At 40.6% G+C, this 72,089-nt stretch overlaps 1 protein-coding gene across 1 annotated transcript; it reads right to left on the bottom strand.

Moving 5' to 3' along the window:
* Nucleotides 1-24,337: 24,337 nt before the first annotated feature.
* On the bottom strand, nucleotides 24,338-47,077 carry RD3 (RD3 regulator of GUCY2D). The gene is made up of 3 exons (XM_021007883.2): nucleotides 46,834-47,077; nucleotides 30,571-30,879; nucleotides 24,338-26,122 (listed from the first exon to the last, which is right to left on the bottom strand). Exons 2-3 carry the CDS (start codon nucleotides 30,864-30,866, stop codon nucleotides 25,825-25,827), a joined length of 594 nt encoding a protein of 197 aa, XP_020863542.1. The 5' UTR covers nucleotides 30,867-30,879; nucleotides 46,834-47,077; the 3' UTR covers nucleotides 24,338-25,824.
* Nucleotides 47,078-72,089: the final 25,012 nt, after the last annotated feature.

Below are 72,089 nucleotides of genomic sequence, written 5' to 3'. Positions count from 1 at the left end.
GATGGGGAGGGAGGAAGGGAGAAAATTTGGAACCCAAAGTTTTAAAAACGCATGTTTAAAAAAAAGTTTTCACATGCAATTTGGAAATAAGAAATACAGGAAATGGGGTACAGTAATCTATCCTGCCCTACAGGAAAATAGAAGGGGAAGGGGATAAGAGAAGAGGGGGAGAGATAGAAGGGAGGGCAGACTAGGGGAAGGGATATTCAGAATGCATGCCATCTTGGGGTGGGGGCATGGAGTGAAAATTTGGAACTCAAAATCTTGTAGAAGTAGATAAATTAAAAAAACAAACAAATAACAAATAGCAACTAAACCCATTTATCCAATCAAAATTGCAAAAAGAAGCTGAAAGTTATATAGATCAGAATGTGCCAGAAAATACACAAGTGTAAATGAGCTCTTTGGATGAGAATGATATGAGTGAAATGTCAGTTTAGAGAGGTTCCAATCTCACATAAGGGGGGATTTCTTGAAGTTTCTAGGAACTCAAACATTTGAGAATCCAGTTTTTTTTTACATCTTGTTTCTCTCTCTCTCTCTCTCTCTCTCTCTCTCTCTCTCTCTCTCTCTCTCTCTCTCTCTCTCTCTCTCCTTTTGTTTTTCTCTCCCTGTTTCCATGTGTCGGAGTCAGATGCTGTGGCTATTGGGTTGCTGATCAGTTCAGCTCTTAACTCAGTCTTAAGTGCTCTCATGAACCATAGAGTGCAGGCAATGCCCTCTTGAAGAAGGTCTCTTTTCCCAAAGTTCTAGCACTAACTTAGCCCTCATGTAGGCATATAGTTTCAGCTCATCATTCTCTCCACCAATTCAGAGTCATGTTCTGTAGCATGCAGCATTGAGCTGCCCCCTTCTCACCCAAGACTGGGTAGAAGTTAGGTTAAAATTCCGAAGTGCCAAATCTCTCAATACTAAGCTAGCAAAGAAAAGGAGTAGAACAAATTTGTCACTGAAGACAGTACATGGGTTCCTGAAAGGGGTCTAGCCCCAGGCACCCTACATGGAGTCTACTCTAGCCAGAGCCAATCATCAGGAGTTCCCCAATCACATTCAATACATCAGCATTAAGCATAACACCACTGTTCCCTTTTGCTGTATAAAATGAGAGCCTTGGATAAGCCATTCTGAAGAAACTAGCTTTGCAAACAGTAGCAGACCCCACTGGGGAAATGAGTGCAGTTCAAGATTGCGGAAGGATACCATGTAGTCAAAGAATGGCAACACTATGACTAAGAATAGGTCAGCTGCTGGGGAGTACTTAAACCTCTACTCTTCATTTCACCAGGACCATAAAATGAATCCTCTTCAAAACTTCCCCACATGGAGCAACCAGACTTGGAATAATTAATTCCAGAATTATGGCAAGAGACCATATCAGGACCAGATCCAGTTCCAGAATCTCTACCCTGCCAGTGATTTCAGGGCAACTTTGGAGAATAATACTAGTGGGGGGGGGGGAGCTCATGAAACAACAGATTACTATGAGTTCTAGCACTCCACATAATATTATTTCCTCTCAAATTATTTCATGAACATACATCCAACCCACATCAATGGGACACAGCTAATTTATGGGCCAGATATGCTCAAATGCAATTCACAGATCCCAGTGGTGTTTATCTATTCCAGCCATAATGTGGGCAGCTGATTTCTCCCCTGGAAGATTTTTCCAGGCCTCTATTTGCCACTGGTTTCTTTCCCTATTCTCATCATACTCCTTTTCAGAATCTCTGAATATGGTTTGTGTGAATGAAAGGATAGCTTGCATGTAGAGAGTCTCAAAATCCATTCCAGACTTTGCAAGTTTGCTCCAGCCTTAAACACTATTGGACTATATGGACGGTATATAAGTTTCAGACTCCTGATATAAATGACAGATGAAACCCAACATTAGTGAGAATCATGTGATGGGAAAGGACACATTAATAGGATTTGATGGCTTTGTGTTTTTAAACTATGAGTTTTTAAAAAATATTCATTCATTAACCATAGTTAGAGTAAGTTAAAGCTAGTTGTTATTTGGAGTTTTTAATCAATATATTTCTTATTTTAATAGAAGCAGAAATAAGTTCATGCTGGTACTTTTGTTCTGAGCTCATCTCTAATACGTTCTGTATATATCATGTTTGTACATAGTTTTCCATGTTGTCTGCCTGATTGTGGTTGTTGTTGTTGTTGTTGACCTTGATCCTTCATGCTCAACAAGGACCAATGATATCATGAGGGTGATGTCTTAGCTTGTGAGTGAATTGTATTTAAGTGAGGCAGAGCTGCACGAAGTGATCAGCCTCACTCTTTCCTCCAGAGTCATTAGGGTCCAGTGGCAAGACAAGAGTCAAGACAACTGGGAATGGCCCAGGATTCAGTGGGTGGCTTTGGCTCCATTAGATTGAGAGCTGCTTGAAACTAGTCACTATTTTTTGGTTTTCTTTGTATCCCCATCATTAGCATAATGCCTGGCACTTAATAGATGCTTAATAAGTTCTTGTCAATTTGACTTGTAAGCTAGGTAAATATGTTGTTGTTACAGATGCAGTAGTCACAAACTGTACAATCTGCAAGGCTGAGAAGAGTCTTATTTCAAATGGTTTGTTAAATCCTCATATTGCCCAGAAGAAATCATTTGATTACATGTTTCCTAAAAGGCGCCCGTGCCCTAATTTATTGGACCATGGTCAGGAGCATCAGTATACCACAGATACGTTACCAATTTGTGATCACGTGTGTACCACATGTGACAGTGGTGAGTGTGTTGGACAACTGTTGGTCAAGGAATGTGGTAGAGTGTAGTGCTCAAGGAGAAAGGACAGGTTTTTTCCACAATAAGTTTTGAATATTGAATTGCTGAGCATGAGCGTGATTATGGAAAAAATGAAAGCAATACTGTAATTCAACTTTGCAAATAGCTACTTATACTCTCTTTCACTGTGAGTAATAATTTTCAGCAGGGGAATAGAAAGAATGCTTCTTTTCAAAAGTATTCTTATTTACCAAAGTGACATATTGTCAGTAATTAATTTAATTTTGTTTGTAGCAGTTCACTCAGTCAGCCAGAAAGTATTCATTGGGCCCAAAGCAGTGTGCCAAGGTTTTTTTTTCTACTTCTTTAGTTGGTGAGAAGGAAAATACTTTAGAACTGGTTGACTCTTCAAAACAAATGTTTAAAAGGATGCAAAAATCCAGACACTTACATGATTAGAAAGTTAACATTCAAAGCTGGAACAATGCATTTGTCAATAAGTCAATAAACATTTGTTAAGAGCTTACTATGTGCCAGGGACTGTGCTGAATGCTATTATCTCATGTGTTGCTGTCCACTGAAAACTCTAATTGGCATAACTTGATTTATCACAAATAAATATCTGTTACACTGACTATCCTGGCCATCACTTCTTGGGAGGCCAGATATATTACATTTCATCTCTCCCTCCAGAGTTCTCTGGTATCCCAGTTGTCTGGGGATTGGAGAATATCTAGGTTTTCTGCAAATGGCTCCAATCTACACTGATGGTGCTCCCCAAATTGTAGAGGGATCCCCTGTACCTCAGTTCCATTTAGCCACCAACAATACATTACTTTTCCCTCTACTACCACTACCACTTCAGTCTCTGGGGAGGAAAGGCAGATTACTGCCAGCACCTTTACAGATCATAACACAACAAAATAAATAAAAATAATAATAAGTTCAGAAAGCCCAAACAAAAGACAGATCCAAATGGAGCCTTAATAATGAAAACCTAAATAATGAGTGGGTCAGGCAAGCTGGTGAGACTATTATTTGGATCCTATTCAGCTAAAAAGCCTTGGTATGAAGAGCAAAATCTTGATTCATAGAAATAATAATTATGTGAAAGAAAATGATAACAATGAAACAGCATACCAAAATTTATGAGATGTGGGTAAAGCAGTTGTCAGGTTGAAAATCACATCCCTACAAACACTCACTAACAAAATAGATCCCTAACAGATGAGCGGTCAAAGGATAAGAACAAACAGTTCCCAAAAGAAGAATTGCAAACCATTAACAACCATATGAAAGAATGTTCCCAGTCAGTAACAGTAAGAGAAATGCAAATCAAAACAACCCTGAGGTTTTACCTCACACCCTGATAATTTGCAAAAATGACCAAAGAGAGGAACAATATTGGAGGAATTGGGGGTAGATAGGCACAATGATGCATTATTTGGTGGAGCTACAAATCAGCACTGCCATTTTGGAAAGTAATTTGAAATTATGTGAATAAAGTTACTAAAATGTCCATTCTCTTTGGTTCAGAGATTCTATTACTAGGCTTATATCCCAATAAGGGCAATAAGAAAAAAGTCCCCTTATACACAAGAATATTTATAGCAGCACTTTTTGTGATAGCAAAGAATTGGAAATAAAGTAGATGCCTATCAGTTGGGGAATGGTTGAATAAATTGTGGTACTCTAATGTAATGGAATATTACTGTGCTGTAGGAAATGACTAATATGAATGCAGAGGAGTGTGGAAATATTTACACTAAAGTAATACTTAATATACAACAATGTAAATGGAAAGGACAGCTATGCACATACAAATCAAAAGTTAATATTGTAAAAGTATAAAGAACAAACATGACTTGAAAGAAATTATATAAATAGACATTCTCAACATACTCATTTACAGAGGTGGAAGGTTCTTTAAGTGTTGAATGTTGTACGTATTTTCAGAGTTTTTTTTCTCTTATTTTCTTCTTTTAAAAAATGTTATTTGTTATATGGGATGGCTATTTGGAAGGAAGAGGAATATTAGGGAAAATTTTGCTGATTTAAAAAAGACAAAACACATCAATGAAAACTTATTTTTAAAAAATTCAAAGTTTTCCTGCTTGGCCTTCTGTTTTTTTCTGTACATTTTAAAGAAGTTTCAATGACCCTCTTATTTTTCTTTTTTGGCAAGTCTATTCCTATCTTCCCTGAAATCAATCTGGTGATGAGCCACTGGAAACTTAGCTAACCTGGTTGTTAGATAACAAATGTATAGTCTGTTACCAGACCTTTCCAGATTGATAGGTTCTAAGGGAGTTTAGATTCCATTATCAAATTTGTCAAGAATTCAGGGTTCTTTCCATGCTACATGAAGCATCAGAATGGGACTTCAGTGGAGTCCTTTTATTCATCCTAACTAAATCTTTATTTTTCCTAGATGAGTTAATGAATTACTTTCTATATCTGAGGTTAGCTGCACCTGATTTCATCTTTCACCATATAGATTTTTAAAATGACTATTATTCTTCCTTCTTAGAACTTGTGATTCTTAGGACCTGATAGATCTCTTTCAGTCAGTCAGTCAAGAAGCATTTATTAAGTGCTTACTAATATTCCAAGCATTGTGTTAAAAAAAAATGCAGTCCATGACTTCAAAGAGCTTATATTCTAATGAGGAAGAAAACACACAAAAGGGAACTGAAAAGCAGGTTGGGGGTGACTCGCTGCTTGGGAGATTGAAATCCAGAGAGCCAGAAACAGAGCCAGGAGAAGAATGGTTAGTCAGGTTGTGGTGGTGGTGGTGTCATGTCTGACTCTTCACGATCCCATTTGGGGTTTTCCTGGCAAAGAAATACAGGAGTGGTTTTCCATTTCTTTCTCCAGCTCATTTTAGAGATGAGGAACTGAGGCAAACAGGGTTAAATGACTTGCCTAGGGTCACACAGATAGTAAGTGTTGAAGGCCACCTTTGATACTTTTATATCATGTGATTTTCCTGTAACATACACTGTTTGTTTTCTGACAGAAGAAAGAGATTTCCTGAAAAAAAATCATTAAACGCCTTATACAATTTTAGTTTTTTAAAAAAAATTAGTGTGTATCATTAGAAATATGATACACTGATCCAATTCATATTAGATGGAAAGAAAAGATGAAAATAGACAACACTCTCTTCCCTAGGCTATTCCATCAAAACAAAAAGTTCCTACTTCATTTATAAGACTTCAGTAGCACCTTTTGAAATTCTGATGAACCAACTTCATTATTAATTGAATGGTACAGTCAACAAGCATTTATTAAGTGCCAACTATGCATCAGAGCTGTGCCAAATACTGTGGACATGAAGAAAGGCAAAAACACAGTTGTTGTCATTAAGGAGCTCATATTCTAATACAGTAAAATGTTTTGGGGGGTTTTTTGGTAATATTTACATAGTTTAAAAATACATTTATGGGGCTTTAAAATAATGTTTACATAATAATTTAAGGTTTAGGTAATGCAAGTTATTATTATCCTCATTTTATAGTTGAGAAAATGGAGGCTTAGTGAAATCCAGTGACTTGCCCAAGGCCATAGGGCTAGTAAGAGTCAGAGCCAAGATCTATGCTCCAGCCTCCTGAGCACAATTCAGTACTCTTTCCACTATGTTCCATGTCCCCTTTAAAGACAGATTGTAGATTCTAGAATAAATTTGATATTGGGAATAAGGCATTCTTTTCATTACTATTACTTTGTGAACTGATTTTTAAAGTTTAGATACAATAACTGTCAAGGAAAATAAAAATCAGTGCAATTCAAATAGTAATTATTTTGATAAGTCTTATTTTTCACCTACAGAAACGGGGAAAGAAGCTTCATTTACTCAATATACTGTTTTCCCTTAGAGCACAAGGTAATATCATTGTTAATGGCAGGAGTTTTCCTGTGTGTGCAGCTTAATAACCAAAAATGTTCTGAAACTATAAAGATATTCACACTGGGAGGGTGAGAGAAGGAACTGGAGGGAGGGAGAGAATTTGTAACTGAAAAAAAAAAGATATTCACACTATATCCTGAAATGAGATAGCAGAAAAGTAGTCACCAAGATTTGGAATATCTCTAACTTACAGTTTGTGCTGCCTCTTTCACTTTTGGACTAAATATCCTACTCCTAAACTTTTAGCTGATTAATTAAGCATTTGGATGAGCATTTATTTGGCTCACACCTAGTTACAGATAGAAATTATAAGGAATTCCTATTAGATCTGTTAGACGTGATGATAAGAGATTATATAATTCCTTTTTAAACCTTGGAATTTCTGTCCATGATCCATTGACATTGAGGCAATACATCGTGACAATCAATTGAATACTACTTTCTAGTCTCTAGATTGTTTTTAATTATTCAAATTCCTTACAAGTTTCTTTTTTTATTTTATTTTTAATTCATGGAATAGAACAAGCATTTCCATAACATAGTATAATTGAAAAGATGATTTAGTTTCTTTAGCTAGAAAAATCCTTATCAAACTGAAAATATAGCAGGATAGAAATTAAAATTAAGCCAATGTAGTGTAAACCTATAGTTGATTTTCCTTCCCCCATATCTTGGACTTCCAAGTTGTTATGTATCAAGGACAAGCATTTCTTTTGTTAGAGGTGGTGAAATTTTCAAATATACCAGCAGAGGACACTTTTTCTATTTTTTAAATTTAGTCAAGCAATAAAAACATCTTTGATTACAAAAGAACATTTATCTTTTTGTCAGGAAATTAAAATGCATCATTATAGAATGACGCCCTATGGTCTGTTTGAGTGAGCATAATATAATCTAGAAATCAAAAATTAAAATCAATTCAAAGCACATTTTTGTGGCATTTTGAAGCTAATTAAAATATCACAGTCCCCTTTTTGTTTTCTTTTGCTTGCGGAGAGAGTACAACACTATTTTATTATTTATTTATGCTCATTGTTGCCTTTTGTTTTTCCATCAGCATCATTTTGGAATATAGCCTTCCATCCATGCCAGCAAGCCTTTTCTCATAACAATGATTTAAGAAGAAAGGAAAACGGTTCTAACTAACACGTGGACCAAAGCATGATGTTATTTTTAAAAGCATTTAAAAGGCTTTGCATCTTTGAATTCTGCCATTACTTCAGGCTTTGAATATCAACCATGTGAATAGTATTTGGTCAATTTTATTGATTTTTGATTAAAACCTTACTTGGGTAAACTGTGACACTTGCCAGAATGTAATGTAATGTAATGTAATCTAACATAGGTATGTATGTATGTATGTATGTATGTATGTATGTGTATGTGTGTGTATACAATATTAGTCAGGCTCTGAGGTTTACTCTTCCAACTCATTCAGTCCCAGATCACAGTTACTATTTCTCTAAGGGTTTCGTAGGTAACTCTGAGGGGTTAGGGGGTCTCTAATACTATTAAACACAAGTCCTCATCCAGTATGACCCCCAATATCAATTAACTAATTAGTATCAATAAGTTTTCACAAAATAGTGTTTACTGAGAAAGTATATAATATAAAAAGGACAGAAATACAAAAAAGTTCCCTTCAAAGTTGGGCGTGCAATCCTCTCTGTATGCCTACTTGGTCTTTGGGAGAGTGGTCTCAAAGTTAAAGTGGTTACTACAAAATGTTCCTCCTACCAAGTTTATTTTTAGGTGTGGTGTGGACATTGTATGAGTTGTTCTTGCTTGGAGGAATTTGGTATGTCTCAGATTCACCTAAAATTTGGAAAGAACAAATACAAGTACACAAAATAAGCAGTGGTTCCATGTAATCACAGCCACATGGTGGCTGGGTGGGAGAAAGGGCCCTATGCCCCTTTCCGACCTGGCATCCCACAGCAGTGCTTGACTCACCTACCACCAAAGAAGACAGAGAGATTTTCTTTGCTCAATTTTTTCAGCTGCCAGCAGTTACAGCTCAGCTGCCAATGAAAAGGTTTTTCATCACCGCACAATAAGCTAACAAGAAACAAAAGATACCTGAGCATGCACTGAAGCAAAGAGGGAAAGGTCCCTTCATTAAACATTTCCAGAAGCTTCCATGTGGATTGGTAGCAGATAGAGCATGCTGTAAGGACTAGGACCTCATTGGCCATACCCTCACCATTACACTGGTAAAAATATTAGAAAGGCAAGAGGTCATTTTAATGAAGGAGAGCGAGGGGAAAAGCCAACCCATATAAGAACATACAAATAGTGGTTAAAAAAAAAGAAATTGTTGGGGAAACTGGAAAGCAGTGTGGCAGAAATTGAGTATAGACTAATATCTTATTTCCCAGTTGCATGTGAAAACATGCAACTGGGAAATAAGAAATTCAGGAAATGGGGGTACAGAAGTCTATCCTGCTCTACGGGAAAATAGAAGGGGAAGGGGATAAGAGAAGGGAGGGGGGAGAGATAGAAGAGAAGGCAGACCAGGGGAAGGGGTATTCAGAATGCATGCCATCTTGGGGTGGGGGGAGGGGTGAGAAATTTGGAACTCAAAAACTTGTGGAAGTGAATATTGAAAACTAAAAATACATAAATTTATGTTAGAAAGTAAAAAAAAAATTTTTAAATTTAAAAAAAAGACTAATATCTTACATCATTTACCAAGATAAGGCCAAAATGGGTACATAACCTAGAAATAAAGGGAGGTATTAAATTAGAAGAGCATAGAACACATTGCTTATCAGACTTATGGCTAGGGAAGAATTTATGAATAAACAGGAGATAGCATTGTGAGGTGTAAAATGGATAATTTTAATTACATTAAATTAAAAAGATTTTGTACAAATAAAACCAATTTAGCCAATATTAGAAGGAAAGCAAAAAATTGGGGGGAAAATTTTATAGACAGTTTCTCAGATAAAGATCTCATATCTCAAATATATAGAGAACTTTGTCAAAGTTATAAGTGTATGAGTCATTATCCAGTTGATAAATGGTCAAAGGAGATGAATAAGCAATTTTTGGATGATGAAATCAAATCTAGATATAGCCATATGAAAAATGCTCCAAATCATTATTGATTAGAGAAATGCAAATTAAGACAACTTTGAGATATCATCTCATACCTATCAGATTGGCTAAAATGATAAAAGAGGAAAATGACAAATGTTGGAGGGGATGTGGGAAAATTGAGACACTAATGCATTATTGGTGGAACTGTGAACTGATCCAACCATTTTGGAGAGCAATCTTGAATTATGCCCAAAGAATTATAAAACTGTGTATACCCTTTGAGTCAGCAATACACTATTATGTCTATTTCCCAGGGTGATCAAGGAAGAAGGAGAAGAACCAATATATTCTAAAATATTCATAGCAGCTCTCTTTGTGGTGGCAAAGAGCTGGAAATAGAGGGAATGTCCATCAATTGGGAATGGCTAAACAAGTTGTGATATATGATTCTAATGGAATACTACTGTGCTGTAAAAAAAAATGATGAGCAGATTAATTTTAGAAAACCATGGAAATCCTTGCATGAAATAATAAAGAGTGAAATTTGCAGAACCAAGAGAATGTTGTATACAGTAACAGCAATATTGTTTGAAGAATAATTGTGAATGACTGAGTTACTCTGAATATTAGGAATACTCAAATCAACTACAAAGTACCTATGAAAGGAGATACTATCTATCTCCAGAGGAAGGACTGATAAATAGAAGTATGCATAGTATGATTTTACATATATATGTATACACACACATGTATGTCAAATGGTGGCCTTCTCAAATATGGGGTAGGGACGGAGGAAGGGAGACAGTTTGGAATTTAGGATGGAACAAAGAAATTAATTTGATTTAATTTTTTAAAAAGACTATATTAATAAGAGATGGCTTGGTGCAATAAACAGTACTACGTATTCCCCAAAGTGAGAAAGGAGAATTTGTAAAAAGGAAAGTAAATGGGTCAAAGCCAATCTTATATATCCTTTAGTTGGTTGAAAACTTAGTTCAGTCCACTGTGTTTTATTAGAAGAAAATACTTTTACTCAAATATTAGCTGTAAGATAAGAAGAAAGCTTCCCCATGGTTTGATGAAAAATGATTCTATGTAGGACCTGCCTAGTTGGATAGCTGTTATTAACACACAGTTGGTCTCATTTTGGAGAATATTATTTGGCTAGTATGTCTAAAGCAATGGTGTCAAACTTGGAACCTAATTGTCGAAGGGCCTGAATCAGATTAAAATGTAATTGTGAAATGTTTAGCAAAATAAATAAAATACAACAAAGTTGTTGTTAATTTGTGATTTTTAAGTCAATATGCAGTAAGGCAGGGATCTATTTAAATTTGATGCCACCTATCTAAGGCAAGTGGAATAATTGCTCACCTGTACTATATTATAGACATAGTGTGACTATAAAAAAATGAACCTGGACTTCTTGTGTGGCTTATGGAAGTCAATGTACTTATTTTATAGTCACATAAAGAAAATGCCACAAAACTTGGACTTATGTCGGCCAATAGAGACTAGCAATTAAGAAACTAGTCAGGATCCTGTTTGTGCATCTAACGTGAAGGCTCATCACTTGCTTATTTAAAGAAGAATTTGCCTCCCTGAGAAATGGTCATGTAATTGTAAGGTGATGACTGGGAATCAGAAGACCTCATTTCTAGCCTGAGCTCTGTCACTAACTGGCTGCCTGGCACCAGCTAGCTTGGGAAAGCCATCTGATCTCTCTGTGGGCTTCGTTTCACCTGTAAATGAGTGGGGTCTGACTAAATGATGTCCCGCTTCCTCTGAATTCTAACATTCTACGAGCCGACCTTTGAAAGCAGGAGCTGAGTTTAGGAGGGCAGGGCAGATGGAACTTGGTGTATGTATTCATTATTTAATTAATTCCACAAACATTTGTGAAGTGCTTATCATATCATGGAGAACCAGCATCAAGACCCATGCCAGGAAGTAAGGATTTAGAAAAACCCAGAATGACACAAGCTAAGGTGACCCCTTGCTTGGAAGTCAGGACCTGATTATAAAAGGCAGTAATAAGAACAATTTGATCTTTGCATTGCACATTTTGTCCGTCTTGTGCACATGTGTCTATCTTAAGCTGGCTAGCTATGTGACCATGAAGACTAAATTATTTAGACTCTGAGCTACAGTTTGCTCATCTATACAATGAGGATAATAATACTTTCATTTCCTACCCCACGGGATTACTGCTCATGTAGCAAGTATGCTCTGAGCTCACTGTCCCGGAGTCAGGCTGCTACATCTCCCACTCTGGGTTCCAGGGGTCGCCTGAGGAATTTGGACCATCTCTGATACCATCAGCTCACAAGACTCGACTAGTTGCATTTCCCCCACTATTAACCACCAGGGACTAGTGCCCCAGTTCCATTTTACCACATAATATCAAACAGCTTTTAGGGATATTTACTCGATATAGCGAGACCAAAAGTACAAATATTTCTCCTCCCCCAGCCCAGTATTTCAAGAGCATGCTTTTCCCTCTTCTACCTTAATCTCTAGGGGGAAAATAGACTCAGACTTAGCATACTTTCTGCGTGTGATTCGTCCCATCAATTTTACATCAGGATGCAGCATGACCACAAATGAGTCCTCATCACAGCTATGTCACTCCTGAAGATCACTCGTTGTTCCTCTGGGTATTGATACTGGACCAGCTGCAAAACCTGAAATGGACTTAGATTCTCAGACTCCAGGAAGCTTACTCTCCTTTTAAAACTTATCAGGTCAGAACCTCCTAATCAATCTCTTTCACCTGAAATGGAACGAACGGTAAGGCAAAGGATCAAGACCTGTCGTTATGGGCCATATGTCAGCCTCAGAGAAGAGAAAGCCTCTCCCCTTACAGCAGTTGTCTGTTGTCTGATCCCATCAGCATTTCAGTCTAAGGAAAGACCAGCTGAAAAGTAAGAGGGAGGCCATTGGAGGCCTTTTGAAGGATCTTCCACCTCTGGTCACGCAACCAACCGAAAAAAGCTCTTTCTGACCACATGGTTAGCAGACTAGAACCAGTTACAGAATATCTCTGCATGCTTCATGGTCTCTGACTCTCCCAGATTCTCTTCAGTATATAATGAGGTGTTAAATGGTGTGATAGCAAATTCTGTGAAAACAGTGACAGCCGGAGTGGTCGTAGAATGAATGACATGTGAATGAGTCTTGGTTTTCCAACTTAGATCACGAGTTCCTGGAATGTGTGATCTTTGTCTCTTACTATTATTCATATGATATCTCCCAGATCAGGGGAGAATCCTCAGCCTTCACATGGGCAGACCCGGTCAGAGGTGCTCTGGGCACATGTCAGTCCCCAGTGCACAGGGAAAGTGTTTTCTAAACCTTCAAGTGTCATGTAAAATCGCTACTGTGGCTGCTACCACTTGTGACCACAATAACAAAAGACTACATGCTTTTAGAGGACATGGATAGATTCAGTTCAATAAACATTTATTTCATTTGTACAACAACTGAGTGATGTAGCTAGGTGGTGTAGTGGAGAGATCACTGGGCTTGAAGACAGGAAAATCTGAGTTCAAATACAGCCTTAGACACTTACTACCTATATGATCCTGGGCAAGTCACTTAACCCTGTTTGCCTCAGTTTCCTCATCTGTAAAATAAGCTGGAGAAAGAAATGGCAGACAACTCTAGTATCTTTGCCAAGAAAACCACAAATGGGGTCACAAAAAATTCAGACATAACTGAAAAATGACTGGACAACAACAATATCTAGCCAGGCTTTAAAAGGAAAGAAATACTAACTGGTAATGGGGATGGGAAGAGCATTAACAAATTACTTTTTTGGTGGTTGGCAGGGGCAGAGCTGACATGACAAACTTAGAACAAACCACCATCTCAAGGTCTAAAGCAAGGGGTCCAGAACTTTTCAGAGATTAAGTTGTGCCAAGCCATCATTTATTTACTCCATAGACATGTATTTGTACATGGATAGAGTGCCGGGGGCTTGGAATCAAGTAGAACTGGGTTTCAATCTTCTGTCCTACACTTACTAGCTATGTGGTCCTGGGCAAATCACTTAGCCCCTATATGTCTCAGGCAGCTTTTTAAGACTTCATAGTAAATCTCAGATGGGTTTGCGTCTGCATTGTCTTTGTGTCCTAAGAGCCTGGCACTGTGCCTAGCTTGATTGATGGACTGATGGAGGGAGTTCCCTGTTCTGATGCAGTCACTGATGCTTCCACATAGTAACATATGGACATGCATAGATCATTTCACATCTTTAGACATCTTTCTAGTCCAACTCCTCTATTTTACTAATAAGAGATAAGGCCCAGAGAGTTTAATTGACGTAATGAATGTCACATAGTAAATTAGTGATAGTTTTAGGATGAGAATATGAGTCTCCTACTCCATGTTCTTTCCTACTATTCCATGGGATGATGAAGAGGGAAGGGAGAAGACTCTGGGATCAAGGCCAGTTTGTGGCAGATAAACTCAATCCTTACCCCCAGAATTAGGTTAGAGGGGGTTCCAGGTGGTATGTGGGAAGTACAAGAGACAGTCTACTTTTTTGTATTCCCAAAGAGACTATAAGTTTCCTTGGTTCCTAGTACTGAGCTCTGCACACGATAGGTGCTCAAATGGTCTGTTGATTGAACAAGTCTTTCTTCGAATCCCCTAGGCCCCTTACTCCATTTCCCCATTTACTGGATCAGGACCTAACAGTACTACTCAGGAGGTGACATCTATCTACCAAGGTTGGGTTGCAGTATCTTCCTCAGCTGCCAAGATTATACATGCCCTTTCCTAACCCTCCTGTCATTTGGGGAAATGGGGACTCAGGACATCTGTCAGCAGGCAATAAGCCTGTGTGCATAATTCATCAGTAGTCTGCCACAGCTCAGATCAACAAACAAAGCCATTTGGATTTTCATTTTTATTGGTTGGCATCCAGTTTCAGTGGGACTATAACAACTGAAAATGACATCTAAGCACTAGGAAGAGAGAAATGATATCAAAGCAATACAGAAAAAGAGAAGAAAACAAAGTTGTCTGTGTTTCCCTTCCCTTGTTATGAGAAGGGGACTGATATTTGGATTTCTGCTGGGGATTAAATGGTCACAAGCATTAAAGGAATAGATAAGATGAGGTATGGAGGCTCTGGGAATGGAATTTTAGGAGATCAAGAGGCCAGGCAGTACCTCTTTAGGGAAACATCTTTAGAATGAAAAAAAAAGCTTTTATGGAGGCATTAAGGATAGCATGTTTTAGAGGTTGCCAATACTACTACTTATGTAACACTGAGGCACTCCTGGCCAGCACTGTGTAGTGGAACACAATGAGGGTTTGGGGGGAGAGTACCCTGCGATGTAGTGGGCAAAGGACTAAATCTGATGTCGGAAGAACTTGAATTGAATTTCTCATATGACTTTGGCAAGTCATTTGATCACCCTGGGCCTCAGTTTCTTAATTTGAGGGATGGATGGAACTAGACAATCTCCCAGTTCTAAAATCTGATGATCCTATGATTCCTATTGTACCTACCTCAAAGGACTGTCATGGAGAGCAAATCAGACAATGACTCTTCCTTTACTGTTGGTAGAGAATGATATGTGACTGAAATTGTCCGTGAATAAGAGAATCAGAACCATAACTAGTCAAAACTGTCCCTGGAACAAATTCAGTTGAGGAAGAGGAGATTTGGAGCATGAAGAATAGTTCTATGACAGGTGGGAACCTGTTCCCCAGAGACTTTTAGCCTTTGCCCACATCAAAGAAAACCCACCACTCGAGGGTGGCCAGTATGCAAGATAAGGTGTGGGGTCAGAGGTTATTGCAGAGAAGAGACAGAGAAGTGCACAATCTCACTTAAGGAGGAGGCAGGCTCTCTTCCCCACAGTTAGTGTCCTGTTTGCTCTGTAGTGGTTAGGATTCTGAAGAGAATCGTAGAATCTCAGGGCTAAATTAGTCCAAACCTCTACCCAAAGGTGTCTTCCAGCTTTAAATCTGCAGTCCTATGAAGCATGAATCCCCTCTACAAGGTGACCAACAAGTGGCTATTTAACCACTTTTTGAATACCTGCAGTGAAAAAGAACCCATTACTTCCTAAGACTGAGGTCCTAGAAATCTGTGAAGTAGCTCATTCCACCTTTGGACAGCTCTAATAGTAAAGACGGTTTTCATTTTAAGTTGAAATATGCCTCTCCGCAAGGAATAGTTTACCTCTCAGATCTATGGACAATGGAAGAATTTATGACCAAACAAGAGATAGAGAACATTAAGAAAAGCAAAATGGATAATTTTTATTACATTAAATTAAAAGTTCTTTTTGTACAAACAAAGCCAATGCAACCAAGATTAGAAGGGAAGCAGAAAGCTGGGAAAGAATTTTTACAACCAATGTCTCTGATAAAAGCCTCATTTCTAAAATATATAGAGAACTGTGTCAAATTTATAAGAATACGAGTTATTTCCCAATTCATAAATGGTTAAAGGAAATGAACAGGCAGTTTTCAAATAAAAAAATCAAAGTTATCTATAGTCATATAAAAATGCTCTAAATCTCTAATAATTAGAGAAATGCAAATCAAAACAACTCTGAGATACCACATCAGATTGGCTAACATGACAAAACAGGAAAATGATAAATGATGGAGAAGATGTGGGAAAATTGGAACACTATTACATTGTTGGTGAAATTGTGAACTGATCCAACCATTCTGGAGAGCAATTTGGAACTATGCCCAAAGGGCGACCAAACTCTGCATGTCCTTTGATCCAGCAATACTACTACTAAGTTGTACCCCAAAGAGATCATAAAAAAGGGAAAAGGACCCACCTGTACAAAAATATTTATAGCAGCTCTTTTTGTGGTAGCCAAGAATTGGAAACTAAGGGGATGCTCATCAATTGGGGAATGGCTGAACAAGCTGTGGTACGTGAATATAATGAAATACTATTGTTTCATAAGACATGATGAGCAGGCAGATTTCAGAAAAACCTGGAAAGACCTATATGAACTGACGCTGAGTAAAGTGAGCAAAACCAGGGGAACATTGTACACAGTAACAGCAACATCACACAATGACCAACTTTGATAGGCTTAGTTCTCAGCAATGCAATGATCTAAGACATCTCCAAAAGATTCATGATGGAAAGTGCTGTCCACATCCACAGAAAGAGCTATGGAGTCTGAATGCAGATCAAAGCATACTATTTTCTCTCTCTTTTTTTATTTGTTTTTTCTTTCTCGTGGTTTTTCCCTTTTGTTCTGATTCTTCTTTTATAACATGACTAATGTGGAAATAGATTTAATATGACTATACATGTATAGGCTATATTAGATTACATGCCATTTTGGGGAGGGGCCAGCAGGGAGAGGGGGAAAATTTAAAGCTCAAAATCTTATAAAAGTGAATGTTGAAAACTAAAAATTAATTAATTAATCAATCCAAAAAAAAAAGAAGAAATATGTTTCTCAGTAACTTCCACCTATTCATCCCAGCTCTGCCCTCCAGGGCCAAGCAGAATAAATTGAATCCCTCTTCCACAATGCAGGGCTTCAAATAGTTGAAAACAGTGATAAGGTCTCTCCAAATTTTTCTCTTTTCCTGACTAAATATCGCCAGTTCTTTCAACTATGATTTCAAGCCCCCCCCCCCAAACTAAACAGTTCACTTCAGGTTAGTTATGTACCTTCTGAAAAGCTGTAGTCAGCATTGAATATAGTTCTCCACCTATGCGACAGAACACAATAGTGTCTATCCAGTACTAAATGGACTAGGCTATGGACTTTTGCTATTACCATAGGAATAGCCATAGATAGAGCTCCTTGCCTGACAGGGTAGATGGGGTCTGTAGCACACAGTTGGCCCCCAAACACCTCATGTGCCCATAGACCAATTGAGTATGGTAAGCTGACACAACTTTTTGATAAGCTTGTTACTCTATTTCTCACACAGTGCTAGACTAATACATACTACACTCTGAACTCTCAGATCTTGGAATTCTTGGTTTCGACTCCAGCTCTGTAACTGACACCATCTTCCACCTGTGGCCCACAACTCTTCTTCTCAGTTCTTTATCTTGATTTGTTTGAACTATGATTCTGATTCTGACCTGCTATAATCCGCCCCTCTCTTTTCCCTAGCACCCTATCTGGGGAGGACTGAACCAGGACCCTGGACATGGGGTGGTGAAGCTAAGGGGAGTGATATAAATGGCTCCCTTATTCTGTATATTGTGATTCTATTAATGTACCACCAAGTTAGCATTAACTTAAGCTTATGGTCACCTAAAACCCTTTCTCTTTTTAATGTGAATTGCTTAGTTAACCAATGTCTTCATCATCCCATGCTCAAACCAATTTTTTTAACACATATTGGATTTTACATTTAAACCTATTACATTTCATAACAAATGATTAGCTTGCTGAGTTAATCCTCAGTGAAGTCCTATAGATTTGGATCTGTGATAAATACTCCAGATTTCCTTGTCTTCTCTAATCTGTTAAATCTGTGGTCTGAGCAGTCATGAAATATATTATTTGCAGTATTCCTCACAGAGAGCAATCCAGAACACAGTCTCAACACCAATGAGTAAAGATGATAAATAACTGTGTAATAAACAGGTAATCTAAAGCCATTCAATTACACGCGAACTACATTTGTACAGGAAATAAATTCACTCTGGCCTTTATTAGAGATCTGTACATAATGATGAGAATTCATGGAAGGTCCCAAGGAGAACCAGGAAAATGTGGAAAGATTTGGGAAACTAGGCTTTTGAGGAAAGATTAAAGGAATAAGATTTACTTAATCTAAAAAAAGGTAAAGCTGAAAGATAACTTGATATACCGAGATGTATTACTCAGCTTTAAATGATCCTCAAGGATGAATGGGAGAGCATTACTCGCTTTTACAGTACCCAGGCCTCCCCCCTCCCCGCCCCACTCACCACAACCTTATGAAGCAAGGAGTACAAATATTATTGTCTCTGTTCTACAGATGAGTAAACAGCCTCAGAAATATGAAGTGACTTGGCCAAAGATACATAGCTAGTGACTGTCCAGGTTGGGCTCTGGCCTTCACCTCTTGGTCCCATATCTAGCACTCTTTGCACTAGACCATAAATTCCTCACAGTCCAAAATTCATTCCTATTTGGCTTTAGGACACACTGTTTGAGTTTTATGTTTTATTTTGCAGAGCAAACTCTGACCGCAGTTTGGTGAATGGAAAAGCTGCTGAGTGGGAGAAAGGAAGACATTTAGGATTAAAAATTTTTCTAGTAGCAGATAAGGCAGCTAGGTGGTGCATTGGATAGAGTACCAGATCTGGAGTCAGGAGACTCATCTTCTTGAGTTCAGAGTTCAAATCTGGTCTCAGAAACTTCCTAGCTGTGTGACTCTGGGCAAGTCATTTAACCCTGTTTGCCTAGGTTTCCTCTGTAAAGTGAGCAAGAGAATGAAATGGCAAACCACTCCAATACCTTTGCCAAGAGAACTCCAAGTGGGGTCACAAACCATTGAACACAACTGAAACGACTGAACAAAATAGCAGATAGGTGAGAACTGATTATGATGGAGGGTGAATGAGGGGGGAGTACAATGAGAAATTGTTTATTCTCAGTGTTAACACTGAAATTGGAATCATCTGAATTATATCTGACTAGCCTACTCTACATATAATAAATTTTTTTCTGCTAAAACCAGGCAATTTTTTTTAAAGGATCAGTTTCTTGAACTGTAAAATGGGGATAATAATAGTACCTACTCCTAGGGTTATCGTTAGGCTCAAATGAGATAATACTTGAAAAGGGCTTAGTTTAGTGCTTGGCACAAAATAAATGTTTGCCTCCTTCCTTCCTTCCTTCCTTCCTATGTCTACTAAGGATAGGATAGGAGAGAATTAATTGACATCATAGTAGTGTATCAGGCTAGACATCATCATCATGGATTTAAAGAGTAGAAAGGGCCTTCAGAAGCCATATGGTCCATCCTTGTTACATAGATAAAGAAATTGAGGTTTAGAAAGGATATGTGATTTGCCTAATTCATACAGGTACTAAGAAATAGAGCAGTATTCGAACTCAGGACCACTAACTAAATCTAAGGGTCATTCCTCTGCACCAAACGATCCCTAGGCTTCACCACTGACTTCCTAGGCCAGAATTCCACAAATGGCCCGTGAGCAACTACCAAGAAATCCAGAATGACATTCTGAATTGAGTTGAAGCTGTGATTAAAAGTGCTGTTACGTCCTTTGAAAGATCTAAATGATATTACAATGCAAGGACACATGAGGGCACTCTAACCAAGGAGAGTCAGAACTGTTTCATAGCAAGAGACTCTCATGAGAGAAAACACATGAATAATTGTGGCCCTATAGTCAATGACACTGATAAATTCTGACTATTGTTTTCAGACAGACAGATCCTTCTTGCCTTCGTTGTTTCACAAGAGACATGGTGGACTCTTTTCCTTTGAAGGTCTTAAGGCATAAGGTTGTCCCCTCTGACTTAAAGGTTGCTGTCCCCCAGCATGTTGTGCTGTGTACTTGGTGACAATAAATAGTGGCAGATTGCTTATCTAGCTGACCTCTCCAAGTCCGCTCTAGCTCAAGGAGTCTCTGATTCTCCACACGTGTCTACTTCGCTTTTTAGAATAGAAAGTTTCTGGATAAGCATGTAAATTTACTTCTATTTTGAATGTACTAAAGAACCTAAAAGAGATTCGTAGTGAGACTTTGTGATATGAGGAATCATCCCCTTTTGTGTCTATGTATTAATTGTCTTGCTGTTGCTCCCACATAACACACTTGTCTCCCATCTGTCTACCTTTGCATGGGCCATCCACCAGGCCCGGAATGCCTTTACTCCTCACCTCCACTCCTTAGACATAGCTCAGCTCAAATTACACCTCCTCCATGATCTTCCCCCAGATATTAGGGGTCCTCTCAAACGACCTTCTACTTATTTCGTATATACCTATATATGTATATGGACAACGAGAAATCACAGTGAATAGAGTGCTGGGCCTGAAGTCAGGAAGACTCATTTTCATGAGTGCAAATATGACCTCAGGTACTTATATATGACCCTGGACAAGTCACTTAACTCTGTTTGTCTGTTTCCTCATTTGTAAAACAAGTTGGCAATGGAAATGGCAAACTACTCCAGCATCTTTGCCAAGAAAACCATGTGGCCATGAAGAGCTGGACACAACTGAAAAATGACTGAAATCTGGATATATTTGTATGTTGTCTTCCCTCAAAGAATATAAGCTCCTCATGGGGAGAGACTTTTTATCTCTAGCACCAAATATGGAGCCTAACACATTGTAGGGGTTTTTTTTTGTTTTGTTTTTTTGCTAGGCAATGGGGTTGTGACTTGCCCAGGGTCACACAGCTAGTAAGTGTTATGTGTCTGTGGCTAGATTTGAACTCAGGTCCTCCTGACTCCAGGGCTGGTGGTCTATCCACTGCACCACCTAGCTGCCCCACATTGTAGGTTTTCAAAAAATGCTTGTAAAGTACAGAGTTTACGCTACTGTGTTGACTTAGAGCAGGGCACAACTGTTTCTTCATCAAACCCCTCTGTTCCTTAAACATACAGGAGGAATACTGCCATATCTTACCTCATATAAGAACTGATTGCTAAATTTTCATTGTGAGAGTTTACACCTTGGAAATCAGCAAATGTTACAAGTCAAGGCTTGATTTATCATTTTGTTGAATATCTGGAGTGATGTAAGAAAGTGTCCCGATTCCTCTGTTGACTTCCAACCTCATATCTTCAACTACTTTCAGACATCTTGAACCAGATGTCCAGTAGACATCTTAAGCTCAATATATCCCAAACTGAATTCATTATCTTTCGCCTACAGTACCCTCTCCCCCTTCTACCTTCTCTATCAATGCAGAGGGCAACACCATCCTCCCTATTTCTCAGGCTCATCCTAGGAGTCATCCTGGATTCCTCATTATCTCTCACACCTCATATCCAAGCTGTTGACAAGGCCTGCCCATCTCACCGTTGACCATCTTTCAGATATGCCCCTTTTCTTCTCTGACACTGCCACCATTCTAGTGCAGGCACACATCACCTCATGCCTTGTCTGCCCGCCTCAAGTCTTTCCCCACTCCAATCCATCCTCCATTCAGCCACTAAAGCGATTGTCCTAAAACAGAGGTCCAACCATGTCATTCAGTAAACTTCAACGGCTTCCTTTTGCCTCTCGGAGCAAATAAAAAAATGCTCTATTTGGCATTTGAAGCCCTTTGTAACCTGTCCCCCTCCTGTCTTTCAGTTGTACAACCTCCTCCTCAATACATCCTCTTTGATCCAGTGACATCAGCCTCCTGGCTGTTCCAGGAACAAGACACCCCAGCTCTTAGCTATGGGCATTTTTTCTGACTATCCTGATGCCTTAGAATATTCCCTCCCCTCTGTTCTGACTACTGACCTCTCTGGTTTCCTTGAAGTCCCAACTAAAATTCCACCTTCCACAGAAGAACTTCCCTATCCCCTCTTAATTCTAGTGCTTTCCTTCTTTTAATTATTTTCTATTTATCTTATAGGTAGTTTGCTTTGTATGTATTTGTTTGCATGATGCCTCCTCCATCAGAGTGTCAGCTCCTTGAAGGCAGGGACTGTTTTTTCCCTCTTTTTGTACCCCCAGCACTTAACACGGTATCTGGTACATGGTTGTTGCTTATTAAATGTTTATAGATTGTTGATGGATGGAGAAAATGTCAATAATTCGGATTAAACTGAAAAGTTTGTCATGTGTATTTCCCCCATCAGAGAACCAGTTATTAAACATTTATGTCTAAATCTTCAAATTACTTTCAGCCACATTTTGAATACATATCCTTCTCACCTATCACCTAAAACCTCTCACCATCAATCCCTCACTTGAGAATAAAACAAGAAGTTTCACTTGTGATTTTCCTCACTGAGTCCTGATGAAAGACTGTTACAGTTCATTGTATGGTGTTCCTCCCTTAGGGAAATGTTCCCTGGCTGTCTGCCTCCATAGAACCTTCTGGGCCATGGAAAGAATTCATTTCTGTACTGATAGTATCATCTTCCCTGCCTAAAGTTGCTACAAGATTGCTTTATGGACACATTTCTGAAATCATTCTCCTAGGGTGAGAATATAGCTCTGAAGTAGCTGGAAGGAAGGAGGTCAGAATATTGGACAGGTACAAATGCCCCTGCCTATGTCCATGTAAGAAAAGGGAAGGAATTATTCAGCAATTATTCAGATCCAGGCAGGCAACTAAACTGGATTCTCAATTTTCCATGCTATTGGACAGAACAACCCCCAAACCATTTCCATTTGGCTTTGGTATACATTATCTATGGCTCTTTCCCCACTTCTAGATTAATTTTTCTCCTCCTACAGTGTCTTTGCTCAAACTGATATGATTAATTTGTATTTTTGACCAATCACAGACAAGTGGAAAGGGGCAGCCCTAGATTGTGTTAAGAGCTAACCACTAATTTGCCTTTGATGGAAGATTTTGCTATTGATCATCCTCAAAGTGGAGAATTCACCTACAGATCATACAGAGAGTATATGGAATGATGAAAAGAACACTAGCTTTGGAACCAAAGAAATCCCTGATCTGCTACTATTTGTTCAATTTATTTTTCAGTCATATCCTATTCTCTGTGACCCTGTTTAAAGTTATCTTGGTAAAGATACTGGAGAGGTTTGCCATTTCCTTCTCCAGTTCATTTGACAGATGAGGAAACTGAGGCAAGTGGGATTAAGTGACTTGCCCAGGGTCACACAGCTGGTAAGTGTCTGGGGTCATACTTGAACTCATGAAGATTAGTCTTCCTGACTCCAGGCCCAGCATTTGATCCATCCACTGTGCCACCTCAATAAAGTCACTTTTCTCTGGGCCTTCGATTCCTCACCTGTACAATGAAAGTTGGATAGTATGGAAAATAATGGGATTATATAAGAAAAGATGCTAAAATGATCATGCTCAGGGAGTCACTACTGGTCATATATGCCAAGGATGTCCATGAGAGAAAGTCTAGACCAGGGGTGTGGCCCTCTAGGTCCTCAAGTGTGGCCCTTTGACCGAATCCAAACTCAAGTTTGACCACATGTGGCCTTGAGGCCACGGGTTCCCCACCCCTGTTCTAGAATATCTTTAGTAACACTTCTTGTAGTGGTAAAAAAAACCTGGAAGCAAAGTGAGTGTAAGTGAACAAACTGTGGTATGTGAATGTAGTGCATTATTATTATGCAGTTAGGAAAGAGAGGCTGTTTGATGTAGTGGAGGGACATACAAGGCTAACCTTGGAGTCAAGGACATGGGTTCAGGTTCTGCCTAAGACATTTAATGGGCTGTGTGAGAGTGCAGGTGAGTCTCTTTACTTTTCGGAACCCTTGGTAGTTCTCAAAGATTCTCAGTTACAGGTGAATTACTGATCTGCATTAGTGAAGGGAGTTTCCTCACCAGGGAGTTCTCTAAACTGATGAAATTGTAGCAATGACAAATATTAGGCATTCATAGAAACAGGGCAAGACTTATATGAATTGATGCAAAACAAAGAAAGACCAGGAAAACAACGTGCATAATCACTACAATGATATAAATGAAAACAATGCTAAAAGACAACAGAATTTTGATCAAATGCAGTGATCCATGGATGATTCCTGACATCTGGTGCTGGGATGCGTCTCCTTCCTGGGTGTAGAGAGGTGATGGTCGGTCTCTAGATGCAGATTGTTACGTTCTCCCTCAGCTGAAGTCCCAGTCACTCTATTTAGGCAGCATTGTTTTGTGTGAGTACTGCTGTTGGGGGTGGGGTGGGGATGGGGTGGAATTTATTGGGAAGTGATTGTGCTTTAAAAAGACAAATGCCTCGATAGAAGACTTTTTGAAATTTAAAAAGGGGCAGAGAGGGTTGGAACTAGATGATCTTTATCATCCCTTGTAGCCCTAAATGCCCTGCTTTTCCAGCAGCTTATTGGGAAGGCCTTCTGAGAACTGTTTATATCCTGGGTGCTGTCCTTCTGTCCTCTATGATATCAGTCTAGGAGTAGGATTCTAGGAGACCTGCTCCAGCGAAACACCGGGTACTTCAGTGTTTTGTTGTGGAGTAACTTGGGTGGTAGATATGGAGGGGAAATGGCCTTTGGGCCATGTTCTGTCATAGCCCACAGCTTAAAGACTCAAGAACTGGGGAATTGCCAAATGGCCCAAGGAGATCAGCCTGTCGGGATAAGATAGAAGGACTCTTAACCTCACTGAGCCTGTTCCCTCATCCATAAAATGAAGGGTTTGGACTATCGAACTCATTCTAAGTTTCCCACCAACTCTGATTTGTTCAGCTTAAAAAAGAAAAGAAATCCCAAAGAACAGGAATGCTTGACCTGGCACCACTCAACAATAAAGGCCAACGGAGAGGGATGGAGAGATAATTAAACCTGAGGTGACTCCGCAACTCAGCTGTTACAGGTCTTTCTCTCAGAGGCAGGGATAGGGAATGGGCACATTTGTTTACCCAATACATTTGTTGCTAATGAGGTCTGAGGTGGGGCACTCCTCTATTTGATTTTTTTTTAGCTAGGGGAAGCTAGAATAACAGTGGCCTGAAGTCCTGGACACTTTTACCTAGTCCTGGCTTCCTGGGGTTGTGCCAAACAATCCTAACCCTGGCTACAATGTCTTTTTAAAAAATTATTATTTTTAGGCAATTGGGGTTAAGTGACTTGCCCAGGGTCACACAGCTAATAAGTATCAAGCGTTTGGTCTGAGGCTGCATTTGAACTCAGGTCCTCCAGACTTCAGGGCTGGTGCTCTACCCACTGCTCCACCTAGGTGCCCCTCTACAATGTCATTTAAAGAATCATGCATTGGGCTCTTTCAGCCTTGTCTACTTCCTAGATTCTGAGTGCTGAGAGAGTGACAGGCTTAGGAACTGGGTAAATAAGGCTCCGATCCCATAATGACCCTTACCATTTCATTGGTTCCTCATTCCTATGGGTGGTTCAGAGCCTCAGAAAAGGGGCGGGGAGAGCATGTAAAACTGGGATAGGTAAAAGAGGAATTGGGAGAAAAAAAGCTGGCACTTGTGGTTGAAACCTGTCTAACAAAATCATTCCTAGGAATCCAGCTCCTTGTTCTCAGTTAGTGGTCTTTGTGCATTTGGAATTCAGGCATACTCCAGACCCTGGGGGTGGGAAGGACATCCCGCTCCACGTCCTCTGAGATGGTCCTGATGTCACTGGCGAAAGGGAAGATGCGGGAACGGGTCCTAAAGGTGGTCAGGGAGAGGGTGCCCCGGGACCGAGTGTTCCATTGCTTGGTCAGCTTCCTGACAGCTTCCTCTTCCTTCATCTTCTCCAGAACCTCCTGTAGGACTGAGCGGAAGAGCTGGGATACCTCGTGGACTTCTGGCTCATACTCAGCAATGAGCTGCCGAAACCTAGAAGGAGAAGAGCAAGAGACAGGGCAGGACACAGTTTTCATAGCATATGTTGAGTCCCTTGCTGAAAGAAGGCCGTTCTTTGACCACTCCATTGAGGGCATACTCCAATTCCAGTTTCTGCTAAGGAAGGCTCTGTGTGTGTGTGTGTGTGTGTGTGTGTGTGTGTGTGTGTGTGTGTGCGTGCTTGCAGGAATTGTAGCATAGTGAAAGGAGAGTTTAGACTTCTTGGTCTAAGCTGGCAGAAATAGGAACAAGGGATGGAAATTGCAGAAGCAGATTCTAGTTTGATGTAAGGAAACACTTGTTAATTATTAATGAAATGTAGTGTCTTCAGAGGTAGTGGATTCCCGCTTACTGGAGGACTCCAATTGATGCTTGGATGACTGCTTGCTAATAAAAGGACCACTAGGAGTCAGAGGGTTGGGGGTCAAGGGAGCAGGCATCATGGTACATGGCTCTGGGGTCAGATGATCCAGTTTATACCTCACCTCTGCCATTTACTACCTGTGGGGTCTTGGGAAAGTCACTTAATTTTCCCCAGGCCTCTGTTTTTTCATCTGTAAAATGAGGAGGTTGCAGAGGCAAGGGAAGGAAGGGGGTAGAGAGAAAATAAATGGTTATTAATTAAAGACTTTTTTTTAGGCAGTTGGGGTTAAGTGACTTGCCCAGGGTCACACAGCTAGGAAGTGTCAGGTGCTTGGTCTGAGGCCGAATTTGAACTCAGGTCCTCCAAGCTTCAGGGCTGATGCTCTATCCATTGTACCACCTAGTTGCCCCAAGGCATTTATTTTTAAAAGAAGGGTTTGGACCAGGCAGTTCATGAAATTCCTTTCAGCTCTCCACCTATGACTTGGGTTTGAGCCCTAATTGTCTCTTACTAACTGTGTGACCTTGGGCAACATGACTAAGTTTTCCATGCCTTAGCTTTTTCCCATAGAGTGTCTCAAAAATCTTAGGGCAATTTTAAGTAGCTTTAAACTGCACTAAGACTTTTAGGACACACTTTATACAAAAAGAGGTGATAGGGTTTGTCTTGCCTACCTCATAGGGCTATTCCAAGGATCAAGCCAAATGAAAAATTATACATAAATGTTGTAACTGTCAATTGTTACATATAAATGTAAATTACTGTGATTCACTTCCTGAGATGAGACAAGAACCATCCCATTTTCTAACTTCTCTTGTTACAATAATAACCCTCCTGCTTCTTTCTTTGTTCTCTGATGGCACAGTCTGTATGTTTCTTTCGGCTCTTGTCCATTGAGAAAGATGGTGGAGGTGCTCTTACTCTGGCCCTGGAATCTTAAAAGAAGGACAACAAAATGACAGGACACATTTACAACAATAAAATAACAACAGGGCATAAAAAGAAAACTGAATTTGGAATCAGAGGTCTTGAGTCTAATTTCTGTCTCTCACACATACTATCTTCGAGACCTTGGGAAAGTCACTTAATTCTCTGCACATGTGTTTTCTCATCTTTAAAACAATGGCATTGGTCCCTTTTCTTTTAAATTATTGGGGTGGGGTGGGAGGGAGAGAAAATAAATGCTGTTAATTCAAAAATAAAATGAAGTTTAAAAAACAGATGGGGTTGGTCTAGATGATCTCCGGGTCCTTCTAGCTCAAAATCTATGATGCTATTATATGAGATTATGAACTCACATTTGCATAGCTAGGTCTATAAAGTGTTCACAGTCACCCTGTGAGATATGCAAGGTAAGGAAGATAGCCCAATTGAAGTCCATCTCTCATGTCTTACCCTGACCTGGAGATGATTCGGCATCCTTAAAGACTATGCCCATGGACCATAAGCATCAGCAGAGACTGGCTAAACTAGAAAGTTCCAGGGATCAGCTATAGGTCCTGAGGACTCAAGCCAAGTTCATAAAAGTTCATTTCCAGGCTGGATAAAGAAGGAGGGAGGGGGGGAATTTCTCAACTATAGCAATTCTTAGAGACCATGTCACCAAGGCACAAAGGGGGTTTTAATCTACCCTGGTAGAAGGAGAACCCATGCCACCAGAATCACAGAATCCTTGCAGAACATACTGAAGTGTACAGGATACATACACTAAGAAAGGGTATATATTCTATTTCAAAAAACAACTAAACATACTATTGAAAAATTAGGAAGAAAAATGGAAGATTTTAGGACCAGCACAATGCTTAGGAATGTGTGATGTAGGAAGAGGAGGATTAGACATGGAGTTGGTAGTGCCCTGACACTAACTAGCTGTATAACCCTTAATCTCATAACCTTTTTGAGCTGTAATTTCTTCATCTGTAGAAGTAGCACAACCTGCCTCATAAGGTTACTTTGCAAACCATATATTTGAAAACCATAAAGTGCTATATAAAATTGAGAAGAAGAATTTGTTTCAGTGATATAATCTTCTTAATTACCTTGCAAATCTTAAAGTACTATATAAGAAACAATTGTTTTTGCTTTTTATTACTCGTCGTATGTTGGATGGTGGACCCAGGCCCGTGATAGAGAGAAGAGTGGATCTCTACCTCCTTTTACTTGGCCATCTCATAATCCAATCAGGACTAGTCCTCTGCAAAATTGGGAAGTGAGTCAAATTGTCTTCAGGGCTTTTCCTTCTCTTTTTCAATGATTCCCTCTCCTCTAAAAAGCACCTAGAGTTCTCTATGTCTATGTCCCCATCCATAACACACACACACACACACACACACACACACACACACACACACACACACACACACACACACAGTAAGCTCCTTGAGGGCAGGGACTGTTTTTGCATTTCTTTGTGTCTCTAGCATTTAGCCCAGTGCCTGACACTACTTAATAGATGCTTCTTGACTTGACTTGACTTCCTGTAGAAGTAAATCAGATTGCTGATCTCTTGTTCTCTTCCTTCTATCAAAACTCACCTCTCCTTCAAATTAACCTTTTCAGGCTAGTTCATCCAAAGGTATGATAATGATAAAAACATCTCACAACAATCCTATAAAATAGATTGTGAAAATATTGTCCCCATTTTATTTAGGATGAACTGAAGTTTTAAGAAGTTAATGCCTTGTTCACAATCACATGACTGGTGGGAGATGAAGCCAGAACTCAAACATAGGTCCTGCTTCCTATTGCACAATCCCCTACTTTCCTCACCCCACCCCCCTTTTAGGATTAAAGTGCCAGTGGGTGATAGTTGGCACCCCTGAGGAGTTAAATTTTGTTTTAATAGGGACCATCTGGAAACATAATACATTAATCTAAAGGAATGCCTGAAATAGTTGGGGTTTCATGTATAGTTATCATAAGAACTTTAGAGTGACTATGCCAGGTCAGAGCTATGGTGCACTTAGCCCAGAAGTTTGTCTTGGATAGAGGCATTAAAGGACAGTTTAGGGGCAGCTAGATGGTGCAATGAATAGAGCACCAGCCTTGAAGTCAGGAGGACCTGAGTTCAAATCCAGACTTAGACCAAACACTTGACACTTACTAGCTGTGTGACCCTGGGCAAGTCACTTAACCCCAACTGCCTAAAAAAAATAATAATAAAAATAAATAAAAAATAAAGGACAGTTTAGTTTTTGAGAGAAGGGCATCTTTCTTAACATTAATCTGAAAGTTTACTTATGTTAATGTGGTGGGAGGGGGACGAGGAGGATGACCAGAATACAGGTGGTATGGCTTGGCAATGATGAGAAAGAAAGGCCTCAAAATAATGTCTGGGCCAATAGAAAAGTGGTAGATATGTTTCAGTATGTAGCTCAGAAGCTATGAGACTGCATACTATGGATAAGTCCTCCCTTAGTGTATGACCTTGGACTTGGCTTATACTGCCTGTATTCTGGCCATCCTCCTCAACCCTCACCCACCACATTCTGGACTTTGCCCTGGGACCCTAAGCTCTAATAGGTGAGCCTTATCTTGTCCAATATGCACGTATTCCTCCTTGCCTCCACCTCCCACCTCTGGTGAAGGTCCTAGACATTTCTAGGTGGACTTGCCAGCCAGTTATGGTCTGTACTAGTGTTAATCTTCCTGAATTCATTTTTCCTTTCTCTATGCTTTCTCCAAACCACTTACAGTCATGTTAAATGGAACCCTGCTGTTTACACTTGGCTGGTCTGTTAGTGCGCTGTTACTACTATGCTGCTTCCTCTCTCTCAGCCACTATGTGGGAGATTTTTTTAGTGGGATAGGGAGAAGGCTATCTGCATTCCTCAAAAATTATAATGCATGAACTCTGTAATGCAGTAAAAAGAGTTCTGAATTTAGAGTCAGAGGGTTGGGTTCAAATCCCATTGGAGCCACTTATAGGCTCCTGGGCACTTAAACTCTCTCTCTCTCTGTGTAATAAGAGAGCTGTCCTAGATGTCCTCTAAGGTCCCTTCTAGCTCAAAAGCTTTGCTTCTGTGAACTGCAGCTGCCTGCTTTCCTTATTCACAGTTGGTCCTGACAATATCCTTACCTGAGGATCATGGGCCCACAGTAAGAAGGGTGGATTTTGGTACAGGCGTCCTCCAACTGAAGCCGCTCCCCAGGGCTAAGGTCATAGGCATTCCTGGGTGGACTTGCCAGCCAGCTATAGTCAACACCAGTACGGATCTTCCGGTATTCATTCTCCCTTTCACGATGCTGCTTCTCAGTTTCCTTTATCTGCCAAGCCAGCTCCATCATCAGAGTCTCTAGCACCATCTCTCCTGGACTTCTGGGAGTCAGCTTGTGGGGGGTCTCACTCCACCGGAACCATGGAACCAGGGACATGACTTCTGTGTTGCTAGATGTATAGGGACAAAGACAAGGAATAGAAGGGCATGCAAGTCAGAAGGCGGTCTAGTAATGAGATTCTCAGCCAGCACTGCACTCATTTGTGGGGGTACATAGTTGGTTAGACCAATGCTGCCCTAACTTTTTTGATTACATACTTCCATTAGTTAAATCATTTAAGTATGAAAAATTAGGGCAGATAGATGGTGCTGGACTGGAAGTCAGGGGGATCTGAGTTCAAATGTAACTTCAGACATTTATTAGTTATGTGACCTAAGAAAAGTCATTTAACCTCATCTGCCTCAGTTTCCTCATCAGTAAAACAGGGATGATAATAATAACACTTACCTCTCAGGCATGTTCTGAGAATAAAATGAGATATGTGTAAAGTGCTTTGCAAATCTTAAAGTGCCCTACAAATACAAGTTACTATGGTTACGTATATTTATTTATGTAACCCCAGTCTCAACACCCATTAGTGTGGTACACTTTTCTCATTGGTGGAGATCAATGTCCTGCCCCTGTGTGAAGGGCAGGTTGGAGTTTGTGAGAGTGTGAGAGCTTCATTCTCTGGAGACCTTTAAGCATCTAGTCTTTTCAGGTACTTCTGGTTCCCACCTTCGAGAGAAAAGATGGAGGAGGGGTTAGGCTGCTGAGGGAAGACTATAGACTGTAGACTATGGGAAGACTATAGACTGCAGGAAGATGTGAGAGGAGCTGGCAGTCTCCATCAAGTCTTATCTTCAGATTGCCACACTAGAGACAGGGGAATTTGCCATGGGTTCAGGTATCATCACTATGAAGATGGATTTCAGTACGTTACAGTAGAAAGATCATTGGCTTCATAATTAGAGTTCAAATTTGCCTCTGACACATGGGTGTTAACCCATGTGACCTTTGGCAAATCACTTGATCTTCCTTGGACTCAGCTTCCTTTCTGTAAAATAAGATTGACCTCGATCATCTTCCAGAGGTCCCTTTCAGCTCTAACTCTACAAGCCTTTGAATGCATAATCCTCATCTCTCTTCTGTGCTCTAGTCCTGCATCTCCATCCTCCATCTGCCATTTGCACATTTCCAATTGGATATCCTCTAGCTAGTCCATCCAGCCCACAAAAAGAGCACCAGTAGCTCCTTGAGGTGTCATGATGATAGGCAGGAAAGATATGATTCCCCAAAGGATACACTCTCTTTCAAAAACAAGGTGTGTGCCAGAGGCCACAGAAAGAGCCCCATTTCCTGGCAAAGAAAAACATTCTTGCCTGTTTTCCCCAGGTCCCTCAGCACCCTAATCACCCTGTCTTCCTGCCCCAGACTTTTCCAGGCATGTGCAAGGGGAAACCAGCTGCTGGGCACCGGAAGGACCAAGGAGCCCTTGCCCTGTTACCTCTTTCTCCTACCTGGTACTAATTGCAGCTATTGTTTTCAGTGGAAAGGCTTATTGCTAACAGAGGGCTCTGGGCCTTTATTCTTAGGAAGGTCATCAGAGATAAGAGCAGATTGGCAAGGTATGGAAGGAAAAGGAATTGGATGGCCCTGAAATCAAGGGATGGGCTACACTCCTAAGTAATAAAGAAGGGTATTTTATTCTTCCTTATTTAGGATAACATTCTCATGAATTTTCTTGAGCGTATAACCTGAGGACAGAGCATTGGGCTAAAAGCTAAGGGGGTCAGGGACTCTAGCTTTTGGATATTACATGTCAACTAAAATGAGAGAGAATATGGATAGTGGGAAGAGTACTGCATTTGGATCAGAGGACCTGGGACTTACTCCTTACCAGCAAGCTGTTTGACCTTGGGACTACCATAGCAGCTGGGTACCCATAATGCTGGACTTGGAGACAGGAAAAGCAAGTTAGAATCCTGCCTTGGATGCTGACTAGTTGTTTGATCCTAGACAAGTTATTTAACTTCTCAGACTCAGTTTCCTCATCTGTAAATTGGGAATAATAGTAACATGTATCTCATAGGGTTGCTGTGAGGATCAAATCAGATAATGTGTGTAAAACATTTTGCAAATTCATACAAATGGTACATATGATTATGATTATAAAACCACTCTAGGCCTTAGTTTATTCTTCTATAAAATAAGGAAGTTAGATTAAAATTAAGGTTCCTTCTAGCTCTAAATGCTGTGATCAAGTAGAAGATGGATGACCACTTGTCAAAGATATTGTAAGGAGAATTCCTATTTAGGTATGGGTTGGATTAGATAATCTACCAACTCCTAGATTATTCTGTGACTTTCTCCTTTGCTCCTGGATAGCTCCTTGTTCAAGAAAACTTTCTTGATTAATTAATCCCCACAACTCTGGCAAATATTTTGGCCATCCATTACCTTTAGCTCTCACAGGAATAGTTTGTACCATGGTGATTTGCCTTTTGCCCACCTTCCCTATCTCCCTCAGGGAACCAAACAAGATATTTCTGGCTATCAGTGCCACCTGGCCTCAGGAAATTCAATTTCATCTTTGTGCTCTACCAACAAGAAAGTAATAGGATTAGAAGGAAGCCAGAGGATCCTCTGATAATGAATGAAGTAGAAGGGAATTAGTCCTTGACAAATATGTATATATATATATATATATATATATATATATATATATATATATATATATATATATATATATATATATATATATATATGTATATATATGCAACAATAATGATACCAACGAATCATCCTTGCCTTCCCATGGCTGTTTTCTGGTAAATTTGCATCGATCCCGGAATGATGGATCAGGTTGCTAAAGCAGCCAGAATGACCCCACTGTGTCCAATTATTTTGGATATGAGAATTTCAGCTGTCTTAATGACCATGTGGTAAGTTGCCTGAATCATGGGAAAATAGTTGATTCAGTCTCACATCTAGACAGAGCTTCAGTTAGAAAACTGAGCCAATATGCCTTATTCAAGGTGTTACCTGCTTAGGAAAAAGGAACTAAGGCTTCTGTACAGGGGGGGGGGCATTCAGTGCTTAGTATTGACCGGTGAACTGCCTAACCAACATTGGGATTCATTTGGGAACAATTGTTTCTGTTTTTAAAAATAGCTTTTATTGGCAGAATTCAAGATCATGGGACAATTGTAACATACTGTGGTATAGGAAAGGGGAAGCTGTATGTAGGTACTACCTTTGAGGAAGAATATATACAGGAAATTCTATAAGGAAAGGGAGGTGATGATGTTATTGCTAGTGATTTGGTCAGGGGTGGGGTACCTGCTATTGAGGCAGAATACAGAGCAGACGGGACTGTAGACAAGAGAGATTAAAAAGGGGTCATTGCCTCAGTGGACTAAGGTTGGTATAACAATACAGGAATCCCATGAGTATTGGTGGTTCTCTGGGACTTTGGCTGGTTCAGTCTAAAAGCCAAGGGGAATGTCTCGTGTCTATGTTCCTTAGGAGAGTGGGCTCTTACAAAATAAAAATAATAGCTCACATTTACATAGTGCTTTTTCATTTACAGCATCCCTGGTAGGTAGGCAGTGAGAGTATTATTATCCCCATTTTACAGATGTGGAAAATGGAGCTCAAAGATGCGAAGAGACTTGCCTATGGTCACAAACGTGGCATTAGAACTGGAAACTGAATTTTCTAACTCCAATCTAGGTAACATCCTTTGACTCCTAATTCTCTCACATCCAATATTTCATCAATTGCAAGTCTTATTTCTACCTTCATCAGATCTCTAATTTGTGACATGTTCCCCCTTCTCCCCTCTCACTCTCTCACCACTCTGGTGTAGGCCCTCATCAGCTTATGCCTGAACTATTGAACCAGCCTGTTGCCTGGGCTTTCTCCCCACGCCAGCCTGTGTTCCACTCGGCTGCCAAACTGATCTTTCTCAAATTCTACTCTGACCATGTCACCTCTCTTGCCTCCAGGATCAAATCCAGTGACTCTCTCTTGCCTCCAAGGTCAAATATAAAATCCTCTTTTTGGCTTATAAATCCTTCCATAACCTGGCCCCTTCCTACCTTTTCCAGTCTTTTTATACCTTCTAATCCTCTTGTATTTTGCCCATGACACTCCATCTCCCTGACCCACATGTTTTCCTTGGCTTTTCCTGATGCTTGGAACTCTTTGCCAGCACATCTCTTCCTCTTGGTTTCTCTGGCTTTCCAACTTTCTCTTCTTGTCTGGGTTCCCTTCTGGATTTCCTCCTGTTCTTTCCTGTGTATTTCACCCAAGAGTTTAGTTTTAATGTAAAGCATAGGTTGATATGTGGTTCCTAGGGAGTCATGTTCTGATAATCAGTCTCCTCCCCATTTTATTTACCTGGAAGCCAGACCTTCTCATCTTTTGGTGGGGAAGGAGCTAAGCTGTGAGAGTAAAAGCATGACCTCTATGCCTCCTACCTTTCTCATATACACTCAGGTATTACAAATGACAAAATCAATTCAATTCAAGGAACATTAGACCATCTGCTAAGGGAAAGAGGGATTGCAAACTGCACTGGTGGAAGGAATATCCACATTAGTGAAATTATGGGCCTATTAAGTACTAATTAATAATAACAATTATTACCACTCACATTTATATAGCACTTGATTTACAAAAGACACAAAACAAAACATTGTGGTAGTCTCCAAAAACAATTAACAATGAGCCCAATACTAATTTGTATCATATTGAGCTTCAAATTCCAAAATAGGATGTTGGGGAATGAACAATGAAACTGGAAAATGTGAAAGATTGAGCACATAGTAGGTACTTAACAACAGCTCATTAATTGATAGAAGTTGTGAGAAGAAAGCTATTGCTGTTTATAATCTAGAACAGGGGTTCTTAATTTGGAGTCTGGGAACTTGTTTTATAAATATAACTATTTCAATACAGTATATTTCTTTTGGAAGGCTATGCATTTTATTTTATGCGTTTGAAACATCATTCTGAAAAGTTCATAGACTTCAGTGGATTTCCAAAGGGGTCTATGATACACAAAAAAAGGTTAAGAACTCTTTATCTAGAGAGATAATAACCAGTGACCACAACAATATAAATGGAAAGGACAACAATAAAACAACCAAAATGGAAGTCACGAAATTACCAGGATCAAATTTGTCCTGAACAAAGAGACAGAAGACAGCACCATTTCTTGTTCACAGATGTGACAGACTAGGGGTGTGGAAGACTACAAATAATGTCAGACTTTTTTCCTAATTGAGTTAGTTTTGCTCAAAAGGTTCCCCCCCCCCTTTTTAATTCTTTTTATGAGGGATGTGTAGCATAGTTGAACTGGTTGATAGGGGCCATTCCTTGGCATATTCATGGATATGCTCTGCCTTCTTCCCATCAACCACAATGGAACTTTAGGGCCATCTTATGGCTAATCCCTGAAGAGCTGGTACTGAAAAGAGTGTCTCTTAATTGGCTATAGAGATTGGCATTGGAAATACACTATCACCTGAAGATACAGAATTTGCTTTGTTCTTCCTACTCATGATCATTTCCATGGAAAGGATGTGCCAGCTTCATATATGGCTAATGAACTGTCCAGGCCCTTGAGTATATATAGAGCACCCCCAGAGAACATAGCCACAGAAGAATGGGCTAAATAAATTAAGCTCCAGGAGAAAGCCTTTTTTGGTACATATTTGCTTCCATCACCCTGGATGATACTCTTTTGGGCTGGTGGGGTTTATAAACATGTTTATTTTCAGGCTCTATGGTAACAGAGCTTTCCAGATGGCAGATAGAGGTGACCTACAAACTACAGGGCTGAATTCTTCAGAACAATTAGCAGTGAGGCTGAGAACTAAATAGGAAGTACCTTAGATGGGAGGCTTTAACCTTTTAACCACTATTTGGAGAGCTTTCAGCCACCACCACTGAAGGGGCAGGTGTTCTCCAAAGATCTGAGTCTACAGCCTTTCCTGTTCATTTCTCCTAAGATGTCCCTCTCTCACCAGACCCTCCATAGCACACTCAGTGTGGAATCAGTTGTTTAGTGTGCCAAGATGCCTTTATTGGAATATGGCAACGTAATTTCCACTGAAGCCCCCACCTACTCTGCATAAGTATGATCCTGGATCCTCAAAGGCTATACCAGTGGATTAAAAGATCAATCAGGCCTTACCAAGGTGGAAAAGCTTCCAGTAAAAGCCTGGTGATAGACTTTGTTCCTTTTCCTAAGACCAACCCTAGTTAAGTCTGGAGAAGCTTATCAACAGATTGAATACAAGATGATGAAATTTTTGACTATAACAACTCTCAAAGATCATACACTAAATTATTAAAGCATTGTAATCAGCATTGGTAGAGGGAATAACCATGGAGTTGAAACCACAGATTTTTGATGTTTTGGAGGTTTGAGTATCTTGGTCCCCAAATCACATGTAGGTAGGAATTAGAATTCCTTACACTTCATCTAACGTCCAGTGCCTTAATTTTACAAGTAAGAAAATTGAGACTCAGAGAGGTTAAGTGATTTGTCCAGAATTTGAACCCCAAATGCCACCTAGTCATAGACAACTCTCTAAACTAACCTTTGTTCTCGGAACATATAGCTCCAAACAAACATCCAGATGAGACTTTCATGACCTCCTTCACTCAGTCTCTATTCTTTTGCTTCTCAGCTTCATTATGACTCCTGAACTTTTTTTTTTTTAGACAATTGAGGTTAAGTGACTTGCCCAGAGTCACACAGCTAGTAAGTGTCAAGTGTTTGGTCTGAGGCCAGATTTGAACTCAGGTCCTCCTAACTTCAGGGCTGGTGCTCTATCCACTGCACCTCCTAGCTGCCCCCTGAACTTGATTTCTTAAAAAACAAAGAACTAGCCTCTCTGTCTTTCCGCTTCACACGGTATCATAGATTTCAAGGCAGAAGAGTACTTGGAGCTTTAACCTGGTCCAGCCTCCTCATTTTACAAACGAGACAACGGCAACTTGGAAACATGAAGTGAGTTGTCCAGTCCTACAGGGAGTAAAGAGCAGAGCAGGAATTCAAAACCAGGGCCTCTGACTCTAAATTCAGTGCTCTTCCTACCACACCACATATCTCTGTCCTTCCTTGCCTATTCTTCCCACCTCTCATCCTCTCTAAAAAGTACCATCTGCATCACCACCAAACCTGAATGTTAGCAACAAACCCCATGGGGCTGGCATGGAAGGATACTACAGGCAGTAAATCTAAAAGACAATTACATTTTGATTACTTTAACACAAGGCAGAAAAGAGTCACTCTTAGTCTATATAACATTTGGGGGAGTTAAGGGTTTGTTTGTTTTTTCACCTACTAAGATATTAGGTTATGAAATAATGGAAATCCATTGACCTGGGAAGGATAAGATTGTAGGCAGACAGATTAATTACAGGATTCAGGCTTCTGGAGGGTTATTATTATAAAAACACTTCAGTATCTATAATGAGGATAATGAGAAGGAAAGGGCTTGAGCTCCCGCAGAGGGCCATTTTTGGTGCATATTAAATGAACAAGTGTATACATACACACACAGAGCAGCAGCACATGAAAGAATAAGGTTGGATAAGCTGTTAGAATGAATGAACTGTGAGAGTGAATTTTAAACATTGGGGAACATGGTGGAATCTGTTTTCCCAAAGTTCTTAAACTTTGCTTTGAAAAAACAACTTGCCTGTAAATTGAAATCTCAGTTCCCTCACAAAGTTCACATTTGCTGTTTTATCTTTATTTTTGATCGCTATTGAATGAGTGTGGCCTTGTTGACAGTTGACCTTCCCTGTAGTGCTGGAAGGCCAGTCAGAATTCAATTCTCCCTAGCTGGGTGATCAAAGTCAAGCTATTTATCCTCTCAGGATCCCCCAGGCAATTATCTAAAACTAAATTGCTTACAACAAAGAGTTTTTGTTTGGGGTTGATGAGTTAGGGTAGGAAGAGGTGGTGGGAGGAGTGGGAGGCTAGAGATAGTGAAATTTAAAAAAAAAAAAGGAAAGAAATGATGGTCAATGAAAGATTAAAAATATGCAAAGGAGGCAAGAGGGGGAATTAGAGAGGGACCGACCCGCCGAATACATGTTGGTACTAGCAAATTAAATTTAATGTATATCAAAAGGAATAAGCTGTATTAGTGGATTGGAAGTCTCATGTGCCATCTCCACTTAGTGACTTTTCTGTGTATGGAAATATTAATGTTTGCTGATGATTTCTAGGTTATACTTAAAATTTTTTAGATGTAAAACAAGACTGATAAAGGGAGTTTCTATACCTATATACAGAGGTAATTACAGGTCCAAATTAAAAAAAAAAATAAGCAGGTAGCAGCCATTCCTTGTCCTTTTATTTTTTTCCCCTTCCAAATATGGTAAAACTCAAATGGGTAAGGAAAACTATTAAGCCATTGACACCTCAGTGTAAATTAGTGTAATAGTTAGTTTCTTCAGAATGGCCAACCATTCCAGTACATGTATTTCTGTGGCTGTGTGTGTGGTAGGTAGGCTCTTCAGAACCGCTACGAACAAGAAGAGATCAATCTCTTGCCAGTGGGTAGTAGTGGGCTACTCAAAAGGGGGGAAGGTTATAGAAAAGATAGGCGGGGGCCAGCAAAGACTAACCAAGTTCCTACTTGGACTGGGCTTGTCCTATAATGACCCTTGTCTCTAACAGGGTCGAGCTCGTCCCTGGAGGTGGATGCTAAGTGCCCATCTCCCATGGCACACCTGGTCTACTGAAGAGAGCCATCTTTTCAATCAAATTAGAAGGAGCTGGTGGAGTTGGCTTTCCTTGGCAAAGTTAGATCAGAAACATGGTTTGTTACAACCACTTCTAAGATCATTGTCAATCATAAATTTACAATTAGAATGGACCAGATAACATACACACACACACACACACACACACACACGTATATAAACCACTTTTATTTAATAAAGGAAGACACAGACCCTGAGAGGCAAGTGTTTTGCCCAAGATCATAGAGGTGATAAGTGGCAATTCTGGGATTGAACCTGTTGTAGTTTCATGGTGTGTTGTGGGCTCATCTCAAAGAATTCAGAGTCAGACCACCTCTAATCCAAGTACAGGCATTTATTGAGGCTTGATGCCCCTCAGAATGGGGCTAGGTTCCAAAAGGAAGCAGCAACTGTAGTGAAATCAAGATGGATTTTTATAGTGTATAGATGCAATTACATAACTGAAATTATGAATATTAAAAAGGCAGGAGGGATTTGATAAGGGCTTAGGTAATAAGGAAGAGTCCCTTCTATGGTTTGATGGTTAAACATCCTGGTCGTGCTGCTTTCTAATTGGCTAAGCTATTGTGGTCCTGTCTGGTCAAGATGTATAGTTAGGTATTATGGTCCTGTCTTGAGCTAAATGGATAATGTGATTGTGATTGAGTACAAGGACACACCTGTTCAAATATGTGAGTTGAATCTGGGGACAGTGGCTTGCTGGGGCAATGGCTATATTGAGTCTGGGGTCAGCTTTATTACGATTCCATCAAACCAGTTACTTGTGCCTCCAGATCCAGTGCTTTGCTCCCCAAGCACAGTGGGACTGACCCCCTGGAAGGTTGAGCTTTTACCTGGGGTGGGGTTAAGGCAGGCTCCACATGTTTTGGAATCATTTCTGTTCCTCTTCAGACCTCTCCCTTCAGGGTCTGAGGACCTTGCTAGAGGCAGGGCTCCTGTTGCAGCTATTTTTGTCTCTAATTCTTGGTCTGCCCTGGGAGGCTCAGGGCTGGTCTGATTATGTTCTTAAGGAGAAGGGAGGGAAGACGAGGTGAGGGGAGGGAAAGACAGCTGGCAGGCAGGGAAAACTCCAGAGAAGTGAGAGACTTACTTTACCTTTACAAACAAGTGTTCTAGTTCCTGGAACTATTGTTATTGGATTTTCCAGAGTCTTGAAGTAAGTAGAGGTTGAAAACAATAATAAAAATGACTTATATCAGTGGATAGAGTGCCCAGCCTGGAGTCAGGAAGAGTCATCTTTGCGAATTCAAATCTGGACGCCTTCTAGCTATATGACCCTAGGCAAGTCACTTAACCCTGTTTGCCTCAGTTTCCTCATCTGTAAAATGAGCTGGAGAAGGAAATAGCAAACCACTCCAGTATCTTGGCCAAGAAAACCCCAAATGGGGTCACAAAGAGTTGGACGCAATTGAAATAACTGAACAACAACAACCATAAAACATTTTGGAGTTTACAAATTTGAAAATGTGTGTGTGTGAACATACATGTATTTCTGTGACTATGTGTGGGTAAGGTTGTATTGGATTTATGTCTGAGACTGTCTGTGATTATTTGTTGGATGTGGGAAGGAATAGGACAGAGAACCTGATGGAGTGATACAGCCTAATAAATACCAATTCTCCTACACATCGAAGTGAGAATTACCTCCTTGAGGTCACAATTACTGCTTGTCTTTCCCCTGCTCAGAATCCCACAATGGCTCTTAACTGCCTCAATATCACAAAATCACATAATTAAGCAATCAATCGACTAGCCTTACCAGTACCTAACCATGAGTGCCTCTACCAAAATCCCAATGAGTGGCAATCCAGCTTCTGCATGAAGACCTCCTGGTAGGGGGAGACCAGCACCCCCCCCCCGAGGCATCCCATGCCACTTCTGGCAGTTTTTATTCCTTATGCCCTAACAGCTGTTGTGGTTGATCCTTCATTCTCAAAGAGGACCATGACATCAGGGAGGTGTTGCCATGACTTGCAAGTGAATTGGATTTAAGTGAGGCAGGGCTGTGCAAAGTCACCAGCATCACTCTCTCCTCTGGAGCCATCTGGGTCCCATGGCAGAATATAGATCAGGACAACTGGAGATGTCCCCCTTATACACACACACTGAATCTAAACCCCTCATCCTGAATCTTCTAAGTCCCCTCTGTCAATTGGCTCCTACTCACCATATTTCAGGACTCACCTTCCAACACTCTCTGGTTCAGACAACCACACAAACTGCTCGCTATTCCCTGCACACAGCGCCATATTATCCAATTTGTACAGTGGACTACGAACGCTTATACAAATGGTCCATGAACAAAATGTTTGACTGTTTAGAAACCGCTACATAATTAAAAACTAACACAGGTCTCTTCTCGTCCATTTATCTTTTAAGAAAAGATCAGTAAGTAGTTTTAAGTACCTCCATGTGCCAGGCACTATGCTAGGCATCAATAATGTAAAGCAACAATAGAAACAATTCCTTTCCTAAAGAAGCTTAGATTCTAGAGGGGCAGAGGGCATGCTCTTGTACAAGGAGATTATGCAGTCCAGTCAACAAGCGTTTATTAAACACATTAAGTGACAGACACTGTTCTAAGAGAATGGGGATAAAAAGAGAGGCCAAATGACAGTTCTGATTTCCCAGGGAAGCACTAGTGCCAGGGGAACCAAGACGGCCTTATGTAGGAAGTATCATTTGGGTTCAATTTTGAATGAAACCAGGGGCTCAAAGAGGAAGGTGTCAAACACGTGGCCAGTGACTAGAATGTGGCCCACAACACTGAACCAGATTAAAATGGAATTGGGAAATAGTTAACAAAATAAATAATAATACAATAAAACATAGATAATGTTAATGTGATTTTCCAAGCCAATATGCAGCCTGCAGGGATCCTTTCCTACGTTTTAGGGATCCCCATTTCTATGTGAATTGTCCTGCTCTAAGAGGAAGAGGGGACTGGTATTCCAGAGACGAGAGACAGTCTTGTGCAAAAGGTGCAGAGGAACATGAAAGACCTCGTAGAAGCTAGCTTGTCTGGACCGTGGGGTACGTGTGAAAGGGAGTGATACATAGTAAAAGGTAGGTTAGAGGAAGGTTACAAAGGACCTGTATTTGCTATAGAGGTGATGAGAAGTGACTGAAATCTATTTAGTGAGAATCAAATCCTTGATTTAAGAACATCACAGGGGCAGCTAGGAGGCACAGTGAATAGAGCTCTGGCCTTGGAGTCAGGAGGATGTGAGTTCAAATCCAGTCTCAGACACATGACACTTACTAGCTGTGTGACCCTGGGCAAGTCACTTAACCCCAATTGCCTCACCAAAAAGCAAAAAAAAAAAAAAAAAGAACATCACATTAGCAACTATGTGAAGTATTATTGGAGGAGGAAAAGACTGTGGCCAGAGAGACAAATTAGATGTCTATTGCAGTGGTCCAGGTAAGAGGAAGTGCTAGTCTGAACTAGGGCGGTGATTGTGCTTGTGGACAGAAGGGAAGATATATGAGCAATGATGTGGAGGAAGAAATGAAAGACTTGGCAATTGGTTGGATATGGAGGTGAGAAGAGGGTAATTTAGGAGCTGAAGATGATTGAGGTTGGAAATCTGGGTGACTGAAAGGATGGTGCTGTCTTCAACAGAAATGGGGAAGTTCCCAAGATATAATATGAATATAATGAAGCAGTTATAACAAAGTAAGTTTTTTCCCTTTACGAAGTGAAAAACATTAGCGCCAAAGGTGAGTCACACCACTCTTCTGTGCCTGTGTTATATTGCCTATCCTTGACTGCTTTTTTTTTTTTGGGGGGGGAGCATTTATTAAGCACCTACTATGTTCCAGGCATCATTTGAAGGATTTTTACAAGTATCTCATCTGATCCTCACAACAATCCTGTGAGGTAGATGCTATTATCATCCTCATTTTACAGCTGAGGAAACAGGCAATCAGAGGCTAAATAGTATGTTCAGAGCCACACAATAAGTGTTGAAGGCAGGATTTGAACTCAGGGTTTCCTGACTCCAGGTCCATAGTCCACTGTGCTGCCTAGCTGCCTGGGGTGGGGGATATAATTTCCTGCTGGGTCAGTGAGTCTGTCCTCTTGCCCTTTGCTGACCCTCATGCTCCTTAGGTTTCCTCATCCACCTTTGCAAGTCACGGAGGGGGACAGCTAGGTGGCACAGTGGATAGAGCATCGGCCTTAAGTCAGAAGGACCTGAGTTCAAATCCGGCCTCAGACCAAACACTTGACAATTACTAGCTGTGTGACCCTGGGTAAGTCACTTAACCCCAACTGCCTAACCAAAAAAAAAAAGTCATGGAGGCCTTGGGAATCCATGGTTGAGGAGGAACTTCATTTGGTTCCTTGTCAGTTTTCCTAGCAAATGGATAGATTATGTTGGAATAGTGGGGGGGGGGGAAACTACTGAGGTTGTTTTTTCTATTATCCATGAAAGGAAAGCTCCTTCCCTCATAGGCCATTCCTCCAATTCCATTCATGATATGAAGGATTTAGGGCTAGGAGAATCCTCTGAGGTCAGCTAGTCCGACCTCCCCATTTTACAGACAAAACAACTGAGGCACAAAGTCATATACTTCCCAAGTGGCATAGTCAGGATTCAAGCCACGGTCCTCTTGTTTCAGACCCAGACGTACCTTCCTCTTCCCTCTCCTCCTCTCTCTTTCTATTCCCTGCTCCCCTCTGTCTTCCCTTCCATTTTCCATACTTCGTTTTCCATTGCCTGTACCCTCCTCCCACACCGTACCTTCTATTCTGCTTATTTTTAAATATCTCCAAGGAGAAGGATGGCTCCTTCACTTCATGAAACCCAAGAGACAACGCTACCAGCTGTGGCTCATTAGATAGGTTAGAAAAATCAGATATGTGCCTCAAGGGCAAGATGGAATTTTAGTGTTTTCATTTCTCTTCAGTTACAGGGTTATTAAAAGTCAGGGCAGGGAACAAAGGAAATCACAGTGATGACAATAATAGCAAAGTTTTATCCTTTGTGCACGAAGAGGAGCGCTCCTGACACTTTCAACAAGGTACACCCATCAACTTGTCAAGTCAGTCTTGGGTACCGATCATAATCCATAGCCATGGCCCTGTTTCCTTGGGACCAAGAACTCGCCTTCATTAGGTAGCAGCCTGGGCCAGACGTACAGACTAGGACTGTACATAACCTTTTCTTTTTGCAAATATGGCTAGATCACATAAGAATTAATCCTTTCTTCTTCCTCTTTATTAACACTGATGTATAAGCAAGAAAGCTAGACTTTGACACTTATTCAATACCTACTATGTTGAGGCAATTGAAGCCAGGTATAATCTAGAGAAGAATCCTGGATTTAGATTCAGGTTCAGATCTCAACTCTGACATCAGGTCTGTGATTATAAGAAATTTCCTTCCTTCCTTTCTCAGTACCTCAGTTTTCTTTTCTGTAAAATGAAGAGAATAATACTTGCTTCTCATGAAGACAGTGCTTGGTGACCTTAAAAGGAATTATTATTACCAGTATTATTTTTCATCTCCTCCATTATATGGGAATTCCATAATGGAATTTCCAATGGCTCTTTCTACTTCTGCATGACCCCTTTTTGCCTAGGACAGGATTCTGCATTCAGTATAAAGTGTGGGACTGATTCATAGACCCGAACTTCATGAACAAGTTTCTGCTGATTTTTTTTTAATGTAAGGAGATAGGCTGAGAAGACATCTTTCCAATAGTCACTAAAAAGGGCCTGATCTACATGGCCTGTTCCTGTTGTTACCAAAGCTCATAGACACCTTTGCATGAAGGAAAATGATCATTCATCGAAGGGGTTCTGGGGTGGGAGATGTCTTTTACCTTACTATAAGAAAGAAAAGAGTCTTAGAAAAATTGATCACTAAGCCAGGAGACATGTGTGATTCATTGCAAATAGTCTTCATCTACCTGTAGCAAGAATGAATCCAGGTAGCTGGAGTGGCTGCCACAGAGTAGAATCTTGGAGAGGATAGGCTTCTTGATGAAGGGGGCCTTTTTTTTTTGTCTTTATATTCTCAAATACATGCCTTGCACATAGTAGGCATTTGAAAAATGCTTCCTGGTTTGGATTAGAGGGGATGCCACACTGGGAACCCTCTGAAATATAAACAAGCTCTCTCCATGACCCAGAGTTACAGCTCAGACTTCCTGACCACTGATCTTTGGATCCCAAAACACCACCATGGCCTCAATTCCTCTCAAAGTGCCTCTGACTTCAATGCAAATATAAAGTAGCCATGCTGTGGCTTTATGGTCCCAGGCAGCTGGACAAGAACATGCAGAGCTGAAATCAATGGAAAATCCAAATATCCCAGTTTACATCTCTTTGCTTCATCCTTCATCCACAAACTTTGACCTGAGCTGCTCACAAGAACGGATGTGAGTTTCTTTTCATAGGATTGTAGATTTAAAGCTGGAAGGGACCTCAGCAGACCATCAAGTTTACAAATAAGGAAACTGAGGCTGAGTGACTTCCCCAGGGTCCCATGGCTAGTAAATGTCTGAGGCAGGATCTAAATTTAGGTCTCCCTGACTCCAAGCCTAGCACTCTATCCACCATGACTCTTAGTCACCTCTTCTCCTTTCTCTGTGTCCAGCCCATCTCTGGGAGAGCCAAGAAAGAGGACAATTGGGGATATTGGATAACCAACAATCTAGCTTTGCTGGCCCTGAACGACAAAAATCTGACTCGACACAAATTCAGTGACACATGTTTCAGGGTTCCTAGTCAAGTACTTGAATTAAATCAGTAGTGTTGTGGCAAATGTTTTAACAACCGGCTCTTTCAAAAAAAAAAGTCTACCTGACACACTTTTAAGTTTAATCTGCATTATTAATATTTGCAACAAAACAATATATCAAGTCCTTGATTTGTAGCATTTTCCAGTTTCTGAGGTATAAATGCTCACGCTGAAAATTTAACAATCTGCTCTAGAGAGTCTATTCGAGCTGGTGCCAGCACGTCTCTGAAATTAATCAAAGTGAACATTTTCTCTAAAGTTTACCTGGACCACATTCCCAGCCTGCATTTCTGGAAGTGTTGACGGGTCTCCTCAACTAAATTGCTCTGTCCCAACTCTCATCAAACATACCACCCAGGAGGCACCAGTGTCTAGAGGAGAGCAAGGTGACTGAGAAATTAGTGCCTGGTGCCTGAAGCCTGCCCCAGAGCTGGACCAAATGAGGTGCAGACTTCTGTTCCCCCTCTATGCTTATTCTGCTCGGGTTGCCAAAGTGTTTCTCTGGGCACAGATGTCTAGGTGGGCAGACTTCTTACCTGAATTTCTGAAGTTGGTTCTTTCTGGGCAGAGAGGGCGTACCACTTTCTGTTTCCAGTTGTGGAGAGGGGATTGTCTGTGTCCTTTCAAGGAAAGGCAAGAAGGTATTGTGAAGCCATGAGATGAGAGGGAAGGATGAATAAGTATGGGGGATGGGAGAGAGGGAGGCGGGGAAGGAGTGTGGCTTGCTAAATTAATCTTTTAACTAAGCTTCTTCCTTTCCTCTCTGCGCCTGCTGGCTGCTGCTTTCTCTCCTTTCCTGTCTTCCTCCCTCCTCCTAAAGGGGAAAAACAATAGGATAGGTAGGAGAGATTCCCAGGGAGCAGGGCTGTGGCTGTGTTTCTTAGTCTGTCTGATTGTCTGGTTCCTGTTCTCCAGAAGAGTCCTGGGAGGTTTGACTCACAGTTTATCCCTGATGAACTGCTGGCCACATCCCAGCTTGTGGTGCTCAGTTACCATGGAGATTCATCTAAGCCTATTTAGCTTTGAGATGCATAATCCAGGGGGCTGGGAAGAAAGAGGCTAACTGAGGCAGGGTCCTGAGAAGACCTGAGACAGAGCAGAAAACAAGGAGGGCAGGGAAGGACAGTCTTGGAGCAGCCCCTTCCCTACTGGTGAGACATCTGTTGTCTCCTCAATCCGTTGTTTCAGTTGCGTCTGATTCTTTGTGACCTCATTTAGGGTTTTCTTGGCAAAGACACAGGAGGGGTTTGCCATTTCCTCCTCTCCAGCTCATTTTACATATGAGGAAACTGAGGCAAACAGAATCAAATGACTTGCCCAAGGTTACACAGCGAGTAGTAGGTGTCTGAAGCCAGACCTGAACTCAGGGGCGTTAGTCTTCCCGGCTCCAGGCCAGGCACTCTATTCACTGTGCCACCTAGCTACAAAGAGTAGTTTCTAGGCAATAAGGAAAGGTCTACACATGAGGATTTTTAAGCCCAGGTCTGGATTGCATTCTTTAATTCCTTCTGGCCTCGATCACTACTTATGTCAGTCACACTGAACTCTCACATCCAGTGAGGATGCACTGTGAAGTTGCAGCCTAGAGCAAGGTTCACACTGACAATACCTCCCTTAGAGTCCTAACCAAATCCATCATTTCCAAGCCCCAGCTGTCTCTCCTTATTTGATGGTGACCAGAGGGGGCAGCTAGGTGGGACAGTGGATAGAGTGCTGGTCCTGGAGACAGGAAGACTCCTCTTCCTCAGTTGAAATCCAGCCTCAGACACTTCCTAGCTATGTGACCCTGGGCAAATCTCTTAATCCTGTTTGCCTCAGCTTCCTCATACGTACAACGAGCTGGAGGAGGAAATGGCAAACCATTCCAGTATCTTTGCCAAGAAAACATCAAAAGGGGTCCCAAAGGTTCAGACACGACTGAAACAACAAGAAAAAGGTTACATGCCTCCACTTGCTCCCTCTGAGAGAAGGTGATAATCAATCAGTCAACAAACGCTATCCAAATGTTCCCAACAAACAGTTTTACTAGAACAAGTAGAATCAGAAGTTCTGGATTTGAATCCTTCCTCTGACACCTCCTAGTAGTTACCTTGAGTAAATCAACTCCCCGAGTCTCATCTGTAAAATGAGAGGATTGCACTAAAATTTTGTAGCTTTCTTCCCAGCTGTAGATTGCTGAAGCTATGATCCTATGACCTCTCTGTGCCTCCATTTCTTCCTTTGTATATTGGGGAGGTTAGACTAGATGATCTCTAAGGTCCTGTCCAGAATCTGCGCTTTTGTGAAACGTATCCTAATCACATGGTCACAAATTTAAAGCCTCACAAAATTAAAGTTCTTTAGAGACCATCTAGTCCAATCCCTTCATTTTGCCGTGAGAAAAGTGAGTCCTAGAGAAGAAATAGCATCTTCACATAGATAGTGAGTGAAAGAGTCGGGACTGGAACTCAGATCTTCACTCTCTGCTGCACATACTTCTTCCTCACACTTGAGATAGGTGTGTGGTTGGAAGATATGTTTTCACCTGTGTGACTGTGTAGTACTGTTCCTCAACATGGCTCTGCCTCCTCCCCCACCTCCACCTCTCTAAATCCAATTCATCTTCAGAGAAAGCACAAGTCCCTTCCTCCTTTACCAAAACCATTTTGGATTCCTGCCTATGGCAATCTCACCCTTATCTGAATTTCCTAGGTTGCTTCTTGTCTAGAATAATCATTGTTGCTAATCACAGAATTACTTTGTAATTGTAGAATTCCAGCTCTTAGAGGTACAATGAGGCTCCTGACATAACACAGTTTAGTACCCTGCTTCCAGACAAGTAAGATATTTTCCCCTCATTTGATACTGGGAGAAACTGAGGCCTAAAGTAATATAAAACTTGCCCCAAATCACACAGCAATTGTGGGTACTAAAACCCAAGCCCCCTGCTTCCCAATGCACTAGACCTTCCACTATACCTTTGGTAACCAGGATACATGGTTATGTCTTATTTCCCTAAGTAAATTGTAATCTCCTTGAAGGAAAGGGTTGAGTCTTGTACTTCTTGAGATCTACTACAAAACTGATCATAGAACTGGGAATATAATAAATATTCAATAAATACTTGTAGAATTGAATTTTTTAAAAGGCCATGATTCCTAGCCTCAGGGAGTTTACAGTCAGTCTAAAGAAGGCAGGAGGGAGAGTAGAATGGGGACAGAACTGACTCATGTGAAATGAATTATGAGTTTTTTGGGGGGAGGCAATCATGGTTAAGTGACTTGCCCAGGGTCACACAGCTAGCAAGTGTCTGAGGCAGGATTTAAACTCAGGACTTCCTGACTCCAAGGCTGGTGCTCTACCCACTCTGTCACCAAGCTACCCTGAATTATGAAGTCTTAAAAGACAGCACATCAAGAGCAAAAAAAACCATTTCTCAGCCACATGAATCTTTAGCAGAGAATGAGCAGAAAGTAAAATAACAGGCAGCTCCCTGGTCTATGTGCTTTAGATGATGGCATAATTTTGGCCAACAATGACAGGAGAAGAGGTTTGGCCCTGGGAGTCCAGGTAAGAACGTTATATGCCAACTGAGGCCCCTTTCTACCAAAAAAAAAAAATGGAAAAGGTGAAAGCTACACTGGGCATTTCTCTAGCATCCTTCATCATGAGTCTGCTTATTTTTTGCTGTTTTTTAGTCACTCAGTTGCCTATAAACTTATTTTACAATAGACATTAGATAATATTGTAACAAGCACTAAGTACTGGGCACGATTGATTCTAGACCATGGCTTAAAGGGGAAAAAAACTCTTTACAAAGGGTGGAGTATATATAACAAGGGCTAGAAATTAATAAATCAGAGAACATGAATTAAATGCCTACTGTTTACCAGGCATTGTTCTAAGCACTGGAGAAATAAAGACAAAAGTAAAAACAGTCCCTGTGCTCAAGGAGCTTACAATCTAGTTAAGGGAGACAATATGCACATATATAGGTATGTAAGGCTAAGGATAAAGACTGAACCTATGATTTCATTGGTAATAGGAGCTTCTAGGTGAGGAAACTCTCTCTATCAGTACAGAATTAGATGTCTTCTCTGCAAATTATAGTCTTAGAAAATTAACCTAGGGGCAGCTAGGTGGCACAGTAGATAGAGCACCGGCCCTGGATTCAGGGGGACCTGAGTTCAAATCCAGCCTCAGATACGTAACACTTAGTAGCCATGTGACCCTGGGCAAGTCACTTGACCCCATTGCCTAACCAAGAAAAAAAGAGAGAGACAGAGAGAAAATTAACCTAGAGCTCTGAGAATTTAAGTGACCTGCCCAGGATCATACAGCTAGTATGTATCAAAGTCAGAATTTGAACCCATATCTTTTTGGTTTCTAGGCCAGCTTTCTATCCACTATGCTATTATACAGCTCATATAAGTATATGAATGTGTGCACATATCTAATCTATATCTATCTATCTATGTACACACATACATACACATATATTATGTATAATGTAATTTGAAGGGAGAGGCTCTAGGAACTGGAGAGGAAGAGTCAGGAAAGGTCTCATGTAATGTTTGAGCTGAGCTTTAGAGGAAACTAGAGATTCTGAGAGACAGAGATGAGGAGGGAATGCATTCCAGCCACAGTACAAAGATAAGGAGACAGAGATGGAATGTCATGTATGAAGAACAGTAAGAAGGTCACAAAGCATGGGTGGACACATGTATGGAAGGGAATAATCTGTAATAAAACTGGAAAAGTAGGTTGGATCCAGGTAGTGAAAGGCTTTCACTGCCAAACAGAGTGGTGTATAGTTGATTCTGAAGGTAGAAGGGAGGGAGGCAGCCAATGCAATCTATTGAGCAAGCAGTGATAGGGTCATATTTGCCTTATAGGAAAATCAGTTTGTGTACACGTGGCATCCCCTTGGAATCCCTTGGAAGGCAGAGATTGATTTCTTCTTGCTTCGTATCTTTGGCACCTAGGCCTGCACATAGCAGACTCTTAAGAAATATTTGTTGAATTGAATTGACCTCTGCAGGACATCTTTGGATTCTGGGGGTTGAAGAGGAGGCCTGTATTCTGGAGGGCAACTCCAAACCAGAGTGCCTTCCCCCAGGCCTTCATGCATGGTCCTGACCCCAGAGCTCCCAGACAGCATTGAAGCCTCTGGAAGGGCCCAATCCCTCCTAGGGACCCAGTCAGGAGCACTGAACAGGACTCCCCCAACACACACACACACACACACACACACACACACACACACACACACACACACACATCTTTATGGAGGCAATACTACCAGGGATACTGATATGAGGCTATAGAGGGCCTGTGGTTATGGCTCCAGGGACACTAAAAAAAACCAATAGAATATTCTAACAAAGTTTGGGACCCAGTTCTAGCCCTTATAATGCTAGGTTTGGTACATAAGACTATGGGGACTCTGGTCAGGCTTCGGTTCCTCTGCTATATGACTGTAAGATATTGAGCCTCTCAGTTCCTTCCTTTCCAACAGTATAACTACCCAGTGATGGCTCTTCCTTCCTTGCCTCTGTAGATACTGTGAGTTTAAATAAGATCATGTCAATAAAGTGTTTTAAGCTACCAGAAGGAAAGTTTTCACTCTAAAGTAGAGTATGACTCTCTGTCTGTGACTCTTTCTGGGACTATAACGGAAACAGGTATAGAAACAATTAAATTCCTGTATTGATTGATTGACTCAGTTGACCCCCATATTCCTAAAATGGAACTGATAGACGCCAGGAGTCTAGGGGCAAGGCTCCAGAGAGCCACATAAATCTCAACCCTCTCATCTTTCCCAGTCACCAATTTTTCTGTGGTCCCTTCAGAAGAGAAGGGAAAGAGTCACTCTTGGATACTCCCTGCTTTTCTGCCCAGCCTTCTCTGAACAGTTGTTCAGTGAGAGTTTAATGTCTGCATTGATAGCAGATTTATTTTTGATTCATTTGCCTGCAGGGGGCTTTGTGATTACCCTAACTAAGTGAGAATTTGTACCGGGAGAGGAAGTTGGGTTTTTCACTCCCCAGTAGGCATCAATGAAAATCGCTGATCTGTGGTTAAATATTCTACAATGAATCCATCGCAGAGACACAAATGGGGCCCAAACACCACTGCACAGATGGTGTTTGATGAATAAATTGGTGATGTGAAGTTAGAGAGTGAGAAGAAAGGAGAGATGGAGAAGGGGGAGGGTGGCAAGATTTAAAACACTATGATAGAGAAGGAGGGGCAGCAGAGGAAAGGAGATGTTGGGGGAGAGCAGCCTTTAGCCAGATGTCAGCATGGCAGCAAGGACAGGAACATCTTTATGGGCTGCCTTTTCCCAAATCATTTGGGAGGAAGAGAGGATTTTAAGAAAAACAATTTTGACGCAGTGTAACATCCACTCGGCCTGAGATCGCTGAGCCATAGCATTTGGAGACAAAAGACTTGGGTTCACTTCTGATTCTGTCTTACTTCTTACATAAATTTATGCAAATTACTTAATCTCTCTAGGCCTTGGGTTTTTTGTTCATTTGTTTGTTTGAATCTGTAAAATGAGGAGACTTCCAAGGTCCCTTCCACCTCTGAATTTATAATCTTTTGACCCTATCTGGGTATCCATATTTGCAAAGACCCCACTCACATGGACCACCTTCTCATATCTCGCCCTCATTGGATAGTTGAGGAAATTCAGGCTCAGGGAGGTCAGATAATTTGTCCAATGTCACACAGGTAATTAATTTTATGAGGTCCACTAAGAGATGCATATTAATGATATACATGAACAAGATGTTCATAGATGTATATAAAAGATCTATATGAATCCCAATATTTCCTTTCCTCAGTAAAAAAAAAATGAACTGTTTGTTATCAGGAGTCACAGAATCTCAGAGATAGAAGTCATCTATTCTAACTCTTACCTCAACAGAATCCCCCTTAAAATATCCTTGACAAGTGGTCATCCAGGTTCTGCTTGGAGACCTCCAGTGAGGTGGCAACGGCTCCCTCCTGAGATTCCATTTCAGAATATTTTTTGAGTGAAGAGGCAATAATTGCTCCAGTGGCCTACTTACTGTCCTCCTCTTCCATCTGGTCAACACGAAGCCGTGACTACATAGATTGCCCTGTTGTTGCTACTGACCAGGGGTGTACGAGGGCCAGCTCATACCTGCTAGACAAAGCTGTGTGTTAAATTTTCAGTGTGGTCATTATACCTCAGAAATGGGCAAACACTGTTAATCAAGGCTTGATTTATTTGGTTGATTATTTAGACTGAAGGAAGTGATTAAGATGTTGCTAATGCAGATTAAGCTTAAACGTATGCTACATATATATTTTTTTCAGAGAGTCAGTTGGTAATCATTTATTAGCACACCCTGCTTCTTATCCTATTTTGCCTATTTGTCCCTCCCTTAAGTGAAGAAGTATCAGAAATGGAAAGTGACTAGGTTTTGATCTTGTGAGCTTTGAATGTCGAGAAAATTGAGCTCCCAGAAGACCCACACCAGCGTTTCAAGCAGCCAAGCCCCATGAGGAGTAAAACCTTGAGTCATCTGCTTGACCCAACATAGCAATGGGTCAATTAGAAATTCTTAAAACTATTTTTTAATTATTAGATTGTAAGCTCCTTGAAGGTGGGAACTCTTTTCCACCTCTTATTATATCTCCAGCACTTGGCACAGGGCCTGGCACATAGTTGGCACTCGATACATGTTTATTGACTGATCGATAGCAGTGCAACAAAGGCAGCCGAAGTGGAGCAACTTGTCCTTTGGCTATACCACATTCAGAAGTGAATTTGGTGCGGGTGAATGCTTTACAGCAACTGAGCCTCCCCTCCCCACAGACAGAGGTAGTGTAGGGGAAAGCGTGCACCTGGGTGCTGAGGGAGAGTGCGGAGAGGAGAGATATTTTGTACTGCTCTCTGTAGTTTCTCTGTGTATATCCCTTTGGAAAAGTGAATTGATTTTAATTGGTGAAATGATACTGGAATACTAATCAATTGTATCAATAGATTGAGAAGGTGTTAAATGGAACTGGTTAGATTATGTCAAAGAGATAATTAGTATTTGATATTAGAAAGAATACACCGGAATAGAGGCTTGGGTTGAAAGCATGAGAGAATTTCATAAACCCTCAGAGGTATCCTTAGACCCTTGAAGTGAAGTGTACCCCTAGACCCTTAAAGGATCTACTCTGGAAGATCTGATTGATCCATGCAAGATCCAATCCATCCATCCATCTGAGAGTTGTGAAGTCCCCAGAGCTACGTGGGTGACACCTAATTGTTGGGAAGTTTTTCTTTGCCTCAAGACTAAATCTGCCTCTTCACATCTTCTCCCCACTGCTCCTAATCTGGCTTTCTGGGACCAAGCCCGACAAATCTAGTCTCTTTTCCACATGATAATCCTTTAAATATTTGAAGACGACCGTCACATCTTAAGCCTTGTTTCTCCAAGCTAAACATCCCTGGTTCCTTCAGACTATCCTCCTAGGGCATGGGACTTGAGGCCCTTCACCTTCTTAGTTAATCTCCCACTTATCTGTGCTTTCCCTAAAATGGTGTGGCCAAAGCTGAACATGATGCTCCAAATCTGCTCTGACCAGGGCAGAGCGATTTCCTCATCCAGAAAATGAGGGGGTTAGACTAGTTGCCCTTTGAGGACCTTCCCAGCTCTAGTTCTATGATCCTTTGAGTCAAGTGGAGCCACCATCACCTACTTCTGGACAGGATGCTTCTCCTAATGCAATCAGTTTTTAGCTGAAGAAAAGTTCTTCTTTCTAGTTCACCCACATGTATGCACAGAGTCTACCGAACATCAGATAAGTAGAGAACTAAGAAAGGAGAGGTTTTAAGCTCATAGGCTTGAAGACAGAGCTGGAAGGGCCGCAGAGGCTATTTAGTCTATCGCCTTCATTGGATAGCTGAGGAAATTCAGGCTCAGGGAGGTTAGATAATTTGTCCAATGTCACATAGGTAATTAATTCTATGAGGTCCACTGAGAGATACATATTAATGACATGCGTGAACAAGATGTTCATAGGCGTATATAAGATCTATATGATATGTGATTGTATTTCAGATATATCTACATAGATATTTATCTATGATCTAGATCTATAACATATTTATTATATCTATATTCTATCTAACATTTTGTATATTTGACAAAGAATGAAGTCACAGAGATTGAAGGACAAAACAACCACCAAACAGGAATGGACAAGGGTGTATGTAAGCACACCCATCAATATATAGGTATGCATAGGTACATATACATATATACACATATGCATATATGTATATATACACATATAAATGCACCTTCTCCATCTCTATCTATCTATCTATCTATCATTAGGCAGTTTTCTTTTTGTATTTCTTGAAATATGATGCCTAGACTCTTTTATTCACATCTTTCAGATAGTCCAATGGTTCTTAAATTATCTTTCCTTGATCTGTTTTCCAGATCAGTTGTTTTCCTGTGAGATATTTCACTTTTCCCCCCCATTTTTCAGACTTTTAACTTTGTTTTATTATTTCTCGATGTTTCATGGAGTCATTAGCTTCCATTTAGCTCATTCTAATTTTCAAGGAGTTATTTTCTTCAGTAAGGTTTTATACTGCTTTTTCCAAGGTTTGCCAAGAAAATCCCAAATGGGGTCATGAAGAGTCAGATGTAACTGAAGTGACTGAACAACATGATTTATTCTTGAGTTTCCCAATCTGAATTCAGTCTTGTGCATTTCCTGGCTCACAGGCGTCCAACTTGTGACTTGAGGGCTATTCCATAAAACTCCAGAGTACCCCTGAGCCAGATTAAAATGTAATTGGGAAATGTTAACAAAACAAACAAAAATGTAATACAACACAGATAATGTTAATTTGTGTTTTTCTAAGTCAATATATGGCCTACAGGGATCTATTTCTATTTGAGTTTGACACCACTTTTATAGTTCATTGTAGAGAAGGGAGAGTAGAAAACCAGATTCAGTTGCTTCCTCTTACTCAGCATCATGACTCACCTCCCTCTTCTTTCACTTCTCACTGAAAGGGCTCTCCAAATACCACCAAAAGGGCTCTTGCCACAAGGTTTCATGCCAAATTTAATAGACGGCCGGTTCATAATTGGAACAAAATGAGACGTCTATAGATAATATCTACTTACCCATCTAAATCTATATAACCATTGACAAAAGGAGTTTTACTTAGCCAAAGCATAGAAAGGAAACTCAGCAAAGGTACAACATTTAGCTCAGGTTGATGCAGCCCTCCTCACCTCCATATGAAAAATGTGTCTACACAGCAAGGCAGAATAGGGTGATCTGTAGTAACGAGGTCCTCCAAAGTCAAACTGCTAGGCATTTGTAAGATACCAGTGTTACAAGCCAATAGTCTGGTTCACTTAGCTCCAGATACTGAACTCCATCTCCTTCAAAATTGCACCATTATCTCTTCCTGCCTGTTCAGGGATAGGAGGGAGCTAAGCTGAGTCATAGACCTTGTCCTTCTGTCCCTAATACAATTCCAATGAAGAGCAGGACCATATGGAGTAGTACCTATCCCTCCCTTTCCTATCATCTGAACATTTTATGAGTATACTGTCATCTATGAATGTGCACTATGGGGCGAAATCGTCTATGCTTTTCACACTTACCTGTCTAATGGAAAATTCCTGGACTTCAATCATTCTTCCTACTTGTTTCAAACTAACATTCCCTCCCATCCCCATTCTCTTGTAGAACCTTCCTGAAGACCTTTTCTTTCCCTTTTATCTTACCTTATGCTACACAATCATAATATTTTATGTTTATCTTTCATTTTAATGATTGCAAGTCATTTAAAATATGCTATCTAAATGGAACATTCCATAAACCTCACAAACCACCCTTCCCCCCATCAGTACTATATTTTAAAGGACTTATTTCTGACTTCCTTTTGCAAGTACATTATTTTGCAACTCACTAATGCACTTACACTCCAGATGTTTCTGTTTTCAGACGACATTGTGCTAATTGCTTCAAGCCCTGGAATGTCACAAGCCTTCTAAATGAGAAAGATAATTGCTCAAAAGAGTTTGTCCTAGAAAAATATGGAAGGACTTGGACTTATGAAGGAAGACTCTATCCACCTACACAGAAACAGAAGATAAGTGGAAATAAGCATATATGGTCTTATGTATATGCATTTGAGTGTATATGTGCATATTTATGAATATCTATGTATATGTGTGTGTGTGTGTGTGTATATCTGTGTTTAATTGTACCTCCTTGGGGGTGGAGGGGTGGAAGAGGAAAAAATTAAGTGAAAAATGCATAGCAAAGAACAAAAGAAAACATACAAGGAAGCAAAGAAAAGATAGAGAGGTTTGAAAACCGTGTGTAGTATTTGTTATGTAGGTTTTCTCGAAATGGAAATTTATTGCTTTAAAATCCTCTTTTATGATCTGCTGTGTACATGGCAATGTTTTCTTTCCTTTCTTATTTTTTATTTGTTTAAAATAAATTTAAATTTATAAAAAAAAAGTTTGTCCTACTCATCACAAAGGAAGTAATAAATAACTGAAGACTGCCTACCATCCTGACTGTGATATGTACGGAAGAAATGGTAAAGGATGCCACTAGAGGTGCTAAAAATGATGGGCCAGTAAAGTAGCAAGAGCAAAAAAAAAAATTAATAGACAGCCTGCATCCTCGACTGGTATCCTACAATATCAGAAAAACATGGTGAAGGCCCACAGTGTATTGGGTCACTCCTCCCAATTTTTATGGATGTATGGGAGAAATGAATGAGAGTCAGACAGGGATGGGCAGGCATAGATGGGTTTCCATCCGTATTATTGGAGAATCCCTCAAATCAATGGGATCACAGAACAATGAAAATATCAAAGAAAGTAATGCCCTTTGGGATAGGGACTAAACTTATGAACTTATAATATGGTTGATATAAGGAACTTCCAGTTGAAGAAATGTCCTCTATCAATCAAGATAAATAACTTCTTTGCAATTATAGTGGTAGAGACTTGCCTAGAGCACTGAAAGGGGAAGTTACTTGCCCAAGGTTTTATAGTCAGTATGTTTCAGAAGAGGCCCTTGAAATGAGGTCTTCCAGGTTTCAAGGCCAGCTTCCTATCCACTATTCCACACTACCTCTCAAGTAATGCCCTTATCATATAGTATTATGTTTTATAGTGATCTTTGTGTATTATAGTTACACAGTTATGGCTTGTGCCTTTTCCAGACTGCAGACTCCATGAAGGGATGGAGCCAATCTTAACCTAAACTTTGTTATCTCCATTAATCTAGCACAGTACTCTGAACAGAGGTGCTTGCTAGTTCATTAAAGAATAGAGTTAACAAAAAGTCATTGGCAAAAATGTTAACAGAATACTAGCAGCAAGTCTTCGGATCCGGAATCACTCAATCCATGATACATCAAAGCAAAGTTTTATTTGTAGGGAAAGAAATATTCAAAGAACATTAAAGCAATCTCCAACGGAATTACAGTACCTTCAAGACCCATGGATTCCTACATTCAGTCTTCTTCTCCAGTATCATAGGCCTAGTAGGAGGATTTCTCTTTTTATACTAGGGTCACTAGTATGCCACTCCCATATCTCTGATGACTGAAGCTGCAGTCCAGTTGAAATGGCACCCTTCTCCAGTATTCTCTCAGAATTCTCCTGTGGGCAGACATTCACTGGTCTCAACTTGTAGGTATCTGCTGGTGATCATTAGGAAGCTCATCACTCCATGTGCCCCAGAATGAATCCAAGAAATTCTCTTTTCTGTGAGTTATAACTCTCACAGCAGAGTTAACAACCCTAGCAACAGAACTTAAGATCAAGGAGTCCACTTTACTGCAACTTAACCTTATAGGAAGGTCATGGTGTCATCTCTGAGAAGTGTCATAGTTCTTCCCTTGGACCTTTCTTCTGTCTTAGTCCAGCCATGTGAACTGTCGACTTCATGATCTCTCCCTCCTCCTTTCCTTCCTCCACCCCCTTTCTTTTTCTCTCTATCTGTCTCTTTGGTTGCCACATAATGCTAGGTCATTCTAGCCAGCTAGAACCCCGAGACCTTCTTTTATATGAATGGTTAGCAAGTCACATTTTCCTCCATTCTGTACTGGTGGATTTGGTATTTTGAGCCCAGGTATTTGGCTTTATGTTTGTCACTTTTGATTTTTCCATTATTGCATTTAAATCCTGTCTCAGACGCGTGTGTGTCTGTGTGACCCTGGGTAAGTTATTTAACCCTGTTTGCCTCAGTTTCCTCATCTGTAAAATAAGCTGGGGAAGGAAATGGCAAACCACTCCAGTATCTTTGTCAAGAAAACCCCAAACAGGGTCACAAAGAGTAGGACATGACTGAAAATGACTGAACAACAACAATATGATGAAAAATGCTATCCATCTCCTGAGGAAGAATTGATGGAGTCTGAATGCGGATCGAAGCACACTACTTTTTACTTTTTTGTGAGTGGTTTTTTATGTTTTCTTTTACAACATGACTAATCTAGAAATGTTTTGCAAGACTGCACATGTATAGCTTATATCAAATTGCTCGCTCGCTGCCTTAGGCACAGGGAGAAGTGGGAGGGAGGAAGAGAATTTGGAGCTCAAAAATTTTGAAGAGAAATATTAAAAATAGTTTTTTCGTGTAATTAGGAAAAAATAAAATTTTTTTAAAAAAAGAATAAGTTATTCATAAAAATATTGAACAGAAACAGGGCCTAGTCTAGAGGTCACTTTTCAGGTTGTTATCAAACCAGTAATTAACCTTCCTGGGGCCAGTCATTCAACCAATTGAAACCTCCCTGAGTAGATGATCATTCAGTCCCCCTCTCCCTCTTCTCATTCACAAGGAAAACACAAGAAATTCAGCCAAATACATTGTCATAAATATTGCCTCTTTTCATTATGCTAGTCTGGCCTTCAATCATGGCTCCTCTCCAATTCCTGGACTCTTGGGGTTTGACCATCACATTCTATTTGTGCCCTGGCTGATTTTGCTTTTGGCTGCTGTCACAGCCCTGCTTCTATTTTGGAGAAAGCTGTGGCTACCCTGACTACTTTCCCTGGCTGTATTAAGCTGGTAGATTCCAAGGACTGCTAAGAAATTAGCTGTAGGGATAAGATCATGAATGTGCACTAATATGTATAATACAAGGTAGAGAAAGGAGAAATCCAGACACAGTGTCCTAAGAAAATTTGAGAATAGAAGATACTGAGATATTCTACCCTTTACCCATTTACTCAAAGCCTTTCTTGTCCCAAAAGGACCCTTATCCTAAAGGGTACCCAAAGGTCTCCTAGAGTCAAAGATTGTTCAAGTTGGGATTTTATTCCATGGTAGGCCAACCCCCAATCCCCACCCTCACTTAGATCTCAGCTCTGTATGACATCACTTCCCATACACATATTCTCTCCCCAGGAGGATAAGGAGGGGTGGCCTTAGATATACCTTCCATGTTCTGTGATACTAGTTTAACTCTCATTCTTATCACCAGGACATCTGGGGCCAGCATGTGTTTGTGCAGGAGCCAATTCCTAGGCAAGTCTGAGGAAAGGTCATTCTCAATTGAATTGCTCAGTAAGCCAACTGAGCGCCCTCCCCAAGTCCCTAGGGTCCTAGTCTAAGCAGGTAAACAGGCAGTAGGAGGCATCCCTCAGGCAACCTCATTAGCTGGGATCATCTTCCTGCTAAGGCTCTGTCTGTCACCAACTAAACAAATGCACCCACAACTCCTGTATAGGAGATTAGGCCAATCTATTGAACCGGCTATATCTCATTATAAAGGATGGGAAATCAATAAGTGTTTACTGAGTTTCTGTTACATGACCATAAGCAATGCTGTATAGTCTGGGTGGACTTGGTGTCAGAAGACCAGAGCTGAAGCTCTGTCTCCTACTACTTATGAGCAATGTGGCCTTGGGAGAGTCAATTAGCCTCTTTGTGTCTCACTTGAAAAATGGGAATAACAGTAACTGCTCTCACTCCTTCCCTGTTGAGAGACAGTGTGGTTGAGTGGATAGAGAACTGTCTTTTTGTAGTGGCAAAGAACTGGAAAACAAGGCGGGTGCCTATCAACTGGGGCATGGCTGAATGAATTGTGGTATAGGGATGTAATGGATTCTATTTTGCCACAAGAAATGAAGAGGATGGTTTCAGAGAAACCTGGGAAGAGTTATATGAAATAATTCTGAGTGAGGAGAGCAGAACCAAAAGAACAGTTTAGACAATAACAACGTTGGGAAGATAAGCAACTCGGAAAGACTAAAGACTTCAGATCCATGCAATGACCATTCTAGACGAGCCATGCTGTCTACTCACAGAGGAGTGAGAGACTCAAGATGCAGAATGAGAGATATATTTTTGGACGTGACTAATGCAAGGTTTTGCTCTGCTTATGCATATTTGTTACAACTGGAGATGGAAATGGCAAACCACTCCAGTATCTTTGCCAAGAAAATCCCAAATGGGGATACAAAGAGTCAGATAGGACTGAAATGACTAAATAATAACAACAATTCATTATAAGGGTTTTGTTTTTCATTTTCCATGGTTGGGGGCGGGCAGAGAAAATAAAATTTCGCTCATTAAAAGAATTTAGAAAAAAATTAAAAAAAATTCTATGAACTATCATTTCCATCCTGAAAAAAGAGAGCTAGCCTTGGAGTCAGGAAGATCTGGGTTCAAGTGTTACCTTGGATACATATTGGCTATATGACTTGGCCAAGTCAAAGCCTTTCAGACATTTTCTAAGATTATAAATCACAGAGCAGGTGCAAGTCTGCATGGGTAGGAACTCTCTCACTGGACATTCCCTTTACCAATGACATCACAGATCTAATTTAAAAAAACAAACAAACCCAAGTGACTCATCAAGGCCCTTATGGGCCACTTCTTTATCACTTCTTTTCCCTTTAAGGCTGTCCTGTACATTCACATTAATCTGATCATTTTCCCTAGAACAAAAATACTGGCTAATAGAGCAAAGTTTTGGTCTTCCTGAACTCTGCCAGTTTTAGAGACTTCACCATCGTTGTCTGGGCTAATCCAGCCATGAGATGGAAGAGGCAAACAGCTTCTCTCCAGGGTAAGGTTTTCTGTTAGCCCCCACATAACAAAGAGGGGAAAAGGGAGGAGGCTTAGCTAAGGGACCTCTTCTCCTTCTCCCGTTTTTGGGCAGCTTCTTCAAGGAGATGGGAAGAGATGGAAAAGGGATTTGGACAATCATTTGGAATATGGACTCTTAATCATATGAACCCTAGAGGCAGGAGGGATTGGAAAGATTCACCAGTGTAGTCCCCTAGAAATCCCCTCTTCCAGTGTGCCAAGAAATTACCTCTGTCACCAATTAAAGAGATGCACAGCCACAACAGACTGAGAACTAGAGGGGGGTTTAGAAGTCATCGAGTCCCTCCCGTCCTTTTACTGATAAGGAAATTGAGGCCCAGAGAAGTTAAGCAATTTGACCAGGGTCATGCATGTAGCACAGTCCAGGATTTAAACCCCGACTCCAAATCTAGTGCTTACCCCACTGCACGGAGCCGTCTCAAGGGCTTTGTCATTAGATATGGTATCACAAGCTGGAGAAAGTGGAGAGGGAGGAGGCTGGGAAAATGATGAGGAAAGAGGTACAAAGTCTACCCACTACAGAAAGAATTACTCCCTAGGTCTTTGATTCTTTCTATTTTTCATCATCATCAAAATACTTTTATTAGGGAACTCACTTTGGCGTCATATTGAGTTATCTACAAATAGAGATGTCCTTCCTCTCTTTCAGTCAGTCAAAAAGCACTTATTAAGCACCTACTATATTCCAAGCACCATGCTAAGTTCTAGGGATACAAAAAGAGGCAAAAGACAGTCCTGGCCCTCAAGGTGCTCACAATCTAATCTTTTGAATTAGATTTGAGCCTCCTAGAACTCTTGTGTTCCAGCCGAATTGGGCTACCAGCTTTTCCTAAACTCATCTTCTTTTAAGATTCAGTTCAGATATTACCTCCTCCCTAAAGTTCCTCTCCTGGATCTCCCTCCACCATCCTCCCTACAGTGCTCTGGCCTTCCTCAAATTACCCCCAAAGAACCAGGATTATGTTATTCTTGTCTTTGTACCCTCCAGTGCTTAACATGGAACTTTGGACTAGTAGAAACATTAATTAATCAATTATTAATCATTAATCAACCCGACAAATATTTATTAAGCATCTACTACCGTGCTAATCACTAAGGGTACTAAAAAGAGTCAAAAGACAGTACATGACTTCAAGAAGATTACAACTTCATGGAGAAGATGACATGCAAACAAATATATACAAAGCAAGTGATATGCAGGATAAATAGGAAATGATTAATAGAGGGAACTCACTAGAATTAAGAGGGCTTGGGGAAGGCTTCCAATAAAAAGTTACATAGCTGCCCTCAAGGAGTGGGAGAAGATACAACATGCATACAAATGATTATAATATAAGGTAGAATTTGACAAGGGGAAAATGCTATGAGAAATTTAAAGGAAGGGAGAAATCACTTTGACCTGGATGGGTAGGTAGAGTTTGATGAAGGCTTCATGGTGGCATCTCAACTGGTTATTGAAGGAGGGGAGGGTTTCAATGGACAGGGATCAGTGGTGGGAAGAGAGAGCCTATTCCAAACATCAGGGTGGGACAGCAGAAGCAAAAGTCTGGTGATGGGTAGGATGATGCCTAAGGAGGCTGTATGGTCAATGGAAAGAGTACTAGCTCTAGAGTAATAGGACCTGGGTTCAAATTCTGTCTCTGATGTTTATTATCCAAGTGACCTTGGGCAAGTCACTTAATCTCCTTGGGCCTCAGTGGTTTTTTTTTTCTATAAAATGAGGAGGATAGAATAGACTCTGAAGTCTCTTCCAACTTTAGATCTATTAGTCTATGGAGACAGAGTGTAATCCAGTTTGGCTGAAACATAAACTATGAAGGAATGGTATGAGATAATCCTGGAGAGGGATAGTGGAGTCAGGTAGAAATGGCCTGCTATGGATGGATCCCTGGGTGGGGCCCTGAGGTTGCAAAGTGCTAGAAGATTCAGTCATGTACTATTCAATCCAGTGACACTGGCCTCCTTGCCATTCTACCAAAAAGACAGTACATCTCACAGCTCTGGGCACTTTCTCTGGCCGTCCACCATGCATGGAATATTCTCTCTCCTCATCTCCACCTACTGGTTTCCCTGGCTTCCTTCAACTTCCAGCTAAAATTCCATCTTCTATATAGAAAGCCTTTCCTAACCCCTCTTAATTCTACTGTCTTCTCTCTATTATTTCCTATTTATCCTGCATATAACTCGTTTGTACATATTTGTTTGCTTTTTTGTCTCCCCCATTAGATTGTAAGCTCCTTGAGGGCAGGGACTGACTATCTCTTGCCTCTTTTTATATCACCAGCACTTAGCGCAGTACCTGGAAAATAGTAAGTGCTTTTGTTGTTCAGTTGTTTTTCAGTCATGTCCAACTCTTTGTGACCCCATTTGGGGTTTTCTTGGCAAAGATACTGGAATGGTTCATCATTTCCTTCTCTAGGTCCTTTTATGGATGAGGAAAGTGAGGCAAACAGGGTTAAGTGACTTGTCCAGGGTCATAAAGCTAATAAGTGTTTGAGGCTGGATTTGAACTCAGGAAGATGAGTCTTTCTGACTCCAGGCCCAGCACTCTATCCACTGCAAAATGTTTATTGAAGGACTGACCCAGATCTCCAACAGTATCTGATCTGTCTTGGGAGAAAGAGCAAAAGGAGTAACAATAAAAGACAGTCTCTGCCTAAAGTTCAATGAGTGCTATATGCAACAAACACTATAAAAGTTGAGAGAAAGTATGCCACCCTAGGAGCAGGTCAAGACTCCTCAAGGACTTAGATTGGCACTGCTCAAAGAAATTTGGTGGAAGAACACTTTGGGGCTTAAAACCATTCTAGACTTAGAGGTTTATGACTATGTAATACCCTTGAATTATGTAATATCCACTGGAGAAGGAAATGGCATACCACTGCAGTATCTTTGCCAAAAAAACCCATGGGCAGTGTTGGTATGCTATGGTCCATGGAGTCACCAAGAGTCAAACACAACTGAAGGACTGAACAACAACAATAATACCTTTGGAATAAATAAAAGTTTGGGAAATTTAGGAATAAACTTTAAGAAGTTCAGCTTATTTTTATGCTAAAAAACTGCTGCTTTTAATAAGCATTATTGATACACATATATATCATTTCATATTTAATCTCTTCTAGCAGCAGTTCCTAAAGTATGGCCCTTGGATCTCTATCAGTCCCATTCAGGGGGTCCATAAGGTCAAAATTATTTTCATAATAATTCTAAAACATTATTTGCCTATCCTAGTATTCCTCCTCCCTTTTCCAACTACATAGCTGTGTGAGGCCAGATTTTCTTTTTTATGTCAACCACAACAATGTATCACAAGAGAATGAATGTAAAAGCAGATAAGAGAACTCAATTGTCTTCTATTAAGGCAGACGTTAAAAAGATCTGCAAAACTATGTAAAATGATATAATTGTTGTCACTCATTTTTTTATTTTTGAAAATAGTTATTTTTCATGAAAATGTTGTGTTAATGTGTAATGGGTTTCTTATTGTTATTTTAAAATGAATTAATAAATGAACCCAGGTGTTTGAATAAAGGACAAAGGAGTATGATGGGTTTAAGAAGCTGTTCTAGGAAGATTGATTTAGTAGCAATGTGTGGGATGGATTGGAAGAGAGGTGAAACCAAAGACAGGGAGGAGATTATTGCAATAATCCATCCATGAAGTAACAAGGCCCTGAACTGGAATGGTGGAAGAGCTGGCATTAGGGGAAATAATAACAGTTTACACTCCCATTCAGAATGAAGACATTGACGCTCAAAAGTGACTTGCCCAAGGTGATGCAGCTAGCAAGTGGTTGAGCTGAGACATGAATGTAGGTCTTCTTAATCCAAGCCTGGTGTTCTCTTCATTATTCCATACTGAAGAGCTCAGCTCTGGGCATGTTTGATTTGTGGTGCCACTGGGGCAGCCCATCAGAGAGGGGACTTCCCTAGGTCAGGAACTCTGTCTATGTCTACTGCCACAGTGCCAAGGGATAAGTGGGTAATAATTGTATTATTAATAATAACAATAATAATTAACAATAAGAGTAATAATGACAACTAACATTTATGTGGTGTTATACGGTTTGCAAAGTATCTTACATACATTACTTCGTTTGATCCCCATGTTGTAGATGAGGAAACTGAGGTAGAGAGAGGTTACATAACCTGCTTAGGGTCAGACAGCTAGTAAGATTTGAAGCCAGCTCATCTTGATTACAATTCCAGCACTCCATCCATGACAATCAATTAATAAGGGTTTATTAAATGTTTTGTATGACTTCACATGTACAATGGGTCTTAGTTTACTAATTTGTAAAAAGAAAAGGTTGGCCTTGGAAGAAAATATTGTAGAAGAGATTCTAGCATTGAATGTGGGGTTTTCTTGGCAAAGATACTAGAATGGTTCACCATTTCTTTCTCCAGCTCCTTCTAAGGATGAGGAAACTGAGGTAAACAGGATTAAGTGACTTGCCTTCTCAATGGGTGGGGGAGGGATGGGAGGGTGGGAGAGAATTTGGAACTCAAAATTTAAAAGATGAATGTTTAAAAAAATGTAACATAATCAGGAAATATTTAATGAAATGAAATATAATTTAAAACTGACATTTACTAAGTGCTTACTATGTGCCAGGCACTGTGTTAGGGTCTGGAGAAACAAAGACAAAAATGAAAAGTCTTCAAGAAGCTTCCATTCTGTGTGTGTGTGTGAAACAACATTTATGTGTTTATTTAATTTACTTAATATATTAAAATCTATACAGAATATCTACCAAAAAATAATAAAAGGCAGTTTGGGGACTGAGGATACTTGAAGCTGCAGGGATTACAACATATAGCCTCATGTGGATGTCATAGGAGATGGTGAGTAAGGAGCTGAGTATCAAAATGCCTCTGGGCAGCCCTGGGGGAATCACCTACTTCTCTGGTTGATCTCTGCACCTGGAATACCTGATGTTTACACAACCTAGTACTGGAGCTTTGTAATGATTCTGTTTATCCTCCCCCTCCCTCTCTCCCCTTATGTTGCTCCACATTGGGGCATTAGATTTAAATAATAGTACTTTTCCCCTCTTTCCCCTTTCTCCTGAGAATTTGTTTCTGTGTCTCTATATCAGAGGTGTTTTCAATCTTATAAGGACCTCTAGTTCTTAACCTAGATCCATGGGTAGGTTTCAAGGGGTCTGTGACCATGGACAGAGCAAAAAAAAATGTATCATTATTTTCACTAACCTCTAGCTGAAATTTAGCCTTTCCTTCAATTATTTGACAACAGTATTCTGAGAAGGACTCCATAGGCTTCACCTGACTACTAAGGGAGTCCACTGTACACAAAGGTACTAGGAGAAGAATCCAGGCCACCAACTGGTGGGAGGAGGTCATGATGAAATCAGCCCTGTGTGTTTAGCCCTGGAGCCAGGGAGATCCATTTGATCAAATCAACAGTGAGATCAGCCTGACCTCTTGTCTCAGAGACACCACCCTCAAGGTGGCATCTGATGTTGGCATGATGAGGCATATGGACCCTGGCCTCTGATCAACTGTACTTCTCTCAGCCATGCCCAATGATCTCTCCCCTCCTGTAAGCACCCAGCTGTTCAGGTTGTATGTAGACCCCCTAACGTAGCCCCACTCACTGTTTCAGTTTGCTGGCAACATGGAGCAGCCCAGGACGAAAGCCAGGATAGGGGCGAGTGAAACAAGAAGGGTAGGCAGAAGAGGATGGGTGGCATCGAAAGGCTTTCCATTGATAAAAGTTTGGGTTTTTTTGGCAATTGGGGTTAAGTGACTTGCCCAGGGTCACACAGCTAGTAAGTGTCAAGTGTTTGGTCTGAGGCCACATTTGAACTCAGGTCCTCTTGACTTCAGGGCCAGTGTTCTATCCACTGCGCCACCTAGCTGCCCCGTTGATAAAAGTTTTATAAGTACTCATAACTGTAAGGACAGAACCTTGACATCTATTTTGTGATGTCAAGCACTGAACTGAGAAAGGGTTGTTGTAGTTCCTGATGGCTTTGGAAAATCATTGAACCCCTCAGGATTGAAAAGTAAAGGTTGAGAGAATGATAGACTTGTCATTATACTAGTGGTGAGGTAGAATGGAAAGAGCTCTTGGTCTTAGAGTCAGAAGACCTGGGTTTGAATCCTAGTATTGCCATGTACTAGCTGTTTGACCTTGGATAAGTCATTTCTCTGAACAGCAACTTCCTTATCTATAAAAACATTTGTGTTATTTACTGCACCTTTGTCTAGGCCATAGGTTCCCAAAGTGGGTGGTAATGCCCACTGGGGGCCACTGAAATGATGGGGGCTGGTAGTAGCCTTGGTGCTATTAGGGGGCTTTAAATAAAAATTAGGGGGCAGTGGAAGCGTAAGGAAAGAAGAGAAGGAAATTTTGAAAAAACTGTTCATATGTGTTTCATTGACTGCATAACGGAGTTAAAGCTGTAGTGATGATGTTGTTTTCCAAATAAACACACAAAATGCAAGTTACAACCAATCAGTGGTCAAGTCTGCCTTCAGGTCTTAATAAGCAAGTGTTGGCAGGGGAACATGGTATGCATTGTTGGGAAGTCCAGCATGTGTCAGCAGGAATATGTGCGTGCAATGACTTGTTTACAATATGATACTATACAATTATATGATATAATATTGTGTCATCAAAATTTCAATGCTGGAAAAAAACCCACAAATTTACAATAAATTATTAAATTTAAGATGTGTCATTTTAAAAAAAAATTATATGTTTTTGAAATGATTCAAGTGAAAAAAGAACCATTAAAGGGTTAAAGAAAGGAGATTTCCAGGGCGGCACCCGAGTAGTTTTTTTTAAAAGGGGGCAGTAGACCAAATAAGTTTGGGAACCTCTGGTCTAGGCTATCCCCCAGCCAGAACCAGCCTTATTGCCTACCACCTCTCAGAATTTCTGGCTCCCTTCAAGAGCCACCTCCTTCAAAAGGCAAGTAAAGAAGATTTAACGCCTGAAGACTTAAGAACTCTGATCAATGCAGTGACCAACCAGGATTCCAGAGGACCCATGAGGAAGATGCATACTACCCGCTTCGGAGAGACAGGTGATGGATACAAGATGCAGAATGAGACACATTTTGGGGGCATGGCAGCTAGGTGGCTCAGTGAACAGAGCTCTGGGCCCACAGGAAGAGCTGAGTTCAAATCCAGCCTAAGACACTTACCACCTGTGTTGCCCTGGGCAAGTCACTTAACCTCTGTTTGCCTTAATCTATTGAAGGAAATGGCAAACGACTCCAGAATCTTTGCCAAGAAAACTTTGGACAAGTTTTGGTATGCTATGTCCATGGGGTCACAAAAAATCAGACACAACTGAACAAATGTGAGAATTTGTTTTGCTCAAATATGCCTATATGTTACAAGGGTTTTGTTGTTCATTCTTTTTCCCATGGGAATGGGGGGGGGCGCCTGGAAAGGTATGAAGGAAGAGAGAAAAAATACATGCCTGATAATTGAAAAAAAATTTAAAAAGGAAAAAATTAATAAAATTAATTAATTCCTGATGTTGCTATTGTGCTTTCAAGAACCTCAGTGCCCTCCCCTTATCTCCCTGCACTCAGCTCCAGACAATACAATGAGTCTGAGAGCTGGCCCTTACACAGGCTTTCACGCTTATCTTCACAGGATCACAGAGTTTGAAGGGATCTGAGAGGCCATCATTTTAACAGATGAGGAAACAGAGGCCTAGACAGTTAAAATGACTTGCCCAAGGTCTTTTGACTCCAAATCCAGCCTACTTCCCACAGTAGCAGGGAAAGGGATGAAGAACTTCATCAATGTACCTCTTTTCAAGGGTTCTCAGCCCCCTGCTCTACAAGACAGGAAACAGCCCAAGGCTTCAGCCAAGTATCTACTTGGTGCTGGGAGCCCCCAGCACCATTTCAAGGGGCACATTGTGATTCCAGATGAGCTCCCATGAGATGCTCTGGGCACCTCATGAGGAAATTCAGAGCAATCCCAGCTATGTGAAAGTAAAAAGGCCCCAACAAGTCCAAAGTAGATGTAAGCTCCTTGACAACGGGGAAGATTTTGCTTTTGTTTTTGGATGTAACCGAGAGCTGATGCAAAATAGGAATTTAATATATGTCTGTTGAATTTAATTCCATTTAATTGGATTAGCTGCCTGTCAGCGGGGCTTGGATCTGGTGGGGAGAACCTGTCAGAATGGAGGCTAGGATTGGAATCAGTCTCCCAGCATTGGAAAGATACTTATTGCCTGACACATGCTTCTGCTGAGATAGATGTCATGGAAAATGGATGAGAACAAGACTGTAGAAAGCTGAAGCTCAAATATGGGAGGCAAGCTGAGAGGAAAGGCAAAAGGACTTATATGGCTTCTGTTGAGTCAGGCATTATGCTAAGCACTTTTTACAAATATTATCTCACATTATGCTAAGCACTTTTTACAAATATTATCTCATGTACTCCTTACAACCACCCTGTGAGGTCAGTGCTATTATTATGCACCTTTTTGTTATTGTTTCCGACTTTTTGTGATCTGGATTCTGGAATGGTCCACCATTTCCTTCTCCAGCTCATTTTACAGATGAGGAAACTGAGGTAAATAAGGTTAAGACTTGCCCTGGGTCACACAGCTAGTGTCTGAAGCCAGATTTGAATTCATGAAAATGAGTCTTCCTGATTCCAAGCCCAGGGCTCTATCCACTGCACCACCCAGCTGCCCCTATTTTATAGTTGAGGCCACTGAGGTTTAAGTGATTTAGCCAACTAACACAGCTAATAGGTGTCAGAGGTCAACTTTGAACTTGGGTCTTCCTGAATCCAGCCCCAGTGCTCTATCCACTGCACCACCTAATGGGGTGGAAGGAGCCAAAGTGGGGGAGTTGAAATATAGTGACCCAGATGAAGTGCTGAAAAGATATATTTAAGGAGCTACTAAGCAGTATCAGTGAACTGTAACTAGACAGGCAACCAAAGCCATAAACACATCCACCTTGGGAGTCAGAAAATGGGATAGGGAGGAGGCCCTGGGTGAGCGAAGCTTTTGGGTGGACCACAGTGAAGATAGAAAACAGCAAAGGGCTGTATAAAGAGTCACAAACCACAGCGCCATGTTTACAGTGTTAGAGCTATGGCAGAGGGCAGCATTTTGGGTCATGCAATAAGTAATCTTTCTAGGATAGCAATAACCTAGATATCTATCGCCCTTGTTATAGAGATTAATACTGGTGGTGTTCCAGCCCCACCATGGGTCACCAGACTCGAAACTCCTCCTCTGGGCTTCGTTCAGTTGCATCATCTGCTTTGTCTTTTTTTTTTAAATGACGGGGTTGGATGTTAGTGAGATTTCTACATTGAGTAGGAGGCTGGATTAGATGAAAATAAAGACCTTTTTCAATTCTAATAAGATTGTATTCATGTGGGTGTCTTCAGCCTCCTCCCTCTGGGCCTTAGTTTACTAATTTGTAAAAAAAAAAAATGTTGGCCTTGGCAAACAATATTGTAGAAGGGATTCTAGCATTGGACATGCGGTTGAAGTAGATAGTTGTTAGATTTTCTTGCACTCCCGAATGTGTATGTGCGTGTGTGTGACCACCCAGATGAATCTTCTAATTTTCAACACTCCAGCTCTGTAATTCTGTAACCTACAAATCCTTGGGACTGAAACAAGCTGAAGCTATCCCTGGATC

This window comes from Phascolarctos cinereus, unplaced genomic scaffold (genome assembly GCF_003287225.1).
Source record: "Phascolarctos cinereus isolate Bilbo 61053 unplaced genomic scaffold, phaCin_HiC Scaffold_5;HRSCAF=322, whole genome shotgun sequence".
Lineage (NCBI taxonomy): Eukaryota > Metazoa > Chordata > Mammalia > Diprotodontia > Phascolarctidae > Phascolarctos > Phascolarctos cinereus.
The sequence above is the reverse complement of the archived record's forward strand: the minus strand, read 5'-3'. Positions and strand labels throughout refer to the sequence as shown.

Excerpts from the sequence above, each read along its gene's own strand:
- RD3 (XM_021007883.2), bottom strand. The coding sequence starts at position 30,866 with ATGTCCCTGGTTCCATGGTTCCGGTGGAGTGAGACCCCCCACAAGCTG. Across the intron at positions 26,123-30,570 it reads TGTGGGCCCATGATCCTCAG|GTTTCGGCAGCTCATTGCTG; the intron begins GTAAGGATATTG and ends TTCTCCTTCTAG.